The following is a 72,089-nucleotide window of genomic DNA, read 5'->3' as shown; positions in this document are numbered from 1 at the left end:
TTTATAACGTCCTTCTTCTGTATTTATCTAATTGTTTCCTTGTGGTGTCATTTAACCTATTCCTCTATTTCCAGTACTTAAAGTCCTGCTTAGATTGAGTTTAAACATTTGTCAAGAACACTTCATAGGCCTCGCTGTGCATTTTATCCTGCATTGTATTCGGGGCCACTAATTTCTGGTTGTCTCACTTAATGATACTAAAACTGATTACTGGTTAAGGGGGTGATAGCCTGATCTCCCCCTTGTTGCTTTATATCATCTAAGCCCCCTAACCGTGGTTATTTTGCACATTTTCACTGGCGTCTGGCTGCAACATCTGACCTCAGATTCTATGTGCTTGAGCATTCCCTCATCCTGCCTCCCGCTCGCCATATCTTTAACCCATGTCAGAGGTGGGGCTGACCTTTTATAAGTGATACATATTCCCACAGTGAGCTGGTGTGAGAAAAGCTGAAAATGACAGAGAACTATTCTGGGTTTCCCCAGTTCATCTGATAGAAATTAACAAGAGCAGAATCAGATTTTTTTTTTTTTTTTGTAAACTGGTATCATCAATTTAAATTTTGTGCTTGTTTACATTCTAACTCTTAGGTTATTTGGGTATGGAAAACATGGTTAGACAAAGCCAGGTGTGTTGTTAATAGTGACCTCCCCTCCCCTTGGTGTTGTGGATGGGAAAGGGTGCAACAGGATGCTGGGGCTTGGTGTGTGGAGGAGGGCTCAGGAAAATTGTATGCACAAGCCCCGACTGTGCCCATTCTCTTTTCTCTTAATCATATCCTCCCTTGGGCGGTTTGTTTTTGTCTTTTGTATACAGAGTGTTCCTTCCCTATTTGATGGTAAGCCCTTTGAGGGCAGGTTTGGGCAGTCTGCCTTTTAGAAACAATGTTTATGTGGAAAGAAGCTGGTCTTTGGAGTCAGACCTAGTTAGTCTTGACTATAGGTTACAGTATATTTGCTGATCATAAGTAGAAATGGTTCAATCTCTGAGTCTGAGCTTCCTCATTAGTAAGACAGGGTAATGCTACATTCATAAATTTGCTGGAGTCATTCATTCCTTTGTTCATTCAACAAATATTAACGGAGCATGTTCTATCTGCCAAGCTTAGCCCTAAGTAGGAGGAATACAATGTTGATTTTTAAGACAAGGTTCCTGCTCTTGTTGAACTTACACCAATTAGATAATTAGATGCATACCAAGTAAAACATTTTGTATCATTCAAGCACAGAATGGAGCTCCGGGCTTATCTTTAAAAAAAATTTTTTTTTTTTTTAATTTCCTCTGCCCTGTACTAGGTGTCCAGCACCCTGTGGTGGGTAGTCAATTACAACTTGAGAGGGTGAAATGTCTAAAGGATCATCTACACTGCTGTGGGTGTCATATAAAGACAAGTATTTCAACTCTCTTTCAGATCTGTGGTCCACCTGAGGCTTTGCCACGCAGAAAGTCTTAGAAATAAGGAAACTGATGGGACGCCTGGGTGGCTCAGTTGGTTAAGCGTCCGACTCTCGGTTTTGGCACAGGTCGGGTAATCTCAGGGTCATGAGATGGAGCTCTGCGCTCAGCACGGAGTCGGCTTGTCCCTCTCCCTTTGCTCCTCCCCCTGCTCTCTCTCTCTCTCTAGAATAAATAAGTAAAATCTTTAGGGGCGCCTGGGTGGCTCAGGCAGTTAAGCGTCTGCCTTCGGCTCAGGTCATGATCCCAGAGTCCTGGGATTGAGTGCCGCATCGGGCTCCCTGCTCAGTGGAGAGCCTGCTTCTCCCTCTGCCTCTGCTGCTCCCCCTGCTTATGCTCTCTTTCTCTGCCAAATAAATAAATAAAATCTTAAAAAAAAGAATAAATAAGATCTTAAAAAAAGAAATAAGAAAACTGAGTCTTCCTAATTGTGTTAAGAAAAAGTGCAAAAGCAGACATCATACATGTAAATAAAAATGTATATATATATATAAATATAGGTATATAAACACACACACACATTATGCAGAGAGAGTGGCTAAATTACTAGGACCTTTTCCTTCGAATTTGGATCATTTTAGCAACTCACTTGAAATCCCCCCACTTGCATTGCTCATGATCTCTTTGTGTGCATTGGTTTTGCCTGCCCACTTGGACTGGAAGCTCCTTGCAGACAGCACCACCGTCTGATGCAACATCTCTCCCAACCCCGTGGCTGTGGGCATAATCTGTGCTCAAGGAGTACTTAAGCCAGAATCACAATCCGGGCCCCTTGTGAACTCTTCTGAGGCTGCCAGGGTCTGCTCAGCATTTCATTCTTTCAGATCGATAGATGACATCCACAGAAGCCTGCATAGTTCTTCGATAATCTGTATTTTGGCCACTGTTACTATTCCACACTTCCAAGCATTTTCTGCTAAAGGAGCTGACTGAGCAAACCCTTGAAGATATTTTTCATTTCCTTCGATGGAGCATAATGCTTTCGTATATAAACACAATAACACAGTCATCACATCCGCACTTACATTACAGGAACGGCTGTGTACTCAGCAGCACTCCCGGCCAGGCAAGGAGCCCACGAGTTCTATTTTTCCATTCCGATCTAAATTATGTTCATAATAAAAGAGTTTTCAATCAAGGCAAATACAATTTCATCCCAGTGTAACATCTACATTCCTGTTCTCTTTTCTCTTTTTTTTTCCTTTGTTTCCTTTTATTCTAGGTCACTCACCCTGGCACATGTGAGATTTTTCTCTGGTGGGAATAACAGCCTTGCTCCTCAATGAACTGTAAAGCAGCTCTAAATGCATCTCCTGTAACATACCTCTGTGATTTGCAAAAGTGGGAATACATCAAAACACAGAAGAGATGCACCTTAAGCCAGAAACTAAATGTTACATCATGTAGCGCCGGGCTAGGGAAGGAGAGAGCCTGCTTTTTCCTGGCTGCATGAGATCTTTGTGCCCGTTACCTCTGCCACAGCCCCATTAAAACAATCATCCTGAAGCTGCAGGGAAATTGTCACCTCTTTCTTTCCTGCCATGGCAGCTGGTATTGGAGGCTGCAGACATTGCTCATTCCCTTCAAGGTTCTTAACACACACGCAAAAAAGAAAATGAAGCTTAATTTGTTAAAAAAGAAAAAAAAAGTGTCAGCTTACCCTCAGGCTCAGCGCAGGCACCAGGGGAAAAAAGCAAAGATAAATGCTTCTAGGTGAACTGGCGCTGACTAATTCTCCACTCACTCTGCTGCTTCGTTCTATGTATCACATTAATCATGCCGGATGGGGAGACATTTCAAAACTTAAGCAATTTTCAAGCAAAGATGCACCATTTAAAAAAAATACAATAACAGAACTTTATTTTGTGATGCTTTCCTTGTGCCAGTGTGAATCTGAAAAATGTGCTGCAGATGTTAGTACAAATAATTAATTAATGCCTGGGTGGGGAAGGAGGGAGCGGCAGGAGGAAATAGACGAGCATAAGCCGAAGAGGAACCTTCTTTCTCTTTCCGCGACCTTCCCCAGATCACAGGAGCTGGGCCAGTCTTCCCATTCACCACCAGGCTTAGCTCTGCCCTGGTTCCTGGACTTATTCAAACGACAGATGGGCAGTATTTAAACAGCTCCATCGCTTCAGCCCACGGAATTTAATACGCCAGCTTCTCAGACCCCAGAGCCCTGTGATGTCCCTGGGATCCTGTGTGCTCTGCTTCTTAGAACTGAGCCCGGTTTGTGTCTCGCTACCCTGCACACCTCGAGCAAGTCCACAGATGACTGCCTCTGACACCCAGCCACGTAACTAGTAACCTGATTCCTGGGTCTGAAGCTTCCTGATGATGTGACTTGCCATCCTCAATCCGATATGCTGCCCACCTGGGATTTCTGCTGGCCTGGTCTACTTTCCTTCACGGAATGCGCCTGTCTCTTCTGGCGAATCTTAATGCTCACTGTTGCCTGACCCACAGCTCTTCTGCAGGCACCATGCTTCGTTGTGCCTGCCCAGTTGCTTTTGCTCCTGGGCTGGATCAGCCTCCCAGCACGCCCCGCCCCCCCCCCCCCGCCCCCACCTGCTGTAGTTTGGAATGTTTGTGCCAGATCCCTTCTCATATTTTCTTTCTATTCTGTGTTTATACCACAATCTGACCCTCACTCCAAAGTCTGAAGAAAATAAATGAACAGACATGGAGCAGAGTTTCCTAGAACTGCAGATAGTAGGGCTGTGGCCAAAGATACTGAGCACTAGAACAGGACATCTTTGTGGACTGGAGTATCTTGGCATAGTCCCTAAAACTCAGAATCCTGCAGTGATTGAGACAAGTGAATCTGTGTGTTGAGGGAGGGGATAGCAGCAGTGGACATCCTGGGTCTTTTTTTTTTTTTTTTACCACAGATGTCATTGAAAGATAAGCCAGGTTTCATTGTCACCGATACAGTCATGAGCTGGACTAGCATTTGTCAGTTCCAGAAAACCGAGTGTCCCATAATCACACCTACAATTCATGAGATGTGTACAGAACCCTCGGCAAGGATGAACTTGGGACACTCCATCCAGCGAGGAAAATCCATTTGTGTGACAAGAACTGGAGGAATCATTCCTTGTATAGCAGGGTAAAACTCTACCAAGAATGTGTGACTACGATGAAATGTATCAGGTGCATGCAAAATTACACCTTAAGTAACACAAATTAAAAATCCAATTTAAGAAATAAATATTACGGAGATGATTAAAGCCCTGTGCCTGTTCCCATTCCCTCTTCTCATCAGAAATAGCCATTGTTCTGAATTTGGGGACTGTCATTTAATTTTGGTGCATTTGTGTTTACTTCACATTGTGATGATGTGTGTGTTTGTATGAATAGTATTATTTTGCATTTCTCAATCCTGAGCAGTTCTGCTCTATGTATATTCCTCTACGATTTTTTTTCCTCAATATGATTATGAGGCTTATTCATGCTGTTCTAATTCTGGGATCTGCAAACTATGGCCCATGGGCCATCCAGCTGGTGCTCTGTTTTTATATACTCCTTGAGCTAAGAATGGTTTTTGCATTGGTAAAGGATTGAATAATAAACAAAATCAAAGCAGCAGACATGACGAGGCCATCTGTGGCCAACAGATCCCACAGTATGCATTATCTGGCCCTTCACAGAGAAAGTTTGACGATTTTTGTTCTTTAGCCTTGTCTGAGTTATTCTTTCCCTATATTCTTCTAAAATACATTTTAAAAATTAGCCGGCCAAATTTCATGAACAACCTTTTCAGGATTCTGAATGAAATTACTTTGAATTTACAGATCGTTTTGAAGGGAACTGATGCATTAATGATATCGTTCCTGTCCATCCGTATTAGTTATCTGTTGCTGCTATACAAATTATCCCAAAGTCAGCAGCTTGAGACAACACACATTTATTATCTTATTATTTTTATTTTTTGGGTTGAACTCCAATATGCATGTCACCAGACTGCCATTTGTCTCATGAGTGATTGCAGTTGCCGGTTGGGACATTTTTATGACAGCCGCTTTAAAATCCTTGTTAGATAATTCCAACATTCGTGTCATCTTGGTGTTGGCATCTGTTGATTTTCTTTTCTCATCTGAGTTGAGATTTTCCTAGTTCTTTGTATGACAAAATTTTTGGATTGTATCCTGTACATTTTAAGTATAATGTTATGACACTCTGGGTCTTATTTAGATCTTTAATTTTAGCTGGCAGTTAGCAGGTTTAGGTTTAGAACATACATCCTGGCCCACTTTCTGTGGTTTGTGGTTCCAATATCAATTTAGTTTTTCAAAGCCTTGTGTTGCTATTTGGGGATGCTACACTGGGGTGTAACCCAGAGGCCAATCCGCAACCTCGATAGCAGTTCTTACCAGAGTTCAAATCTCAAATCATTCGCTGTGTTGCTTCAGGTTGGTTTCACACATTGGCCTCTGGAGAATTTGCCCAGGACTTCATATTCAGATTTCTCTTCTTTCTGTAATGGCCACCCCCCCTCATCCCCCAAACCTCTGCTAGAGGTTTGTTGAGTGCAGGGCAGGAATGTTTGGCAGGTCTTCACTGGACAGTCCTGGGGTGGGGTGGGGGGTGGGGGCGGTGAGGGAGTAACAACCAGTGTTCCTGTTAGCTCAGGGTAGATATGGTTGGTAGAGTTTTATAGTGTTCTTTGTAAAGGTTTTATGTATCTTAGAATTATTTATCAGCACCTTACATTGTTTGGTGCTCTTCTTCTACTTCCAAACATTTTTTAAAAAGTAAATTTGAATTTCGAGGTAAGTTGGCTGGAAGTTTGGAGGGTGTGGCACAAAAATTATCATATAAATAAGGTAATAGTGATGGGTCTTTCCTTAGGTCTTAATTTATTGATCTTAATTGGATCAATAAATTGAGGTTGGATCATTATTGAGCTGTTGTCTTTCAAGATCAATCAGGAATTTTTATAATAATTTGAAGGCGTTTGGAATTGATAAAGAATTTTTAAAGCAGCTTTTCTTTTATTCAGCCTGAAGGAAAGAACTGGGAGAAAATAACTTTGGAGACTGCAGATATTCTTATGAAAATTAAAAGGGAGAACAATTTAAGAATTGAAGAAAAGAAAAAAAGAAAGAAGAGAACAAAGTCCAGCATGGTAAGGCTGGTAGATGTCTAAGAAGATACTTTAGATTATTTGGTAACAAGGCAACCTATGTAGATAAAAACTAGGATGCCAGCCACCTCTTAGAGAAGGGAAGGACTAGTTAACTGGATAAGCAGGGCTTTCTTTGTGCTGGAAGCATGGGCCAGCTTTGCCAATAAGTATGGACAGATTGCCTGTGTTGGAATATACATAAGCAGTGCCATTAACTTGGAATTCCTACTGTATATATTGGAGGTCATAAAAGCACAACTTGTACTTTCTTGAAACATTAATAGGAAAAGGTGGAACCAGTAAGATGATAAAGTAGTGGTTTGGAATAGGTGTTGGAGGGTGTGCTGAAAGCAAGAGAGAAATTAAAGATGACTCAGAGGTATTTTGTGTTTTTGGCCTAAGTGTTTTGGTAGATGATGGTGCCATTAACTGAAACAAGAAAAAAATGGAGGAAGAACAGAATTATAAAGAGAAAAATTAAGTGTTTGGTTTTGGGTATGTAAAATTTGAGATGCCTATTATACGTCCAATGGTGGGACATGTAGTTGGATATATCAGATTGGAATTTAGACAAGTCTGTGCTGGAGTTTTAACTTTGGGACTCATCAGCAAACAGATGGTGTTTGAAGCCATGAGAATGTGTGATATTACTCAAGGGAAGAAGGTAGCTAGAAAAAGAAGGACTATGACCAAGTCCTAGGACACTTCAACATTTTAAAGCTGGACAGGAGAGGCTGGGAAGAAAACAGAGACTGTTATGTCACCCAGTCAAAAAAAGGGGAAGTGTTTCAATGGTCAACACTTTCAGTTGCTGCTAAAAATAAAAAGGCGTTGGATTTCACATCTTGGCGGTTATGTTGGACCTTGAAGATAGTTATGGCTGTGGAGATAACATTCTTATTGGGTTGTATTAAAGAGAGAATGTTGTGGACATTCAACTGTGGAGAGTTGACTGATGTAACACACACATTCATGAGTAGACCAGACAAAGGACAAACCTAACTTAATAAGTTTTCAAAATTTGTCTGCACAAGAACAGGAATAGAGGATTCTGGAACAGAATGGAGACCAGCAGTATGACTTGGCTTCTATCTCATCCTACTAATCTGGAGTCCCATTCACGAGTCAAAAAATTCCTGAGACATTTCACTAAATACTCCCGGTTTTGGAAAGGAGTGAAGAGAAAGATCATTCACTTTTTTTTTTTTTTTTAATCTTCTGATGGGAAGTTGTGAATGAATAGGGAAAGAAATCAACAGAGCTGACATTCCTTGTTGGAAGAGAAGGATCCGAGTTCACACTTAACTGGGGGATGGAGTTCGAAGCCTGGGAGTGTCTCCGTATGGAAATGCATTATATCCTTTCTCCGTTGTCTCTGTGAGCTAGAATGAGCCAAGATACAGGCCAGTCAACGACCTCAGAAGATAAAATGGAGCCCAGGAAATCTGACTTAGTCTGCACACGACCCGAGCTGAGCTTCCGTCCTCTCTTGCATACTGTGCCATGACAGCTGCTGTTTTCTCAGACCACAGAAAGTGGTTAAATATGAAATACCCAGGCTAACGCCAAGCTTTAGAAGAGAAAACATGACCCACGCAAACACTTGTACTTAAATGTTCATAGCAGCATTACTTATAATGGCCCCCCAAACTGGAAACAACCCAATGTTGTATACAATGGGATATGTTGGGCATAAATAGAACAAATGAAGTACTGATACATGCTACAATGTGGATGAACCTTGAAAACATTATGCTAAGTGAAAGAAGCTAGCCATGAAAGACCTCGTATTATATGGTCCCATTTATATGAAATGGAATCCATTTTTATGTTCAGAATACGCAAATTTATAGACACAGAAAGTACATTAATGGTTGCCTAGGGCTGGGAGCAGGTTGAAGGAAAATGGGGGAATGATTGTTGATTGGTATGGGGTCCCTGTTTGCAATGTAAAAACGCTCTAAAAGTGATTGTGGTAATATTGCACAAGCCTATACATATACAAAGAACTTTGAATAGTGCACTTTAAATGGTTATTTTTATGGTATGCAAATTATATCTCAATAAAGATTTTATATTTATTTATTTATTTATTTTTTAAAAGATTGCATTCATGGGGCACCTGGGTGGCTCAGTTGGTTAAGCGACTGCCTTCGGCTCAGGTCATGATCCTGGAGTCCTGGGATCGAGTCCCGCATCGGGCTCCCTGCTCAGTGGGGGGTCTGCTTCTCCCTCTGACCCTCTGACCCTCTTCCCTCTCGTGCTCTCTGTCTTTCATGCTCTCTCTCAAATAAATAAATAAAATCTTTAAAAAAAATAAAAGATTGTATTCATTTATTTGAGAGAGAGCATGCGAGAGAGACCAAGAGCATGGGGAGGGGCAGAGGGAGAGGGAGAAGCAGACTCCCTGCTGAACAGGGAGCCCGATGTGGGGCTCGATCCCAGGACCCTGGGATCATGACCAGAGCCAAAGGCAGATGCTTAACTGACTGAGCCACCCAGGTACCCCTCAATAAAGCTTTTATAATAAGAAAAGAGAGAAAGAGAGAGAGAGAGTGAGAGAGAGAGAAAGAGGAAACATGGTCTTAGAGAAGGCACAGAGAAAAACCCTCCAAAATTATTCACAATATGGAAGAATCATTAAAATGTCTGGGCAGAGTTAGCTAATATGAGCAAGGTAGAAACAACACAAAACAATATATATTTATATATGTGTATGTGTATATATATATATATATGTATATATATATATATATATATATATATATATACAAGAAGCATAGCAACTATGCAAAAATACTACAGGAATAAAGGGAAAATAACCAATGTAGCATAAGGAAAAAAAACCCAATCTAGTAGAAATTATAACTCAGGTAACTCCTCAATATTGCTTCATATAATGTTGAACTGAATGAGAACAGTAAGTTAATAAGACAGGAAAAAAAAGACAAAATTATGAAACAACAGAATGAGATCAAAAGGGATATCGCAGATCTAAGGTAACAAGTTGGGGCTACAAGCAACATCTTTATAAAACCAATTAAAAAATTGTAAACCTTAGTAAGGAATAAAATAGACATTACTGACATCTGAATGCCAAGTCCATAATCTCTCCCTAAGCTGAAATTCCAAAATCTAAAAACCTAAGAAAATTTAGAGGGTTTTTTGGTAACAAACGTGGTAGCATAATCTGTCCTGAACAGATGTGAGGTTGTTTATAATCTTTGCTTATCCCACTTAATTTGAATATTCATATTTATACTTTTCATTGAAAAAAAACTTAAAAAGGTGATTTATTTACAAAGGGGAAAGAACGAATTTGACCTCGTACATTACCACAGCAATGTCCAAAGACAGCAAACATTGGAGTCATTTCTACAAAGTTATGAGGGGAAGAGAATATGGTCCAAGAACACGACATCCAGCCCACTATCAGGTGAGTGAAAAAGCAACAGACTGCATTCTCAAATATGAATTAAATCAGGGAATACAACACTCACGAGTCCTTCTTAAAACATACTGCTTGACAATCCAAAAAAATTAGTAGTTTAGGCTCAACAAAACTCAAGAATGGAGAAGTCAGGTTCAAAGGAATGGTGGTCAACAGGCAATCTGTTCTGTTATCCCTTTTAAGTTATTTATAAAACATTACAAAGGCTACATTTAATCAATATTTCTTTTATCCTCCTGAACATATATGGACGTTGGAATACCTTAATTCCAATGTCATGCTCCCAACTTCCATACCATTGTTGTCTAGTATTTCCATTTTACTTCTAAAAGCTTTCCTTCTGAAATAATCATTCATTCTCTTTTACAGTCAATGCTTAGAGATTTTGACAAAATGTCCTTCAATGTCTTTGCTCATCACTGCTTCTGTATCCCATTAACTGAATTTCCTCCTTTCTTAAATATATCTTTCTGTAGTTGTTTCAGTGAGGGAGATAAATTTTCGGTTTTCTTTTGTTTGAAAATATCTGTATTTTGCCTTCACTTTTGGGTTATAATTTCACTGAGCCCAAAATTCTCAACTGATTTTCATGTTCCTTTAGCACTTTGAAGGTATTATTTCATTATCATCTGGTCTCTATTGATGCTTTTGAGAAGGCAGCTGTTAGGTTTATTGTTCATTTGTAGGTAATTTGACGTTTTTCTCTCTGGTTACTTTAAAGTCTTCTCCTTCATGACAATGTCCCCGGATGTTGAATTTTCATTCCTTTCTTTCTTTCCTTCCTTTTTTCCTTCTTTCCTTCCTTTATCTTTTTCTCATGTTTTTTGCCTCTGTCTTTCTCATATATTCTTCCAGATGAAGTTTAGAATATCTAGCATTTCAAAAAATTGTAAAGAGAAATTAAATTTTGATTGGAATTTTGTGTAACTTGTTAATTAACTTGGAACCAATTAATATTTTGATATTGATATTCCCATTTAGACACATGCTGTTCGTTCCATTTGAAAAATTCTCTCTATAAACATTTGGTCATTTATCAAATCATCCTGCATAACTCGTGTTAGCTAAATTTATAAGCTTGCTATGTTTTTGTTTCTGTTTTGAATAGGTTATTTCTTTTTTAAACAAAATCCACATTTTTTGTTGGTTATTGCTGCATTAAAGAAATCTATCGATTTTTAAAATTTTTTTTCTATCAGGATGCGTCAGGTTCTACACAGTATCTAGGGAAGTAGCATAAAGGTCAAAACTAAAAAGGGGATGCAAAGAGCAGAAATTAAAAAAAAAAAACTACAGCAAGGGGCACCTGGATGGCTCAGTCAGTTAAAGGTCTGCCTTCCCATCAGGTCATGATCCTGAAGTCTTGGGACTGAGCCCCATGTAGGGCTTCCTTGCTCAGCAGGGAGTCTGCTTCTGCCTCTCCTCCCTGCTCATGCTCTCTCTCTCTCTCAAGTAAATAGATAAAAAAAAAATGCAGGAAAATCAATTTTTTTAAAAAGACTTTATTTTTTATTTTTTTAAGTTTTTTTTTTTAAAGATTTATTTATTTATTTGAGAGCGCGAGAATGAGAGTACATGAGAGGGGGGAGGGTTAGAGGGAGAAGCAGGCTCCTCGCTTAGCAGGGAGCCCGACGCGGGACTTGATCCCCGGGACTCCAGGATCATGACCTGAGCCGAAGGCAGTCGCTTAACCAACTAAGCCACCCAGGCGCCCTAAAAGACTTTATTTTTTAAAGAACAGTTTTAGGTTTACACAAAATTGAGAGAAATATAGAAAGATTGAAATCTGTTCTTTTTTTTTTTTAAAGAAATCTGTTCTTAAGAACAAATATCCTTTAATTTGTTAGACAAAAATCCAATGGCTAAAGAGTGCATTTTATTTTCAAATAGGGGAAGAAAACTAATAACTGAATACAACCAAGAAAAACCTTTTAATACATTTAATTTTCCGGCTAAAGATTAGATATATACATCGCAGAAAGTTCTTATAAAAGCTGAATCAAACGTAAGTGGGGAAATGAATAAACAGAAAGGCTGCATATATTAAAATTAGTAGAGTTTGAATGATATCTATCAAAGGACATTTAAAGATACTAAGAAATTCCAATTCAGAGGAGTAGAAATAATTTTAGAGACATCAGGGAATATACCCACATTTTTTCCTAGAGTGTATTTTAAGATAGACCCTAGAAATCATAGAATCAAAGTCAATATCTGAGGATAAAGTAAAAGAACTGATCAATTTATAATTTAGAAATCTCTGAAAGAGCTTAAGTGGCTGCCTGACTTTGTAAAAACAAATCATGTCAGACCAATTTAATCCTCTTTTATGGCATAATAACGGTCTACAAAGATAAGAAGCATTTGTAAAACATAATCTATTTTAACTTCAAGAAATGATTTTGTTCTATTGCATATGTCATGTTAATTATAAGCTAAGAGAGTATGATGTGTATGATTCTCAATAGCTAGTTATCATTAACTTGTTCCTGACTGGGAACTCATATTAACAGGTAGTTGCAAGAATTCATGGTGCAGCTCTTTGGATTCAATAATCTGGTTGAAGATCTAAACAAAAGATTTGAGATATCACTAATTAAATCTATGGCTATTACGAAACTAAATACTAGTATTATTATCTGGGTCTGAACTTCAAAACAATCTTGAAATATTAGAAAGAACAATTTTAAAAGATTGATCAATACTATTAGAGAAAACTATAAGATGTGAGGAATACCTTAGGAACTTCCTGGGGACCAAGTAGCTGATGGTAAAAAAAAAAAAAAAAAAGATGGGCTCAATGAGAGTATAAAATTAAACAGTCCCAGTCTATTTGTGGGGCAGAAATTGAGTTGGGGAATAAGTGTCAAGATGATCATAGATCAAAATGTGATAGTAGGGGCCCCTGGCCGGCTCAGTTGGTAGATCATGTGACTCTTGATTTTAAGGTTGTGAGTTCAAGGCTCACAATGGACGTAAAGCTTACTAAAAAAGAAGAAAAAGAAAAAGAAAAGAAAATGTGATAGTAATAAAAAGCATGCATTAAAAAAGAGTAAAAAGGGATGTGGAAAGAAGGAAAGAAAGAGAGGCAAATATAGAGTTTAGCTGTATTGAAAAACATGGCACACAATATCAAAAAAATCACTTTTCTCCCCAATACTAGTCATGCATCTATTAGAATGTTATGTCTCATTTTAGTCCACACATTTTAAAAAGATGTGAAGAAATGGAAATGGATTTGAAGAAGAGCAACAAGAATGATTGAAGGGCTAGAATATATATCCTAGGCTGAAAGGTTAAGAATCTAGTATTGTTTGGACTAGAAAAGAGAGAGGTAAGAGATGATTTTATCACTTTCAAGATATAAAGGATTTTTCTGAAAGATAACCCCCATTGGTGATTCCTCAGGTCTATAGAGGATGAAAAGATAGCACAAAGGAGCTTAAGTTTAAGCAGAAAAGATCAGGTTTGGATAGAAAGCAGATGTCTCTGCCATGAGGGTGATGAAATTTGAAATGACTTCTAAAGGAGACTCTGAGCCAGGCAGCCATATCAGTCTCCATGTTGGATGCTCACTGTTGAGCATGAAAATAAGTTTGACAAAAATGACATCTATGAGGCGTCAGCAAACTACCTCCTGCAGGCCAAATCTGGGCCACCATCTGATTTTTGGATAGCCCAGGAGCTAAGAATGACTTGTACATTTTTAAATCATTAGAAACAAAATCAAAAGAATGTTCCATGACAAAATTATATGAAATATGATTTCAACGTCCATAAATAAATTTTCATTGGCACACAGCCCTGCCCATACCTTGACATATTTATTGTTTGTGGCTACTTTGGTGCATTAAAACGGTAGAGTAGAGTAGTTGTGACCGAGATCATACGGTCCATAGAACCTAAAATAATTATTCTATGGCCCTTTATGGGAAACGTTTCCTGACTGCTGACCTACATGATTGTAGCCACTTACATAACACAAGGAATTTTTTCTCCAAGGTTTAGAAGCTTTCTTTGTTGTAGTAAAAATGGACCCCCCTGGGGTCGGCTGAGGAATATAAGCGGCACATCCTTTGAAGCGTCTTTGAGAGAGCTTTGGGTCCACAGAAGAACACACCAATGCTGCTGCTGCAGTAGGATAAGACAAGGAAAGAATGTGTTATATGCAGGAGCAAGGCTAGCCAGAAACCAAGACAGAGTTATAAAATTAGTGAAGTGGTTGGGGTTGTGACTTAATTTATTTTTCTCCACTCACTTCCTTTTTCTTAGATTCTCTCTCCTACTCTCAGTGCCGTGCTCCCACACAGGTTCCCAGCGTCTTGTTAGACCCGGAAACACACAGGCAGGTGGAGCCCAGGAGATCGAGGGTAGCAGGGCCGTGATGACTGGGGAGGGAGTTTCAATGACAGAGGTGATAGCACTTGGATTTCTGGTCCAGTGACCCTGATTCATGTCCTCCTGGATTGGTGACTAGAATGTGAGGTTCCTGTTCTGCTCTACTCATCACTATTCCAGAACCCAGAATAGTGCTTGGCCACAGTAAAAAATACACATTTGTTGAATAAATGAATAAATGGTTTCATTGATTATGATCTGCAAGATTTTGGGCAAGATCTCAATCTCTGCATGCGCAAAAAGAGACTAATGACTAATGTTTTCTTGAGAACAAAATGAGATAATGCCTTCAAAAAGGTTTAAAAAGTGTTAGTTATTATTAATATCTTGCTCAGCCCTGCCTTTTTATAGATAATAAAATTTATACTAAATTGATAGCAGCTAGTTTATTTTTCCTGTTGGAATGCCTTTGGTTTTCAAAGAAGGTCAAAAAGAATTGGAAAGGAAAAAGACATTACTGAAAGAGGAGTCACCTGAAAACTGTCCTCTCTAGTCAGGACATTTCAGAAAACTGTGTGGAAGAGGTATTGTAGCATATAGTGAGTGTCCCCAGGCTGCTCAGGTCCCTTGGGACCACAGCTGCCAGCTCTGCTTATATAAATAAATATAAATAACACACTGGTGCAAGGATTCAAGTTGTCTCCAGAAGTCAGGCGCAGCCAGTCTCTACAGGGACTTACGGACCATGCTTCCCTTGTCTCGTACTGTTCTATTCCTTAGAGCATTTTCCAATCTCTGGCACAAGTTGAATTAGTCTAGTCTAGAGCACAAGTCCTCCTACTTTGCTGCACATGAAATCACCTAGGCAGATTGTTAAAACGTAGATTCCCAGGCTTGAATCCCAGGAATGCATTTTTAGCAAGTCCCTCAGATGATATATATATATTTTTAAATATTTTATTTATTTATTTGAGAGAGAGAGAGCACATGAGAGGAGGGAGGGTCAGAGGGAGAAGCAGACTCCCTGCTGAGCAGGGAGCCCGATGCAGGACTCGATCCTGGGACTCCAGGATCATGACCTGAGCTGAAGGCAGTCGCCTAACCAACTGAGCCACCCAGGCGCCCCACCTCAGATGATATTGAAGCACATGGTCCTGTGAGCCACACTTTGAGAAACATTGTCTTGGAGAAATTACTGGGACTCTAGGACCAGCCCACCCAGCATCTCTGCTCCTTGATAGCTGGCTGTGGTTGAGAAGTTCCTCTAGAGCCTCGTTCTTCTTAGCTTATATGTTAACATGGTTCTCTGCCATGTAGTCAATCCACATTTTAATTATGTGTTCCAGGACCATAATAACCATGGTAGAAATTGATGGTTCAATTATATTTCAAACTCTAGCTTCAAAGGAATTTATCAAGTGGACTCATTTGTAAATGACAATATGCTTAAAACATATAAGGACTATTTTTGAAGCTATTATTCCCATGGCGAAATTCGAGAAAGTGCCTTTTCTGAAAGTATTTTCCACTGAAAAATACGAGTTTATGACTTAATGAAGCAATTTTAAGGTGTTTATGGAAATAGAAGGCACTGATTAAGAATGCTGTTGGTTCTTCTCCTCTGTTGCTGAGCGGCTTTGGGCATGTTTATTATCTCCTCAAAGCCCCCCTGCTTCCTTATCTATGAAATGGGGTGCATTACAGGACCTAGCTCCTAGGACCTCTGAGAGGATTAGACATGACATTGCAGGTATAGCCTTCTGTCTTGTGCTTGGCACATGGCCAGCTTCAGGAACAGCCTACACTCTGACCCACAAGATGTCTGTCTGCTCCACGGAGCTGAACAGATGTGACGTGGGCTGTTAACCCAATGATGATGACAGTCCTCCTGGATCAGCACTCCAGCACTGGGCTATTTGAATTCTGGAGTGAAACATTTTGAATGATAGATGGGTCAGGCAAAACCCTTCCCAGTAAAGAGTCACAGCTTGGCTTTGTGTCTGAGGCCCAGAGGTATCCCTGCATCCGCTTTCAAAGACGCCGATATGGGTGGTGATATTTTTCCATTCGCGTAGGTGTCACCAAAGAGATTGCCCACTGGCCCATTCCCAACAGGCTAGAGTTGCCCTTTCGTTTGCAGTCGTAGTGACTGTTTGCGGGTCCTGAGGATACCCTTTGATGCTCTGCCTTTAAGACTCCATTTCAAAGGGTTCTGACTGCTAGCGGCCAGGTGAACCACTGGTGTCCCCAGCCGTTCACAGCAACCCTGCCTCTTTTGAAATTGTGACTATTACACTGCACAACGAAGTACACACTTTGCTGGATTCATGTAACTGTCATGATTATGCAGTCGCCAAAAAGTCTCACAAAGGCCATTCATTATCTGCCTTCACTAGCACTCTGTGCCTTCCTGTCCCCGCACAGGGCAGCCTCTCGCTTGCCTTGCTTACCCTCCTTGGCACTTGTGGTTTCAAGTGTGGAGATTTCTTGTCACGAATGCATACTGTGTGACTCACAGAGCCGAAAATCTGCACAAAGTGGGTAAGGCACAGATGCAGCAGCATTTTTTTTTTCTTTTATGAGGCAGCGGACAAGTGCAACAGAACCCTGATGGGGTTGGTAGAGAAAAAAAATTCTTCTATAAAGTTTAATTACCCACGATTGCTTAGAATTAAAAAAAGATTCCCTGTAAAAGAAGTATAAAAACACGAGGCATTATTCTTTAGAATACAGCCTGCAAGCTGCAGAGCTTGCACATGAATGAGGACTTGGATCCAGGACAACATTAGCGGCATCGATCAGTCTGGGCTGCTGACTTTGATGAGAAAAGGACAAATTTTACAGGAGTTGCAAAGATGGTTTTAACATTAGCAGTATTATTTTTAGCTATGATAAACAATAAAGAGAATCCTCCCGCTCCCCATCTTATTTGCTAAATAACTATTGTGCTCTTTTCTGTAGGGTTGATGCATTTTTCAAAACACTTCAGCAATGCCATGCATGAAAGGCATCCAAAATGTCACCCACCAGGAGATTTCCGCTCAGCAGAGATATGGGAGAGTGGGTGTGCCCAGGAGTAATCCCACCATCTTGCTGGATGCCCAGGTTCTGCTGCCTTGAGCACTTCTCTCTTTAAATTGTATGTTTGTTTTTATGTGTTGGCTTTCATGCTTGGTAAGTTATAACCCTGTAGGGGCAGACCCTAAACCCCATTTAAAAAAAATCAAATTACTTTATACCCTGAGTGCATTCTGCAAATAAAATCGATAAACAGAAGCTTCCCGTGGATTTATGGAGGCTTAGAAAGAAGACAAGGAGGGCTACAAACTTGGTATCAGACAATGGACACAACTTCTGGTTAATCTTTCCTAATGAATGTTTTTCATTAGAAATTCCTCCAAATGATTCATCGTATAATTATATTTTGTACAACACCTTCTTTTCACAACCACAGATGATAATTGTGTTGGCCAGCTTTTTTTTTTTTTTTTTTTTAAACCCATCTCCAGGTTGATTTGTAGCAGCCTGCTCTGTGACTTTTCTCTGCATCCTAATTACTCAGTGGTTCGTTAGGAGCTACAAAGCCCCTAACAGTGCTTGCTCACCACTGAGAATAACTTGCTATTCCCACCAACTCCATTTTATTTGGGAAGAATTAGGAACCTGGTCCCAGCTTCCACATCCTTCTCATGGTCCCTTCACTTGCTGATGTTGGCCACTGTGCTCAGCTCCGTGGGGGCAAAGAGAAAGTTGCTGTCTTTGAGGATGGTCATGGTCCAATAGAAAATGAAATAAGAGAGAAATAAAAGTAGGTGACTTGTAGCATTGGATGCCAGGGAATGGTAGGGCCATTTCTGCCCATCTTCTCTCCTCCCCTCTCTGATAAAACACAGAAATGTATACACCTTCATCCAGAAATATGCTAATATAGTTGCCATATCTAATGATTTTCTAGGTAAAACCATCAAAGATACTTAGCAGAATAATGACAAATCCACTTGTGCTCACCCAACCTCCCTAATCTTTGCTACCAAAAATAGAGTAAAGCCAGTAATTTTCACTGAATCTTCACCTGACTCTAACTGGAGGGAGAGCTGGATGTCCTCTGGTGGAAAGGTACTATTGAAACATGCTAACATTATCCCAGTCATAAGTTAATGGTGGCTTTATTTTTCTCATAAAGCTATAATTTATCATGTGTGGGATTTCCACTTAGGTCTATTTCTTCAGGTATTCTGAACGCTTTAGTCACATAACGAATGTAAAGAATATCTTATTAGATAGAGGGCCCTGTATGCTATCATCAGAATGTGAATTTCTCAAAAATATAATTTAAAAACATTTTGCACATATGCATGTACAAATGAGAATTGGAGAGTGTGCACACAAGCAAATGTGGTTCCAGATGGACACATTTACTCGATTTAGTATAAAGGTATTTTTACATTTCTGAAAACAATGGGTGGTCTAAAATACATTCCTGCAATATGGATTAGAAATTCCCAATCAAGTCGGCACCTTTCTCCCTTGTTGGGTTGGATTGAACAGTTCTAACAAATGGTAGTACTCTTCTGAAGTCTTTATTTGTTTCTTCGAGATAAGAGAAACACTTCTACTCAAGTTTTGAAGAAATGGCCGAATCTTCAAAATTTTTATGGTCATTAATTACATAAAGTTTTACATCTACATGGCACGGGGAAGTTATTAGCAGCTAAGTCAAAAGTGGCAAATGATAAATACTTGGTGAAATGTTAAGACCAAAGACCGAAGTCCTATGGAAAATCATTTTATTCAATTAATTAATAAACAACCAATCTGCAGATCCAGACGGTTGAGTATATGCACAATGTGTATGTATCCAAAAAGTAGGTGGATGTGACAAATATTCTGTGTACCTTCTTGGAAATGATTCCCTGATTTTCCGAATATTTTGTGAAAGCTTGGGAACAAATCAAGACCGTTTACAAAAAATGAAATAGAGCTTCCATTTTTGTGAAAGATACACATTTCTATAGATTAGGAAGACATGACTCTCAATGCCTGTATTTAATTAACCTCCCGTGTTTTAGTGGGGAGAATTGTTTTCATTGTTTTGTGTTTTGAACTACTTTTCTGGGCTTGTCCAACATGAGCAATGTACAGCGAATGTCACATGCCTGTGAGTTTGGGCCAATCAAAGGCTTACTTTCTATATATTCACTTACTAGTTGGTGATCTTCTTTCAAAACTATACTTGTGTTTTGTAATACAGCTGATAAAATTACAAAAATTAATTGCAAATAAAAACAATAGAGTACACTTTCCCATTTTTCTACTTTCAGTCTTTGATCACTTTTTAATTTTTTCCTCCCCTTTCCTTATTTGTATTCATTTTGATGCCCATCAATTTGTTTCTCTACTACTGTTATTTTTGCAATTTTCTGGTTCCTTTGGAGCTTGCACTATTCTCTTTGATCTGCTTCCCTTCAAGCTTTATTTTTGGTGCTGTTTTTCATGTTCTGTAAAAAAAATATTTTTGCCTCTCTTCCCTTTATTCTTTTGATTTAACTCCTTCTTCTTAGAACAAGAACAAACTCCAGCTTTGAGGGAACAGGTAAATGTTTTTAAAAGAGTAAGCCCTAAGAATCCTTGGCTTCGTGCTGATGAATAGAAATGGTTGAGAGCCTACTTCAAAGGCCCTCAAGAACAAAGAACCTTTTCTGAGGCCACTAACAAACCCACCAATTCTTTCTGACCCATCTTTGCCAAAAGATATGAGCTAATGACAGGAAAGACCTGTCTTGTAAGAGTAGCCAAGTAGGCTTGGGAACAAACATATCCTTGACATAATCAAGGAAAAACATACTGTTTATCTCTTTAATAACCGTCTTGAGGAAAATTAATGTTACTCTGTCCTTTGTGCGGAACAATAATTGGATTGTGTGTTTCATTTATATCTGGACAAAGGCCAGGATATTGAAATACTTCTCAAAATTAGATTTTCTTGTTTAAAAATTAGATTTTATTGGCATTCTCTTTCTGAGATTTCTTCATTAAAAGCTTCATTAAACATAAATCTTCTTTTACACAGCAGAAAACAAAATTATTTTAAGGAGGTCATTTTAAAAGTCTTTTGGAAGGGGGTTGTTAAGCTGTCTACTGGTGACTTGTCTTACCCAGGATCTGGCATTCCAAGGAAGAAATGATCATTGATCTTTGCCTACATGTGTCTTATATTAATTACATCGATAGTTGGACCTATATAACAAGTTGTGTTCCAGTGTCTAAGGCTATTACAAATAGGTTATTTTAAAAATTTGGGGACTAGGAAGTATGCTGTAGAGGCTTGATTTGGTGACAATCTTAGGGGGCCTCTTTTACTCAGGGGGAGATGAAGTCATCCATCAGCTAATGTGCTGAAAAGCTCAATTGGGTTTTAAGTACATTTACATACTAAACTTTGATTACAACTTCTGAACAGGAATGAGCACACTCTTCACAAGGGCAACAAGAGAAGTGACAACTATGTGGTTTTCCTGCCTTCAAACCGTTTCCTACTCCTCTTTCCCCGCATGCTTGGACAGACTCGCTTCCCAGCCACTACCCGACATAATTGCTTGGGCAGCGTTAGTGCAAACTCAGTTCTGCTCTCGGGTCTCCTGGTGCTGTTTCTGGCTCACCCCTTTCTGAGGGAAGGATGATAATTAAATGGTTTGGTTTGAAAGGCCTTCTTGCCCACTGGGCTGCAAGCTTCACGTGTAACAAATAAACAAATATAATGTGACTCGTCAATAAAGGGCAATCCTAATAAAGAGTGGTCCTATCTATAAGAACTCAGAGTAAAGATGTATGTGTCCCTGTCAAAAGCCTGCAAGTGGGAACATTCATCCTTTAATTGAAAACTAAGTGTAAAACATTTATCAGATGAGTAGATGTTTTTTTCCAAAAGGAGAACATACCAACAAAGAAAATCCTGGTCATGGTTGTAACATATGAGCTTGTATCATTTTGTTAGTGTTCCACCCACCATCTTTTTAAGGAACTCACAGATAAAATAATCCAGTCTTTGCCCCTGGATAAGTACCCCATGGGTAGGAGATGAAGGGTGGTGACTTCAGGGCTCGGAGGAGGCTAGGGCTCTAGGAGTTGGGATGGGACGTTGAGCAGGTAGCACAAGGGAACCAGATTCTGAGGCTCTGGAAGCTGGGATGGGTTCTAAGCACCGTATTTAGAGAGAAGATGGGACACTGGAACTGGATTCTAGGTCAAGTGTCAGCAAGAGTCAAGGCAAGAAACGAAGTGGAGCCAGCAGGTTTCAGAAGTGGTGCCTGGAGAGTCCCAAGGCCACTTGCCATGGGCTTATCCAGCTCTCCTAGGGCATCTGAGGCTGAGCCTGAGGACAAAACAACTGTGCAGTTGCTCCACTCCTTCCCTCCCTTAGCCCTGAAGTTAAAGGTTAAGCTTTTCTTGGCCTCTCTTGTTGGAAATCCTTTACTCTCAGGACAATTCAAGGTCAGGAGAAGGTCCCCACTGCTTCCAATGGATTCATTCCTGAGCAGATGCAGGCATGGTGTGCTCAGGAATCCAGAGCCTCTGCAGTGAACGCTCTCGGTTTGGGTCTGGTGTTTCTCAGGCAGGCTGCCACAGCATCGGGTAGAGAGGGTTTGCTGGGGGTCTCACAGGGCTGGAATTGGACAGATTATGAACCTTGGACTTGGTCACTCCTTCCACACTCCCCATCTCACTATACTTTCTTCAAACAGCTGGTCCAAGGAGGTCTCAAAAATTTAGTGACGATTAACAAAGAAGAAAATGGAAAAGTTCGAGCACAAAAAGAGTATTAGAAAAATGTAAAAAAGAGCAGCCAAACTGACCAAAAGTTAATTAATATTCACCAGAAGAGTATCCCATAGAGCAGAAAGCATGCAAGGGAATGACCCTGATGGGAGACCACAAAGCAACAGCACCAGAACTTCTGGGACAGATGGAAACAGGGAATGAGTCAGAAAGACCCTAGTAGATTTTAATTTACTCTTAGTGGTTCAGTGCCAATAAAGTGGACAGAAGAAAGGTCAGGCTGTAGAAGATGTAAATGACATGATTAATCTGATAGCTACGAGTAATTTATATTAAACTCTGTGACCTGCAAATAGAGAATGTGTTGTCCTCTCCTCCGGATATGGTGGTCCTTTGAATTCCTGTCCATCTGAATTGGCTTCTTTGTCTATTTCATCCAGTTTCCTGGTTCTAGTACAGTTCACATCTAACATCTTCCACGTGTATATCTCCAGCCTGAACGCCTCTGACACCTGACTCATATTCACCTGTCTGCTTGACATCTCCACTTGGATGTATAACAGGCATCTCAAACTAAACATGTCAAAAGACCGAACTCTTGATATCCTGTGCTGGCAAACCTGCTCTCCCAGTCATCCCCAAATTAGTAAGCGTAAGTCCATTCTAGCTCGGGTCACGCCATTCTGCCATCTAATCCATCAATAAGCCATGTCAGCTCTACCTTCACAAAATACCAGCATCCAACTGCCTCTCAGTACCTGCACTGCTCCTAATTCAAACCACTACCACTGTTTACCTCCTCCTAGCCTCTCCACTTCTGCCCTAGGGCACTTATAATTTATTCCCTCACAACAGCCAGGGATGGTCTCATTAAACATAAGGCAGATCATGTCACTCTTCTGTTCAAACCTTTGAGTTTGAATGGCTTCCTCTCTCAGAATAAAATCCAAAGCCTTATAATGGTCTGTAATAGTCCCCCAGTTATCTCTCCTATATGCCTTCTGCCCCTCTTCCTCTTACCCACTCTGTTCCAACCTCACTGGCCTCCTGGAACATGCCAGGAACAGTGTCTGCTGCCCCAGGATCTTGGCACATGCTGTCCTTCTGCTCTTTCCCAGTTATCTATGTGGCCTACTTCCTCACTTCCGTGGCCTTTCCTCAAATATGGAAAATATTCTTTAAACACGGACAATATTAGGACATACTGACTTTCAAGAGCCATAGATGCTGAGATTCAAAACAGAGACTGTGTTAGGGGACATAGAATAACAATGATAAATATTTGCATTAGGGCTTTGCACTTACTTTATCAAGCTATGTATTTTTTGAATTATGAAAACAACACTGTGGCCGCATTGTATCATTCATGTTTCTACAATGGGGTCCAAAAGCTCAAAGAAGCTACCCTGTCTAAGGTCACATAGCCAGTAACTTCTAGAATTAGAAAGCACAGCCTTCTATTATTAAGTGCAGCTTATAGAGAAGGAGACTAAGTCAGTGGCAGGATACATAACCTGTCCAAAGTAAGCAGGTGGTTATGGTGGAGCTGGGATTTATACCTAAGTACTCAGGCTCCAGATCCTGGGTCTTTAGCCACCACATTAAATCTCTGCTTGGTCTTAGAACAACTTTTGTCTGCTTTGCTGAACATGCTAAATACAGTTTATAGTTGGACATAAAGTGAATTCTCCAGTTGGGTAAGTTAAGATCAACTGTGTTCACTGAACATTTCTTCAAGACCTGGGTAGTTTAAGAAATACCATCTTTAAAAAAAAAATAGAAACACCATCTTATTGAATTTAAGTGTGAAACATTTCAGCACAACTGCTAATTGTCAGATGTTGAAAGCCAGTCAAGCAGAGGTCTGTGGTTTCTGGAAAACTCCATGACCACCCTTTCTAAGGTCGATGTTTTCTCCCTAAACAAGGTGCCCACTACTACACATTGAGCAGCTCGTGCCCTAGAGTTTTCCACCTCAGCAGCAGCCTCCAGGGAGGCTCCCACAGGCAGAGGAAAGAGAGCACCTTACCTGGGGTGAGCGTAGGCCATCTGCCGGAACTCATTGCTCCAGTTAGGTCTTCCATAGAACGTTTTCTGCTTTAACCCTGTGATCACGTCAGTACTTTCATCCCAATGTAAAGCAATGTGAACGGCCTAAAATAAAAATTGTGGCATCAGGTGACATTTAGGAAAAAAAAACACACAACAGGAACCTGCTTCTAAATAAAAGATCAAGTAATTATGTTCATTTGTAGATTGAATACTCAAAAAAATTTCTTCATGCAGCTAGAGACGCTTATCATTAGTATCAGAAATCACTGATTTTGCATTTTGGGATAGACATCACATCTCATTTATCTTTGTATTCTACCTTGGGCTAGAAGCAAAGGGTTTCTACTGAAACAAAGGGTTTGATGTATGCCCGGGTGAGGTACAGTAACATGAACCTGGGAGGAAATTTCTTGACAAGGATGAGAGTAGTATGGTAAATATGGTTAAGGGACAGTAAGCATTAAGCTACTTCCTTTTTTCTACCAAACTGCTCAGAAATGAATCTCTGCCTCTGTTCCCACTCACTTAATATTAAACCTTAGGGATTTGAGAAGGGCACTGCCAGATTAAAATGATAGGAAACATTCAGGAAGTGTCTGGATCTTACAGTCAGATCTACCTAATGGGTTGAAATGGTTTGAAGTGGACTCTCCAAGGTTCCTAGTGCTGGGAGGAGGTGGAGCCTGGCAGACAGACCTGGTGGCCAAGCACAGAGAGGGGCAGGATTGGAGCTCCGTGCCCAATAATTTGCTTTCAAATTATATAAAAGCACCCAGGCATCAGGTAAGTAGTGATTGATAAATAAGAGCCTGGAGCATAGCACTGCCTACTGATGACGTTTTAAGTTGCCGAATCCTGGTAGCTACTTTCTTCTTACCTCCTGGGATTTGTGTCCTCTTTGCTCACCCCTCAGAGACCCACACAGCTCTTGAGTTCATGTGTTTCACACCCTTTGGTGCTCCATTTGCTCATGTCTTCTGACTCATCTTGCTCCTGACCAGTTTGGCTAACAACCCTGCTGGGCCAAACCTTACCCCAAGTAAGGCTCCAACAGACCAGCTGGTGAGGGTGGACGGTGGTGGAATCACAGAAGCCCGGGCTGCAGGAAGTTGTCATCAGGCAGGCCCGACCCCAGGTGGCAGGGATCCTATCGGAATGGAGTTTGGGAACAGGGGACTCCAGGAGAGTCCAACAGTGAGAGTACGGCAGGATCCTCTTCTTGGGCAGGTTTATCAAGACTGAGAGGGAAGCATGAAGTTGGAGACAAGAGCTCAGGAACAGGAACTGAGGCAGCAGTTGTGGATTGAGCCTTGAAAAGTGGCAGAAGCCCTGTTATCAGAACTGGAAGTCAAGGTCAGAGTTGTGTCAGCCTCCAGACTAGAGCAGCACTATTGCAGCCCCACAGCCCTCTTGCTTAACAGTAGGATTGACTGGTGCCATACAGTCAGCTGGTTTCAGCTGTGGGCAAAGAAGAAGGCAGAGGCAGCCAATTTACTTTTGACTAAGTGCCAAAGCTAATGACCAGCTCGGGCCTATTCTCCTTGGATTCTCCACCAACCACGTGGCTGAACATTGTTTCTCCTTGATTTTATATGCATTATAAAATCCCATTTCTTCCACTTCTCTCTGACTCTTCTTTTCATTCAAGGACAAAATGTTAGATTTGTTTTCCTATGATCTTCTCCTGTCTCAAAATGCAGCTGCCTTCCCAGTCTCCAGTCCTTTTTGGACCACGACTCCCCAAAGAACTTTCATTTTCATGGTCCCAATGAGCATTGTCTACAAAGATGACTACTAACTTTCTCCCCCACACCCTCATCTTCCTGCTGGAGTAGAATCCTGGGTCTTGAACTCCCTAAGCATATATTTACGTAAATTTTTTTCTGTTCCTTCAAATTGATCATCATAGCTCAAAATGAATCTTCAAATAACGTGTGACTTCAACTTCTTTCCACATACAATGGTTGAGTGATTCCTATAAGCAGGCAGGGTACTATGGGTGAGCAGTACAAAAAGAAAGAGAGAAGGTCTTTGCTTTGTGAGGAATTGGTCATCCAAGGGAGGGGAAGCCCACGTGCACGACGTCAACAACATAAGTTAGACCAGGATCCTTCTTTACTGGAGATAGAAACAAAGTGCTCTGGAGAAGTAGACAAATTACACTGCTGAAGCCCCAAGTACTTTTGACTAAGGGAACTGGGGATGGCCAGGGCTTCAAAGAACCATCGCATGTCCTAGGCGGTGGGGAGGACAGAGGACATTAAGTGACTGTCAGGGAAATGGAACAGAGAGGGAAGATATGGAGGCATGCAAACACAAGGCATTGTCTGGTGGCTCCAGTACCAGAAGCATGATGGAATTGCAAGAGTTGGTTGCCGTCAGTCAGGAAGGGCCTTAAAGTCCTTGAGGAGAAGTTTGGGCATTATTTAATAGGAAAGAAAGGTCCCTTTCTACTTATGTTAGTGGTACTGTCGAGCTACCAATCAGTGATGTTCAAACATTTGGAATTATATTTGTTCCATATTTCTCAGCCCAGTGTTCAATTAATCTCCAAACCCTGTTGATTTGCCCTTCATAATACCTTTTCCATCTGTCCCTTCTGTTCTTGTCATTCTGCCACTTTGAGGTTGTTGAATTCAGTTTAACAATTGGCTATTTCCAAAAAAGGCTTTTGATTCCTCACTGACAGAATGCACCAATTATTTTTTTCCTGGAATTCAAGCATCTAAAGAGTTTCAACGTGTCACGACAAAAATTTAAGAACATGTCAATTTTAATTTACTTGTATTCAGTAAAAAAGTATATCTTAAAGCGTACTTTGAGAAGGGGCAGAGATAGGATGGGGCAGAGTTGTATTGTCACAAAATCAAACAGGGCCTCAGTCTCAAAACTCCCAAATGACTGGGAATTCTGAGATGGACACTTGAAATCAATTCACTTTAGAAGCTGAAAAGCAGGGACAGTACTCCAAAGGTTGTATCTGTACTCCATCAGACGGATCATTAGTCAAAAATCCCATTTGAATAAGGAAAATTTCTGTTTGGAAAACATAATTAACACTATTTAATTCATTATGGAATACTATGCAGCCATCAAAAAACCCAAAATCTTGCCATTTGCAACTATGTGGATGGAACTGGAGGGTATTATGCTGAGTGAAACAAGTCAATCAGAGAAAGACATGTATCATATGACCTCACTGATATGAGGAATTCTTAATCTCAGGAAACAAACTGAGGGTTGCTGGAGTGGTGGGGGGGTGGGAGGGATGGGGTGGCCGGGTGATGGACACTGGGGAGGGTATGTGCTATGGTGAGCGCTGTGAATTGTGTAGGACTGTTGAATCACAGATCTGTACCTCTGAAACAAATAATACATTATATGTTAAAAAAAAAGAAGATAGTAGGAAGGGAAAAATGAAGGGGGGAAATCGGAGGGGGAGACGAACCATGAGAGACTATAGACTCTGAGAAACAAACTGAGGGTTCTAGAGGGGAGGGGGTGGGGGGATGGTTTAGCCTGGTGATGGGTATTAAAGAGGGCACGTTCTGCATGGAGCACTGGGTGTTATACGCAAACAATGAATCATGGAACACTACATCAAAAATGAATGATGTAATGTATGATGATTAACATAACATAATAAAATAAAATTAAAGAAAAAAAGATGTTTTAAGGCTCGTTCCCAAGGAACCTGTATTTCAAATTACCCCAAAGGAATAAATATTTAAGGCCGACTGCAAATAAGACCCTAAAAATTCATTTAGCTACTGAATTTTAAGCTAAGTCCTACCCAAAGGTACAGAGTCAAATTTCAGCAATGTCCCATAGGGCCTCTGTGTGTGTGTGTGTGTGTGTGTGTGTGTGAGAGAGAGTGTGTGTTTATGAGATGGAGGGAGAGAGCAGGGGTACACACTCACAGGAACACATTCATTTGTAAATTTAGTGATTAATGTAAATCTTGGCTCAAACATACTTTCCTTAAAGTAAATATCAACAGGAGCAGCATACATTTCATTTCATAAACTTAGTGATTACTTCATTGTTAGCTTCCATATTTGAGGAGTTAAAAAAGATTTAAAAGGTAGTAGTTATCATTCAATATTATCAACCCTGAAATTCTACCCTAGTGCAATATTTTGATATACATTATTTTTGGTAAATGCAACCTTACTATTTCATTGATACAATATACTGCAGAACACGTGCCACAACAGAAGACCCTCTTGATCTTAGGTGAATGAACATATGTGCACACAATTTCTAAGAATGTTTTAAGAAAAAGAAATCTCTAGATGAATCATGTATTCATAATGATTTTTTTCTGTAGATGTTCACATATGCCACAATACAAAATGTCGAATGTAAACACTTTGGCTTTTTTTCTTGCCAACTCTGAATAGCTCAAATCATAGAATTAGAACCAATCGGGAGCTGAACAAGACAATACAGCTGATCGGTAAGAATCGCCTCATGTCACTAAAATGACAAATGCAACCTTTAGTGACATAATTCTTCTTGGATTTCCATGCTTGGGATTGTTTTATTGCTATGATTTGAATACCTCTTTCTAACCTGGTTTATTTTATTTTTCCTTCCTTTTTAAGAATATACACATAATTCTTTCATGCCACCAGATAACTATAGAGCTCATTATTGACATTGTTCCTCTGTTCTTTATTATTAGATGACTTATGCAATACTGATTATTCTGAATCTTATCAATACCTGATTTTCATCCCAGCCAGTAAGAAATATGTGATAACTCAGAAAATGAGCTTTCCCTCGCTCACTCATAAGTGTTTCCAGCGAGAGTAAGAGATCAGCAAACCACTCAAAAGCCTTTGGATCCCGGCAAATCCAGTAGAAGTACACCTGTCAAGAGAGAAGACAAGAGAACGGATCTGTCCCTCTTTTCCATAATGTGTTGATAATCACAGACTACTTTATCTCCATTAAATTATCTGAGCTCAAATGGGCACTTCTGCAAAATGACATGCTTCTCTCTGCCAGGGAACAGTCACACTGTGATTTCTTTTGAAAAATTTCACATCGTGTTTGAAAAAGTCCAGAGTGAATTCAGAGTCAGGAGTCTGTGGGCTGTTGCCAGTTTCATTGGATGAGGATCAATTCACCACATTCCTGGCTGTGCTTCTTTTGAACGAGGTTAATAATCATAACTAGCTGTGCCTTTCACGGCTCCCAAAGGGGGATAAACCATTAGACCAACCCCCTTCATTTTTACTCATGACCTAAGCTTGGGATTTGAACTCCCTTCTCCAGAGACCCCAATGGCTTGTGCAGTAATCCACTTCACCATCATGGCTTCCAACTTCTGGAGGGTGGAGATTATGGCAACTGCGGAGTTAAACCACACAGGCCAGAAGTTTACCTCAGCCAGACATACCAGTGTCCAAGAAAGCTGGGGGGTGTTGGTTATGGTTGTGTATCAACTACTATAATGGAATTATGTCTAGGAACATTTTTTTTTAACTCTCTGTGTTTAGCACATGACATGTGACAAGAAGTAGTCTGGGTTTGCTGAAATAAAGGCTTAGTTTTTGCGCTTTGAGTTTTAGGTAATTGTATCTAGAAGAAACCACAGGAGAAAGATCTATTAATTCTCTTGATTTTTGTCACTCTCCTATTCCGTGCTGCTCACTACTGTTTCCTGCATCCCCTCCCCAAAGAGACTTCTCTATTGCTTAACAAGGTCTACCAGGAGGCTGGCCTTGACCTCTGCTGGGAAATATCTCCTCCAAGAGATGGTGTATACTCCTGCCTCCCCTCTCCACCAGCCAGCCTGCAAGCTCACAATCATGATGAAAGTTATACATGAGATTTAATTAACAGATCAAGTTCATGAGGAAAAAAAATTCACAGAATGTATTTCAAGGCTAAACATCTTGTCTCTTTTCTCCAGGTTTGTGCAGGAGCTTATAATATTAACAGTCAGTAAGAGCAAAAGCTAGTGAGGATAAGACATAGAGGAAGGGAAAAAAAAAGAGAGGGAGACAAACCATAAGAGACTCTTAACTATAGAGAACAAACTGAGGGTTGCTGGAGGGGCGGGGGTGAGTGGGGGATGGGCTACATGGGTGATGAGGATTAAGAAGAGCACTTGTGTTGAGCACTGGGTGTCATATATAAGTGGTGAATCACTAAATTCTATTCCTGAAACCAATATTACACTATAAGTAAACTAACTAGAATTTAAATAAAAATTTGGATAAAAAAGAATTAAAGCCCAATTTGTTGGACAGCTACAGCTCAGAAGGCATTTTCAATACTACTCCCAGCTCAAATAATAATCTCTAAGTGTGTTAACCCCCCAAAGGAGTGCTGTCTCTTTGCAGTTGTAAATCTGAGCCAATGGTTCCTTCTGTTGAACTCCACATGGCCCCCCACAAGTATAGTGATTGTGTTCATCCACTTGCTTGTTGACTCAACAAATACGTATTCTGTATTGTTCTCCTCTCTGGAACTATAAGAGCAAACAGAAGAGGCAAAAATTTGCCGTTCTCCTAGAGTTTGCGTGTGGAGGGAGAAGAAAGATGGTAATAAGTAAAACATAGAGTACATCAGAGAGTGATAAGCACTATGGAGAAACGCAAAGCAGGCCGGAAAGGGCTGCAATATTGAGTCAAATGATCAAGGGATAGGAACATTTGAGCAAAGACGAAAGGAGGCAGAGGAATCATGGTTGGGGCAAGAGCCCTACAGAAGGAGTGGGACCTCTGGGGAAGAGCCAAGGGGCCAGTGTAGCTGGAGCTGTGAAGGCAGGGAGGGCAGTAAGAGATGAGGTCTGACAGGAAGGCTGGGAGGTACAGATGTGGGGCTTGGGGCCATCTTGACTTCTACTCTGAGTGAGCTGGGAAAGCACTGCATGGCGTTGAGCAGGGGAGCGACAGGGTCTGAGGAAAGATCAGGAGGAAGGATCCCTGGGAGAATGGAGGCCAGGAGGCTGACTTTATATCCAGTGTTGGTGATGAGTACTGCAATGTTCTTGCTTTCCAAGTTGCATCGTGCCTAATCTAAATTATTCTTTGAAAACCCGAGCCCTCCTTTTGACTTGCTTTGCTCCCGGTGGAAATAGAAAATCTATTGACTGAATTTAATACCATTCTTCCTGATGCACCTCCCCTTCCTTCCTGCTCTCAGTAGGTTGTTTTCCCTAGGAACACTGATGGTGGCATTTGGATGAGAACAAACATCACTGATTTATTTTCTTTTATTTCCACTCCTTAAGGGACGTGCTTCAAATACATTTATATAGGAACAATATCCCCATTTACTTTTTAGAAAACTTGTCAATTTCAAATCCAGTCTCAATCATCCTTCCTTGAAAAATGCCCACATCTTAGCTTCCTGCTCACACTGACCCTTATCCTTTCAAATAGAAATCATGCCTGTCCTTGCTTTCTTGTGGCTTAGCAGTGTGTCAGCCTTCTTAGGGCTTGCCAAGCCTTTTATACTTTTTACTTCCTTGTAATGGCTTTGTGTGTTTTTCCCTCTGTAATTGACTTAGAGGTGACACTGGGCAGCTTTGGTGCAAGAGGCAATGAAGGAACACTGAATAGGCTCAGAAGTGCTTCAGGCAGAAAAAGAAGAAAAGAGACTTTGAACAGAGAAAGAGGCTATTGACTTTGACTCTCTTTCATCCTAACGGTGAGGGACACTCACTGTGAAGGGACAGGGCAGTTCCACTTCTGCATTTCGTCCAGTAGGAAGGACCTGGTCACTGGTAGAACAAATATCCCAAACAACAGGCTACACCTCTGTGATCTGCCCAACACTCACCCCTCCTCGGTGTCCACAAATAAAAAACCTGAAATCATTCACCTGTCTAAAGCCTGGCTTCCAGAATTCTGTAGCTGATATCATCAGAGGCCCCTAATACTTAAGGTTACTTTAAAAAGTTTTGTTAAACAGAAAGTCATCCTCCATCAAGAGATGAAAGTTCTGAACTTTCATAGGAACAAAGGTACCGGTTTTAGCAGGACTCATCCCACACGTTTCTGTAGATCTAATGGGGTCCCAGATGTTTTAGGAGATGACTCCAAGAGTGGACAATGGCTTTAGGGAGCTCTGTGTGCATGTGGCCTGTCGCAGGCCTTCAGGTCACATCCTTCCTGGCATAGACCACCATCCCGAACTCAGCCACCTCCACCTCGGAGGGCCTGGGTGTGAGCAACACGCAGTGCTGTGTTCTCTGTGAGGACCACCTCTTCCCCCATGCTCCTGCAGCTCTAAGAATTCTGCAGACATGCACATGGACCAGGTCAAGGTGATCTGGGGCCAGAAGGAAATGGACCTGTGCTACTTTTTGAGAAACAATTTCAGAAAATGAAATAAGAAAAGCTACTCATCTATTTGACTAGCAGAGTCCATGCTCTGGTAGTCAAATAGATGCTCCCCCTGTCTCATGGCCTGGATAGGCATCCCCAAACACAGGCAGAAGACACAGCCACAAGTACAACCTGTGTTTCTTTAGATCCCAAATCCATTTCCTGAGGATGGACTGGGGACAAAAATATTTATTTATATATCTATTTATTTATGGCCCAGAACCTCTCCAAAGAAGGAAATTGTACACGAGGACACAGTGTTATGATGCAGAGTAATTAAACAGCGCGAGCCCTTGAGTCCTCTAAGCTGTTCTAGACTCCCAGCTTCACCATCTATAAGCTGGGTAACTGGGGGCAGTTTTTTTAACTTGAACCTAGATCACCACATATATAAACCAACAAAACCAGCCTATAGACCAACAACCTATGAGATTATTGTGAGGATGAAAGGTATGGTTCATGGGAGCATTTGGCATGATGTCTGACATAGGCAGTAAGGGCTCAGAGCTCTTAGTTGTGGTTGCTGCTCTCCTTGCTGTCGTTTGGAGGAGCTTACAGAATGAATACCGCATGTTTATAGTAGAATCAGCAAGGGGAATCATTTGCCTTACGTGAGGGTCTGTATTCCCACTGGGCACTTGTGAATTATTGAGATGGTGATCACTGAGAAGAGGTGAAGCCCAGCTTTATCTCCAGCACCAGTCTGGGAACCTCAGCATTGATCATAAGGGTGTGATCCTGATAGACGAACCCCTTCGCCAGCAAAGCGCACTCCACGCTCTGTGTGTGCTAGACCGCAGGAGGCATTTTACGGGTTGCCAAGGTTGACCTTGACCTTGGCCAATGCCTCCACCCAGGAGAAGGCCAGTGGAGTTGCACTGTGACCTTGCCTCCTGGACAGTGCCCTCTGTCCCCCACTGTTATTAACTGAATGTTTGTGTTGTCTCCCAATTTATATATTGAAAACCAATGTGATCGTATTGGGAGGTGGGCCTTTGAGAGGTGGTTGGATTTAGAAGAGGTCATGAGAATGGGGCTTCCAATGATGGGACTAGTGTCCTTCTGAGAAGAGAAAGAGACCAGAGCTCTCTCTATCTCTGTCACATGAGGACATAGTGAGAAGGTGGCCATCTGTAAGCCAGAAAGAGAGGCCTCATCGAAACCCAACCATGCTGGCTCCCTGATCTCGGACTTCCAGCCTCAAGAACTGTGAGAAATAAACGTCTGTTGTGTAAGCCACCCAGGCTATAGTACTTCTGTTATAGCAGCCTGAACTATATGCTGTGTGCGAAGGTATCTATGCTGTACGAAATAGCACAGAACTGACAGAAACTCCAAACAAGTAGGCTGATGGGGACTTTCCCCTGAGGAAACTGTGACCATTTTCCAAAAAAAGAATTTTTCTCTCTAAAAAGATAAAGACTGTGACTGATTAGAAAACAAAACTAAATGTTTATAATCCTCAATAAATGGCAGCTATTATTGTCCTGGTTTTTTATTTTGTTGTTGTTGTGAAGGTCTTCCTGGATGATTATAATGGCAAACAAATTTTGAAGCAACTATTCCTTCTTATTGAGAAACTTCCTTCCATTTCCCGTTTTAAGGAAATATAATTATAAAACAATTTTTCTTTGTCCATTATTTTTAGTCTCTGAGACTTTTTCTTTAAAAGATCTTTAAAGTTAATTATTTCATGGCTGTACTACTGCTTTGCCTGATGAGGGAGGACTGACCTTGCTGATGCCTCAGTTTGTTCTAAGTATAGTTAATAAGACTTCTTGGGCAACCAAAATATTCATTAATAATAAAATCACTACATCAAGTGGGGGATATCCATACTTCGGAATACTCTGAAGACACTAAATAAAATGAAGTGAATCAGTAGGTATTGACACAGAAGATGTGCTAAGCCACATTATAAAAGGCAACGAAACAAGACAAAGTGCATCTCTCTCTCTCTCTCTCTCCCCCTACCCACATCTCTATTTAGGTATAAATAAAAGAGCACTCTGTATATGCGTATGGGTGCAAATCGTGGAGAAGGAATGGAATGATCCACGCTCCACTGTTTAATGGTGAACCCCTAGAGAGCAAAGTGATGACGGTGGTTAGTTTGGGGAGGAAGGCTGATGAAGGGAGACCTTTTGACTGAGTATTTTATTTGAATCTTTTTACAGGGACATTATAGTCTTGTATGGCTTGTGTGGTTAATAAACCAAAATATTAAAACTATTAATACTGGTCACCTCCCCACAGGGCAATGGTGAGGCCTGCTGGGGGACTGAAGTCTTTTGAGGCTGTCTAGTGAAAGATGGGGGGGCGCCATTGTCTTCTGGAGGGCACGTGTGGCCTTGTGTGCCCCAGTTCAATTTATTACAACACTGTCAGTGTTTAGCAGAGATGATCAATTCCAGGAGTAGCCAGAGCTCCAGTGTGAGGGAAAGGGAAAGCAAATAATTTCTCAAACTAAACAGATTAAATTAAGTGCATTTTTCATTCATTAGAAAAGAGAGCAGGCCCTCCTTTGTTTTATTAATATGTTTAAGTAGAGTATGGATTTTTGCCTTTCTTGGCCTCTTTGCCTTGTTCTCACTGGCCCGAGCTGTCTTTTTATTTGAATTATCTGTTTATTATATTAGGTTAAGGACCCACGGCCATCTTGCGTGGGACACACTATAAATACCCATTATCATGGTTATGTATTATTGGGGTGATGAAGGAAGACAATTTATGAAGAAATGAGATTAGTTATTTTTTTCTATAATCTATCTTATTACAGTCTGCAGATTACATATGCAGTTCGGAAAAGGAACCAAATCTTCCAGTTGGCCATTCTCTCTGCCCTGTCTACATGGCTGGGACATTAGGGGAACGAAAATGTATAAGCCAATACATGTATGCCTGCCATACCCCCTTCCCCATTTGCACACACCTATTTCCTTCATCATTTTGACAGTTTGCTTGTGCAAAATTTTTTTCAAGAGCTCTTTTCACAAATTGAGTGTGGTGTGGAATTAATCATCCCGTTAGGCAGGCGTTGGAGGACGTTCATTGCGATGGGGCATTTGTGCCCCCAGTGCTCAGGTCCTTTGAATTGCATCACAGACACTCCTCAACCACTCACACCCCCTTCCCTCATCCTGAAGGAGCGGTGTGCGCTCATCTGCCTCCAACTAAGTGAAGTTTGGCTCTTACTCCTGTGTTGAAAATACCCCTTTCACATCTTACAGCTTTCTCCTCCACCCGCCCCCACTCCCAAGCCATCATTCCACTTATTTTTACTTTGCCTTCTTGGGAAATTTCCTCCTAACCACTTCTCCCCCTCCTCCCTACCATCTTTAAAAATAAAAGATCGTTAGAAAGAAATTTTAAAACACCAGCTTCAAATAGAAAGTGCTACACATGATCCCAGACAAGCAGCAGGCATCCTATTGGCCATTCTCCTGCATTTTACTTAGAAGTGTTCTAGAATAATGTGGCAGAGGAGAAGGGTAAAGAGATATAGTTTGCAAGGGTAGCAACCAAGAAAACTTTGCAGTTTTTTTTTTTTTTATTGTAGACTTGCAACATCAGGCTTGTATGTAAAAATGTATGCCTTTATGCCGACTGGTCTTGTATACAGAGAGAAAATCCCACCTAATTGCAGTTAACCCTTCAGATTTAAGTTTTCAGCTCTGAACCCCTATGCTGCATTTTCCCCTTTGCTTGTTACAGAAGAGAACAATCTGAAAAGTATAGCCCAGGTCTATAATTGTTAAGATGTTGTTGGATAAATATGTACTGCTGTGCTCTCCTGCGCTTTAAAAATTATGTAGATGCCGACAGTTTCGTGGAAAGAGTGTTTATATCTCAAATACATGTAGGCGGCCCTGACAAATATTAGTGACATAAGCCTAATGATAGCTGTAGTCAAAACACACACAAAGTGGCTTTAAAACAGAAAACTTCTTAAACTTTTTCTCCCACATGCACACTCTAACCAGGTGGGTCTTGAGTGGAATTTTCAGCATAAACTTTCAAAGGCATGAAATCTCACTTTTTGCATAAAAGAGTCTTGAAGGCAGAGATTAGAAATGCCCACTCCCATCCTGACTCAGTAGCTAACCAACTAGATGACTTTGGACAAATAACTTCCCAGTCTGAGTACAGATGCTGACTTTCATGGTCATATGCAAAGCTGGGAGGTTAAGACCTCTCAAATTATTTTGTGGTTCTATGCTTTTAGCTTTTTTTCCTCCCATATGCCATTATTCTGACCTTTATTTTCAGTGGAATATTGCCCCAATATTGCCATCAGTTTCTGTAAGTTATGAAAACATTTTTTTAAAATTTCTAATTCTTTGGTTTCTTTTTTGGGGGGATAGAGATCGATGTCCCTGTTTTATAGTTTTGTGGTAACTGCTTAACCCTCCCACTGAAACAGCCTTGAGAAACCCCATAAACAGAGCCCAGAAATAACAATGAAATTGTGAGGGAGGAGGTGGTATGAGGATTTTGCAGATTCCTATATGGACTTTTAAGATTTTGTGGGTTCTTACAAGAATTTTTCCTATTTGTAGTAAAATAATTGGAATATATTCTTTGAGTTATACAATTACTGAACAAATAGTCTTCTTGGTTAAATAAAAATGAATTAATCTTAGTAATCTAAAATTTTATAAAAAATTACATAGAAGTCATTTGTTCATTCATTTTGGCACACTCATTGATTTATTAAAAAATTGTAGTGTGTATGTGCGTGTGTGTGTGTGTGTGTGTGCGTGTGTGTGTGTGTGTATCTTATAAAGATACCCAAAGAAGCCTCATGCAAGGAGCTCAGACTCTATTAGGGGAAATGAGATCCTTTGTGAACATGACATGAAAACACATGGATAACAGATTATTGAAAGAAGGGTGAGGTGTTATAAGTCTGGTGTGAGGAGAGTGAGAGGTTTGTCATGTCAGTGTCAAAGGGCCTGGCACATAGTAGGTTCTCAATAGATATTCATGGAGTGAATAAGTGAATGAAAGCGAGACACACAATCCATCATGTGTGAAATATAATGTGACCTTTAGTGTTGTGAAAACCATGAAGCAAGAAGCTGCCTCTGTGGATGGGTTTTACGTGGTAGATAGTGAGAGGAAAGAAAAAGCTTAGGAGGATTGAGAAATCATCATAAATCATAACAAAGCATTGATGGGTCGGTGGGGTCTGAATAAATAAAAGAGTAGCTGTGTTGCTTGTTTTGTACCATAGACTGAATGTCTGTGTCCCCCAAAATTCATATTTTGAAACCTAATTGCTGATGTGATGATATTCAGAAATGGGGTATTTGGGAGGTGATTTGTTCATACAGGAGGAACCCTCATGAATGGGATTAGTGCCCTTATAAAAAAAGACTCCAGACTTCTAGACTTCTGTATCTACTTTTTCCTCATTGAGTTGCAAACTGCGTCAACAAATTTGACCCTTTCTGACCAAAACAAACAAACAAACAAACAAACAAACAAAAACTCAAAACACTACCAAGAGCTACCTTACCACCCTGCTATGGGAAGTTAGAGCTAGAAGATGGTCGCTTATCAACCAGGAAGCAGGCTCTCATCAGATACCAAGTCAGCGAGTCTGTTGATCTTGGACTTCCCAGCATTGGAACTGTGAGAAATCTGTTTTTGCTGTTAACAAGTGACCCAGGTCTATGATATTGTGGGATAGCAGCCCAAACGGACTAAGACACTTCGTTGAACTTATTGTGGTGTAGAGGAAAGATGAGTCTGCATTCAAAAAGTCTAATTTTGAACTCTCGTTCTACTATTTATTAGCTGTGCTTTGGGTTCCTCAGTAGTAAACTGAGGATGTTACTTATCCGAAAGAACAATTACGATAATTTGATAATATGACGCTATCATTCCTCTGAGCTTTGTGATCAGCTTCAGTCTTCTCATCTGTACATGGGAATAAAAACGGTGAGTTCCTTAAAAAGATAATGTGAGACTGTATGTATAAAATGCCTAACTTACTGCCTCCTAGGTAGTCAAGGCTTGATGAATCTAAGCCATTAGTAACAGTAGTACTAGTAATCTATCTACATCTTTGGCAGCTATAATGAAATTTATATCATTTTATACAAATTTACATTATATTATTTACACATCACATTATTGATTTGTCCTATTTGGTATTAAAACTCCCTGTAGGATATGGACTCTTATTTCTCCATTGTGCAGATCAGGATACCCAGCTCAGAGAGTTGACCTGAGTCACTTAAGACGATGCTTCTAGTGAGGGTGGAATCAGGCTGAGGCAGATTCTCTGGCCCGGGATCCCTCAGTCTGCCTATAATACAATGGTGGCAGTCATATCTACCATATGTTGGTTATGTCACGGAAAGAGCCAGATGGATCTAAGTTTGAATCCTCATTCTGCCTTTTATTACCCATGTATTTTTAGGGCAGTCACTTTGGTTTCTCTAAGCTTCAGGGTTTTTTTTTTTTTTTTTTTTTAATGTGAAAAACAGGCTTGCTATTATCTACTGTATAAGGTTGTTGGGAATTAGAACAACCAAATGAGAAAATGTATGTCAAGCACCCACCACTTGGAAACTCATGAAATGATAGCTGATTTTTCTCTTATTTCTTAGTTGGAAAAGCCCCAATTTTAGAGATCTTCTGGTATTGCCCCCAGGGCTTCAAAGAATGCTATTCCTTAATAAATGTTAGGTGGAGAAAGTTTCCATGGCTAATTAAGCTTGGGAAGGATGGGTGAAACAAAACTGAAAGAGGTTCTTTTCTACAGAACTTATTTAATAGGCTAATAGATGATGTGAATCTTCTAGATTGGGATTTGTAGTAGCTTAAGTTCTTTTGACCACTGAATTCTCTTTAGTGGACCATAGCACATGACTAATGTTCATATCTAACTCATGTTAGATAGACATGCTAATCTAATCAAGCAAATTCCTTTGCTAGAGGAGGAAACTGGAGCCAAAGTGTGAACCAGAGAAGTGGCAGAATCAGGCCCAGAACCAGGCTTGCCTGACATCCTGAGTCCTCCTGAACAGACACCACTCGGCGTTAACATGGCTCCCTTTCTCCTGCAGCTCCTCAGAGGGTTAAAGTATGGACCGTCTTTGGGTAGGACAAAGGAAGGAAGGCAACTATGGAGGTGTCTTGTCAGAGAACATTCAAGAAATGACCAAAGAGATTCGGAGCTGGGCAACACCAAGCAAGCGGGCCAATGAATCCCAACTGTGGCATTTTTGCTTCTCATTAAGACCCCGAGTCCACAAGAGGAAGATGCTGAATTGCACACTTGCAGCCATAGTATCAGGCTAAAGAGACTAAGGAAAGGGCTGCCTGTTAATATCACTAACAGTAGCCCAGTCACAAAGCCATTTGCAGCCTGTCCGTATTTTACTGACATGAGCAATTACATGTCCTGTAATGGCAATGAAGCAATAAAATTTATGTCTTGTTATCTTTAACAAGATTAGACATAACCCTTCTCATAAATGTAATACCAAATGGAGATTTTTAAGAACGTAAGTATAGTTAAGGATCCTTGAGTTTATCCCTCATAGTTAATTAAAATCCTCCCCAAGAATTGGCAGATGATAGATAGAAGGATGTTGAACCTTTTTAATCCATGGGAGTGTGAACTAATGATTTTTTCCATACCTTGCTCAGCTTCAGCTGGATTTGTGACTCACATTTGTACCATATAGATTTCAGAAGAGAGGCGAAGGGAGTGACCCCTATTCCCGCAGCGATGCACACGCTCACTGGATAGTGAAATACGTCCGTCAGTGCGGTTCCGAACGGCCCGTCCACTGCCAGCCTGCAATCACAAAGTGCAGCCCTGTGACATTCAGAACGCTCTGCTCTGGAAAACAAAGCCAGCCTCAACCGATGCTTTTCATAGGATGTGTTCACAACTGTGCACGGGAGGTTGGCTCTGTGCTTGAGGATGCCATGTTAGGAGAGCCTGGACTTAGCAGGAAGAAATGGGGGCCTGTCTCCTAGGGATGGGGGACGACCAGACAGGCCAGTCCAGGTGCCATTCACGGGAAGACAAAGCCTGGCTTCTCTGGCTCGAGCTCGCACCTCTTCCACATGGCAAGCTCTTACAATTCTTAGATGCTTGTTTTGGCTCCAGGCATCATGAAGCCTGGTAGAGGAGGCTTTTTCTTTTTCTTTTTTTCTTTCCCTTTCCCTTTCCCGTTCCCTTCCTCTTCATTTCCTTTCCTTTCCTTCCCTTCCCTTCCCTTTCCTTTCCTCCCCTCCCCTTTCCTTTCCTTTCCTTCTCTTTTTTCTTTTCTGCAGCTGCCAGCAGAAGAATAAAGCAGAGGCAGAAGGTGGTTTAGAAGTCTTATCTCTTAACTCTTGCTAACGCGCTTCTCCTGTTTTTACTTATTCAGTCCCACATCTTAGTATATTCATATCATTTTAGTCTAGAAGTCATTCATTTGGAATAAATATGATTCTGAGATAATTTGTCAGTTATGTGGAATTTCTAAAGCTTGTTATTTCAGATGATGTGAACTCAAAATCTGGGTTTTTGTCGGAAATGGCACTGATGTCTTTGCTTAGCAAATCTTTCTTTGTAAGGATGAAGCATATTTATTGAATGAATACAATTGTCTTTAACATGGTCCGGAAGAGACCAGCCCCTGGATTCTACTCCCTTTCTCAACAACAGTTCTCCACACTGGCTTTTCTTTCATTTCCTAAAATACATAGTACCCCCACCCCTCTTTTGCCCCGGGACCTCTGCATGTGAAAATCCAAGTAACCAGAAATACTCTGTCCCAGGTCCTCCCCACTCTCCCGACTTGGTTATTAGCTATCCTTTCATTAGGTCTTATCTGAATCATCGTTTCCCTGGGGAAGCTTCACGGACCCCCTTAGACTAGGCTAAATCCCCTTTATATAATTTATAGCCCCATGTACCCGTCCTCTGGAGTCCTCATCACATTTGTAATTTTACAGTTTTTTGGGTGTGTGTGCATGATTTGATTTGCATCTATCTTGATCACTGGACCACGAGTTCTTTGGAGGGAGGAGACAGGTCTGTCTTTGCTCCCCTCAGCATCCCAGGGCCGTGCATGCTCTCTGGCATGGAGCTGTTCTATAACAATTCATTGAATAAATTGTAAAGGGAATATTTAAAATATTTTAGTCAGCAGAATGTATTAAATAACCTCAACTCTTCCAAAAGCACACATTTACATATGAACAAAGATATGCTAATTAAAAGGCTTCTAAGTTATTCATAACCATTCCCTAAAGGGTGTCTGTTGAAGGCACCCGAGGTTGGCCCATTTGGGCTTACTATGTGTTGATGAAAGTTCAATTGGGTTTTATTTTTAAATATTCCATATGCCAGACCTCCTAATAATTCAAATTAACTCTCCTCGAGTTAATCTTAATTAATAAGGCTTTATTACATATTGATATATGGAAATGGAAGAATAAAAATAAAAGGTCATTAACCAGAAAGGGTTAGTATCTCAGCCCACTGTAGATTAGTTTATAAATAATTAGATAAGGGGAATCGAGAGAGAAAAAATGAAACTGTCCAAGGATTAAAATGTCTTATTGTTAATTGTTTTTATAATTAGTTGTATTTGGGATTTATTTGACACTGATTTGAAAAGATAACAATGAAACCCAAAGAAGAATTGTGTCGTATAATCCACAGAAACCCATAATAAACACATTTCCACATAATTAAAATTGAGAATCTAAGTTGGAAAAGGCAGGAGAGAATATTTAGTCCAACTTCCCTGCTAATATAGTAATCCTTCCTTCCACAACCCCGAGAGCTGATCCCGTTCTGATGTTAAATTGCAGGGCACGTTGTTCCGTGTAGGGGCAGTTCAAAGCAGGAGATAGTTTTTCTCATGTCTCACTGAAATCTGTCTTCTGACAACTCACGCCACTAGCCTTCCTGAGAAACACATACCAGGTCTCTTCCCTTTCTTGTCTCAGCCCTTTAAGTGGTTGATCATGGCTATCATGACACCCTGATTGTTCTTTTTTTTGGACAAAAATGTCTCCATTTCTCAAGACCTCACAATCATGAATTGGCTTCCTTTGCACAAATTCTTGTTTATCTAGTTCACTCAGCTACTTCCTCTTTTATTCGGACACAGAGTTCAATGATGCAGCTTTTCCAGCATCCACACCGAGTGGTTCCTTGTTGCTTTCAGTCGGGAGCACACCCACCCACCTCATTGACCTCCAACCTCAACTGTTTGAGCCCACTGCCTGTGCTTCATCTACATGTTCTCCCTGTCTATCATCACTTTCACGGACATCTCTGCAGTACTTGACCTTTCTTAGTTTGCTCATAATAATAACTAACCTTTTCTTACTCTGCAATATGTGAAGGGCTTTATAAGGACATTTATTCTTAAACAAAGTCCTAGATACTATTATCATCTTTATTTTACAGATAAGGAAACCAAGGCACACAGTTACATACCTTCTCTAAGATCACACCCAAAACTGGGCTTTGAACCCAGGCTGTTGGATGTGGGTGTCCTTGGCTCTGGGCAGTAGGTTAAATCACTGAAAACTCTAGGATCAACTCTGAGAAATTCCTCCATTTTATCTCAGAAGGCAAAATCTTTTATTTTTTTATTTAAAAAAATTTTTAGATTTATTTATTTATTTGAGGCATGGGCAGAGGCAGAGGGAAAGGGAGGGAGAGACTCCTCAAGCAGACATTCCACGGAGTATGGAGCCCCACACAGGGCTTGATCCCACGAACCTGAGATTATGACCTGAGCTGAAATCAAGAGTCAGATGCTTCACTGACTGAGCCACCCAGATGCTCCTTTTTCCTGGGGCTGGTTTAAATCCTTTCTGGGTTCAAAACAGTGAAAAATTATAGTGCTCTCTCCCATGTGTTTAATTCAATTCAAAAGCGAAACAACTCTAAGAGATAAAAATCATCCAAGGAAGTCCAATAAAATTCTTGTTCTTAATATATTGAAGAGTTGAAGAAATTGTAGGGTTTTTTTGGTTCTACTGTTAATACATATGCCTACACAGATATAGAAGCAGAGGTCAAATGAACTTAACAAGTGAAGGGAAACTGCTCTGTTTCCAACAACTCATTTTTATTCATTTGATAAATATTTATTGAGTACCAACTAAGAGTTAGGGCCTATTCTAGGCACCAAAGCCAAGATAACAAAGTGAACCACATGGATAATGTCCCTTTTCTTATGGAACTTCCATTCTAGTGTGGGAAGATATAAGGGTAAACAGATAAACGAACAGAGATTTAATATGTCAGGTGGGGATAAGTACTATGCAGAATAAAGTAGGGCTCTGGACAAAGCGATTACTGAGAGTCAGTTGGGGGAGGTGAAGGAGCAGCCTAGCAGAAATCTGGGGAAGAATGTTCCAGGTAGAGGAACAGCAGTGGTAAAGGTGTTCGGTGTGGGAGAAAGCCAAGAAGGCTGGAAGAATGGCTGAGTTCAAGGAGGGAGCAGGAGGTGGGGCAGTGGAGCCCAGGGAGGCCTGGGGGTCGGGGAGAGGGCATATGCTGTCAGGCCGTGAGCTGACAAGGCACCCCACAGATAGAAAGCATACTGACTCCTGAGAAACATGTTCCAAGTTCTCACTGGGCCATTGGCTGAAATACTAGCTGGTTTGTGAAAGGCAAGTTTGGTTGATAGACTGGAGAACTGTATGCACTAAGAGTAGAGACCAGGCTAATAATAGGTTGGAAGTATTGATCTTGGCAATGCCAAAAGGAGGGCAGGGACGTGTGTGTGTATGTGTGTGTGTGTGTGTGTGTGTGTGTGTGTCTAATTTTATTTCTAATTTTAAGCATTTGCACTGCATTCTGAATCTTAGAATTCTATTACATTACTTCCTTTCCCATGATTAAACAGAGAAGTTCTCAAATGCAGGAGGAATCAGGTGTTGTCAACTGACTAGGGGCTGTGGTCTGACAGGATGATGCTTACACTTGGTTTGTTATCATTACCCCTCTTTAGTTCCAATGTTTGAAATGAAGGCATGTGACTCTTTGTAGCCACCGAACACAAGCAAGCCCAGAGCTGTATAGTCACAGTTCAGTGTCCTATGGGAGGGAGGAAAGAGGGACACTAAGCTGATTAGATTCTGTGCCTTACATTTATTCTAGTGCCTAGTTTGCCACCTGTATATATTTGTTAAAGTAAATGAGCTAAAGCATCCATACTGGGTCTGGTATTTATTAATTTCTCCACTAAATATTTACTCTGTATGCAATACATGTCCGACACTGCTCCAGGCACCAGACATAGACGGGAAGATAGGGAATGCCCCGCCCCCAGGAGGTTCCATTCCAAGCATATCCTGACAGTGTTCACTCCCTAATTTCTTCTGTCAGTGGCCACTGCTTGCTATTTCCCGACACCCTCCAAGGACGGCAGGAGAAGGAATCTCGATGCTTCTTTTGAAAGGTCAAATTCTTTCAAAATGTTTTTCTCCACCCTCTTTGTGTGTGTCCGTTTTCCTGGGGCCTTAAACATGGGTTTGGCCTGCCTCTTGGGTCATCCTGCTGGAAGAGTGGGGATCAACTTTAAGCCGTTTGTTTGCCAAAAGGAGCTAAGGAGTGCTCATTTGCAGTGGGACCCGGGCTTGTCTGAATAGGATGTTGTCTTTGAATTGTGTCTCCCAGATTTCTAGGTTGAAGTCCTAAGCCCGGTACCCTAGAATGTGACCTTCTTTGGAAATAGGGTTGTTGCAGGTGTAATTAATCAAGTTAAGATGCAGTCTTACTGGAAGTGGGCAGGCCCTGAATCCAGCATGACTTGGATTTATAAGAAGAGGCCACAGAGACATAGACACGAGGGGGGAGAACATCATGGGATGAAAGACAGAGAGTGCACTGCTGCAGATGCAAGCCAAGGAATGCTGGCAAACCCCCCAGAGCAGAGGGGGAGGCAGGGTAAGAGTCTCCCCAAAAGGTTTCAGATGGACCTCGGCCCTGCTGTCCTTTAAATTCAGCCCCTGAGTCTCCAGAACTGGGAGAGAATACATTTCTGTTGTTGCCGGCCACCCGGTTTGTGTTCCTTTGTTACCACAACCCTAAGAAATGCATATGGATGTCATTTGTGCTTTTCCACCCTTCCCAGACCGACCCTCCGCACATCGACCTTGCAGCAAAATTAAATTGTCTGCGTGCAGGTTGATGCTGATTGCATTCGGCCTCTCGAAGTTCTAGAGAGAAGAGGCAGTGTTTTGCCATCTCTCTATTTCTGGCACCTAGAGGAGGTTACGAGTACTTGTTGCATGCACACAAGCAGCACCCACAGATTGAATGGCACAACTTTCTGGACCATTCGATCACTTTGTCACTCTATGAGTTTCAATCTGCAATTGTTTAGCTCTTTCTCCAGGGGGTGGGGCCTGCCAGCCTCACTCTGACTGTAAAGCATCCTTCTTAGGAAGACCAAGCTAACAAATATAAAGACTTCAGACTGCAACAGCAAAACGCTCACAGGGCTGTCTTACTCATCGCGGGCTGTGTATAATTAGTCAAGTGTTGTTTTGGAGCTGAGAAAGCACAGTGCTCCTTCTTCCTGGATCACTGCCTGCCTTTGTTGAACGTTTGTTTTTTTTTTTTTTTTTAAAGAAATGTACTTGCTTCTACTGGAAATCCACTAAATTAGACTCTATATAAGTCCTCAAATTTAAAGAATGGATTAAAACTTGCCATCTAGAATAAAGATATTGCTGGATTTGGGAAGCCTGTTGATGCACGAGATGACTTATTTGTTACACTCTTCTAAGTTATATGTAAAAACGAAATGGGCTCCAACCTTGGCAGGCTCCAGAGCTCCTGCGGGGCTGGTCCCTCTGCCCCGAAGGCCTTACATAAAGCTTCTGTCCAGTCTCCTGAGGCCCGGATGTGGACACTGAAGAAGTTCTCCTGAGGAGCGGAGGTGAGGGTGAAGGGGTGCCACTCCAGCCAGGATACGGAGGGGCACTGGATCAGGATGTACTGCCCCGGGTCCATTTTAAAGTTCCGCTTTTTCATGTGAAGTTCTAGAACTCCAGACGGGTGGCTCACCACCTAAATCAGAGCAAGAGAGTCGTTTGCCTTTTCTCCTCAGGTGAAGGGAGAAGACAATGGCTTTTGTCCACCAGAGGGTTTTACATTCTAGAACCAGCGTTTTTGAGGTGTCCTTTCAATCTGCCACTTGCTGTTACCTTCCAAGGATCTTTGCTGTCCCTTTTATATCTGGCTTGGCAACTCCAGCAAGCATGAAGCTTACCTCCTTCAGAGTGCCATCTGAAATTTGGGTAGCTGCACCATGTGGTGTCTGACACGTGATTTTATGTCCCCGACGGCCAAGGTCTCGCTAGTGCAGTTAACCAGGATCAAGATTAGGAGCCAGCGCATCAGACACTGCACTTAACGATGGTTAGGTTTATTAAAATACCCACCGAACCAGCTCCATGGTTTTAAAATGTAAGTCCTGTCTGTTACCATTTCCAACGACCTTTTATCTTTTCTCAATCCCTGGTGGATTGGGCCCTGTTATCTTTTCATTCTAAGTGGAAGACAATCCTCAAATTCACTGTGAAATGTTTCGCTTTGTTGTGTTTTTAGTCAGGTCTCATCCATGGTCCTGCTCAGGCTCTGAGTTTGAGGTGTACGGAAGGAGCCGGCAAAGACCCTCCTCGCTTTTTTAAGAGCCTTATGCTCAAGTGCTGCTTATTGGAAGGAAAGACCTGATTTCCCTTCTTCGATTTCCATCTTGTTTCCTGAAAAAAAAAAAAAAAAAATCTCTCTAGGCTCCGGTGTCTTCTTTTGTGGCAGGAGGTGAAAAGGAGCGAAAGTAAATGTCTAGATCCTGTGGCAGTATTTTTCCATTTGGAAGAGGATCTCAGCTCATTTTAATCATTAGTTCTGTTTCCCATCTCCCTACTGATATTTGTTCTGATTCTGCTGTTAAACTGTCTCCCTAGTAACGGCTCTAGTGGATTTCCAGAAGTTTTACTGTCTGGCTTTTGACATAGCCTGATATCCTTTGGTGCTTAACTTAAAAGCAGCAACATGGAAACAGCTTAAAACAGAAATATGAAGCAATTTCTATGCATCTGCTTTCATGAAGACAGTTAAGGAGAAAGGGGATTCTGTTAAAATTGTATTAGCAATATAGGTTTGGATAACAGAGCATTTCTTCTTGGACCTTTAAAACACTGGGGGCCGGGTCTTTGGTACTTTTCAGTCTCCTAGACATGTTTTCCATCTTCCTCCAGCATTTGGTAAATTGGAGAGCTGTGGGGAGGGGTGCAAGGTTGGAAAACACTCACTGGGGCCCTCACTCACTAGGTGGGGCTCCGTGTGGTCCCTCCCCTCTCCCTCTCCCTCTCACTCTGAGGGTGACTACTCCCTATCCTCTGCTCAGTAGCTCTGAGTGGGAGTGTGTGTCCTTGAAAATGTCTATTATTTGTGTGTTTGCAAAATCGCCACTTTTATGTATTGAAGGAAGTGATTATATTAGAAGTTACCATAAGTAACGTAAACCAACCAAAGCTGACTCAGTCCCCCTGCCCATCTTCCCCAGCCCCCCAGTGAGAAACTGAAATACCCCAACCCCCCAGTGAGAAACTGAAATAAAGAGCAAAACGGATGGTTCCTGGGCGGCACCATAACCTTTATCAAAATTCTGTGTACTGGTCTGGAGCCCTGATCCCCATCTTCAGTAAAATTAGTCACACTAAAAGATGTGCGGGATACAAGCAATTATTAGAACAGAAGATGGGCCTCTAAGTTACAGACAGTTCTGCAATAAAAATGGCAAATTAAAAACTTGGGCTAATAAAAAATTTTCATCTACACTCAGGCTTTTATTCACACATAAAGCTACACGCATACCTTGGTAATGACAACATCCTGTTGAAACCGCCAGAACCTAATTATTCTTTCAAACGCATATAAGACCACAGGGCCTAAAACCCATTTCCAAGCCTGTAGAGAGCAGCAGAGAGAGAGAGAGAGAGAGAGGAAAAGGAAATGAAAATAGAATCCAAATATTTTCAATTTGAACCAAATCAATATATAACATGATGGGATTCAGACATTTTCCTTTAACTTTGGGTCAGTTATCGACAATAAAGATATCTCCTTGTATTAAATACTATAACATTCAATTATTCCTTGAGGTCTACAAGCTTCTTTCAGAGATTAAACTCTTCTGTATTGGTTTTTATGCTTACTTGATCAATGATGTCTTTATGTAATTAGAAATAATTGAATTTGTAAAGAAATAGGAAAGCAGATTGATGTTTACGTTACATAAGATAGGGTCATAAATGCTCCCAACTCAGCCAAAGTCTAGGGCTTATACAGCTACATTCCTGAGCCAAAATAAGACATGGAGAATGAAATAAAAACATTGCGAACAGTAATTTTTTTGGGCCACCAATGCATCACAACTTGGGGGTCTGCCTGAAGAAGCACCCACCCATACACCCACACCCCCCCCACACACATTCACACACACAGCCATATCCAATGTTATCAGGAATAAGACATAAAAGTGGTGTCTCAGAACTTTAAGCGTGGGTTTACAGAATCAGAACAAAATCCTCCACAGTCTTCTGGACAATTGTGACAGCGAATATTTCCATTCTTAATAAATCCTTTCCTATGTTAACCTTTTATGAGAATAATCAGTATTACTGATGATCAGTTTGCCAGCAGGCTAGTCTTGTAACAATTACAAACATACACTTAAATGTGTGTGCAAACATACACTTAAAATGTTTGAAGACTTATACTAGGTCTGATACCAAACAACCCCACAAGGCATATGGTATTCTCTTTGTTTTACAGAAGAAGAAACTGAGGCTCAGCAAGATCAAACAGATTGTCCGGGTCACAAAGGTAATGAGGTGCACCAGAAAAACATGACCCCAGGGTCCGACCGCCTGGCCCGTGCACTTAACCACCAAATCGTGCTTCTTTCTGTCCTGTGCTGACATTGCTACTGAGCCCTGTTTTACAAAACATTAGAGACTCAGTCATTCATTGAATTTTGGGATGTTAAGGGTTCTCTGAAATCTCATCTAATTCTTCATTTAAAGAAGAAAAAATCCCTGACTTTGTGGGAATTGGTAGAGTGGTGTAGGGAGACAGAACTCGATCCTGGGGGAGCTCAGACTGGAACTCAAGCCTTTCATAATTTCTCTAAATCCTCTGCTTGGGATACTAAATGCACCTCGACCTTCCTGCTAGCACACTATCTTAGGAGCAGGAAGGATGTCTCACCCTTTTGAACTCATGTTCACTAAAACCTTTCTGGCTGACTCACTGTCTTTATTGCTCCTTACTCTTGCCCATTATCCTGTTTTTTCTGTTCTGTTGAAGGGTCACAAGCCCTTTAGTGTTATTTTTGCTTCTGTTATCTTTCTTGTGTATTTCTCTGTTTACTGCTGGGTCTGTTTGCATGGCACCTCTGCTCACCTACATCAACACTCTTTGCTTTTTCCCTGGGAGCCTCTTGTTCGCCTGATAAAAGCTGGATTTATGCAGGCAACACAAAGCAATTTGACCCACTTATTCTTTTCTGCCTCAGTGGGGTTCAGCAACGTGTTCAGCATCGCAGAGAGAACAAAGCCTTTTGTCCACCTGTGCTGTGGGTGAGGCGGTATGATGAGCAGAGTAAGGGAGAAGATAAGAAGGGGTAGACATGAAGGATGGGGTTGGACCAAGGGAACGAATCCTTTGGTCTCCTGTGCTTGAATGAACCACAGAGTGTTTTGAGAATTGGTTTGGGTATTTACAGAAAGGATAGCAAGAATGCAATTCTTTCTATGTGAGCTTCAAGAGATATTTGCAAAAACACTCACATAGTCTCTATGTACTTTTACAAATAATCTTCCACGCCCATTTTAGAAAGTTTTAGACATCACACACTTCAAGTCAGTCATGGTCTCCGATTCTTCCATATTGATAAAAATGGAATGGATTATTTTCCCTTGTACGGTTAGTCAGGAAGGAGAATGTAAGCTATGAATCCTTGGCTCTATCTCTACTCTAGTATATAAATTGATCCAGGAGGAGAAAGCCCAGTTTGGGTATACCGTGATACTCCTGGAGCCCCTGGAGGTTAGGGAGTGAGGGACAGGAGTGGCCAGAGGTGACTATTGGGTTATCCTGCAGCAACGACTGGGACAAGTGTGAGTAAAGACAGAAGGAGGCCAGGCCCCAGGGCAGGAGGGGCGCCTGAACTGAGTCTCGAAAACCTGGCTTCTGATCTCGGGGTTACCATCCCTCCACCTAGGCCTTGTGGCAAATCTTGGGCCTTTTATGTTCAAGTTTTCTGTTTTGTAAAATAAGAGTGTTGGAGAAAATGATTGGTTGGCTTTTCTCCAGGCTCTTAAATGTTTTAGCTTTATTCACAGAGATAAATACAGTGTCAGGGGTATGTTCTCAAGGAAAGCAGTAGAGAGTGGACAAAGTGAGGGGTGGGAGAAGGCTGGAGCTTCAGAATGAATGTTGAAGAGAAGAGAGATGAAAGTTCATGGCCACAAGAACTCTGGTTTCTTGGTGTGGCTTTCCCGGGAATGCCTTTTGTGACCACAGGGAAGAAACCAAAACTTGGGCTACAAGTTCTCCATCTGTTACATAAAGGGGCAGGGCTATTTAATATCCAAGTTTCTTTAATGCTAAAATACGCTATGGCTTCTTTGCTTTATTTTTTCTTCTCAAAAAATACTCAAAAAGTCATGGTACAGTGAATATTTTATGATGGAAATAAAGCTACGTTGATTTAAAGCTGCAATAATGAAACTTGTTTCTTACACTTTCACTCCAGGTTTTTCATTCCTACCAGAAAATAAGAACACGCTGGCTCTGATTTTATTTTATGTGTGTGTTTATAAACGGCCTCTTTTTCTAGACAATAAGATTTCCAGGGGAAGGAACCATGTCTCTGCATCCTGAGTCTAGTGCAACTCCAGGCACATAAAAAAGAAAAAGTTTGCTGTAATAACTCTACCTCAGTTAAAGCTTCCTCCTCTACTGTTGATATCATGCCCTAATAATTTAAAAAACATTAGCCTTATTATTATTATTATTATTATTATTGTCACTTGTTGATGCTGTAGTTAAATAAAATAAGGTGCTTCTTTGGCTAAGGAAAACCAGGCTTCTTTTGAGACCAAGTTCCTTGTGCAACTCTAGACTCTGGAGCCTCGTATGTGTCCATGAGTTGGAGACAGAAGGGGGCTGAGGGTATAATTGGTTCCTTTGATCAGTTCAGTGTCTCCGTGGTGATGTACAAAAAGCATTCTCCCTCCTAACATGGGCAGTAGTGCACCACTGAAGGTGAATTGATAAATGTTCTATCGATGAAAGAACTGTGAAAAGGCAGTTAGGAGAGGCAAAGAGGAAGAGACGGGTAGATGTAGTGCAGTGAAGTGCAAGAGCCCTTCTTTGTCCTTGGGATGCCTTCTAGATTCAGTGTCTATAAGACATCAGAGAGAATATTGTACATTCAGCCAAGCAGTAATTGTACAACTCACATAGGCTTTGAATCAGGATCCATTAAAAATAATGAGAAAGAGTGACAACATGAGTTTGGGTGTGCAGGGAGGTGTAGCAGGGGAGAGTTAACAGAGAGATGGGTAAGTTCTCCCCTTTTAATAATAATTAATGTCAGCATCCGCTGCTGAGCCAGCTATGGTCTGTATTCATGAGGTGTGGGAGAATATTGATTTTTTTATTTTTTATGGAGATGCTGTAGCTGAAGATTTTTGGGAGGCATTTGTGTTCCTCATTAATATGCAGGCTGGGTCATGGCTACCAATAGTTGAGTTTAAGACAGAGACAATCTATACTGACCATTAAAAGAACCATAGTCTAATGGGCACATCTATTCCGGTTCGGTTTTACACATTCCCCCTAGCAGTTTTCACTTTTAAAATCCAGTGTTTAATTTAATATATTCGAGGATTTTAGAAAAAATCCATCCTTAGAGTCTTCATAAGTTCATGACTTCATTTCCTGAATCCCCCACCATTTATATACTATTATCTCATTTTTAATGACACATATTTTGGGGGCACTGTTTCCTTCTAGTTTTAATCTGCTGGCTTCATTGATTTGCTTTTATGCATCACCCAGCTGCCCGATGGTTTGCATTGTATGAGGATTCCTGAGGTGACCAAATAGGGTCATTATTTCTATTTACCTATGCCACAAACTGTAATGATGACAGCATGCCCAGGAAATCTTACTTTTGAGATCTTGTGGACATTATCGTCTACTCTAATGAATTTGGTCTCCTTTTGTCTACCATCATTATTTCAGTCATGGGAGCTTAATTAGAACAGGAAGTAAATGCACCTATTACCCCAATTTTTTTGATTCCCAAAGTTGCAGAAAGCAAGAAGGCAAGCTTAATAAAGAGGGCATGCTTCTCATTTGGTTGTTGCTTAACGTTCGTTGGAGAAGTGGTGCTATTAATTCCCAGAATGGCGAGGGCAGTTCTGCAGGGGGACGGGGAGTTGAACTTGCTGAGCTGAGGGTGGCAAGCCAGAGCCAGATGTTGTACAATCCGCCATAACAGACATCCACATTTAAATGTGAGTGCAGGAGCACATTTCAAAATGGACAAAATAATTTTGGCAGTAAACCTCTTTTAAAATGATCCATAACTAGATTTCTCCATTAGCACACTTAATAAAGAGTTGGCTTTGTCTAGTGGTGACATGGGCTGTTCTTTTTCTCCAGCATATAAAGCTCTAGTTCTTTTAACTATGGAGACAGCTATTTTTTTAAAAGCTCTTGGGTTCACTCTTACCGAAGGCTCCTTGCCAGAAAATTGAGGCATGGGGCATGGGGCTGCCTTCTGCCATTGAGCATAGTGGTCTCTACAGAAGGTGACGTTGTGCCGCAGTTGACTCTCGGGAGTTTGGCCTCGAACAATCCGACTTGCCATTAAAACAAAACAAAACAAAACAAAACAAAACAAAAAACAAAACAAAACCTAAACATTTAAAATTGATTTTGTGCAGTCTGGTGATACCACAGATATATATTCTACAGTGGGCTCTGGAATAACACTTCAACTGTCTTGAAACTCAGGCTGTCACTCATTTCTCTCAGCGTCTTTAAAAATAGGAATTTAAGAAGCTTCAAGTAACTTTGAAGATCCCAGAAAAGAAGTGCCCCTCTGCGGTATCCTGTGTTAAATTGAAAGTGTCTATATTAGAGAATTCATAATGAAGGGAAATTGTTTGAACACATCCTTTTGTAGACTGTTGAATTTAATTAGGTTACATCTCGTCCTGATTGCTGATTCGGGCTAATTGGCTAACTTTGTACTATTTGGGTCTTTTGCAGATTTATTTAACTTCTACCCTTTTTGGTTTGTTTCTGAGCACCTAGAAGTTTTCAAGTGAAGGAGTCAGAAGAAGTGCCCTGAATAATGATATTTTTTTTCCCCCCAGTGACCACTAGCAGAGTAGTGTTTGATAGGGTCAAAATAGGTCGGTGGGAAGTATGTCTTCAGGACTATATGATGAATTTGAGGGCAAAAAGGAAGACTGCCTTCGTGAATGGAGCACTGGATCAAGAGTCCTGTAATTCTGCTATATTATATTTGCCACAAATGCAGCACTGACTGACTTTTGACAAGTTGTTCCTCGATTTCCCCATTGGTGCACCGGGCTGCAAAACCTAAGAATTGAGGTCATGTAACCTGGGAGTTGCTCAATTCCTAGGTGTTTATGAATAAAAACCATTGACTTATTTTTGAGGAACATGGTACTCACAGACTGAGAAACTTTAGCATCACACAGGCTCGTGTCCTGGGTAGTCAGTGGAGTAACATGTCCCCTTTTGCATCGTCCGGCATTAGAGGAGGGAGGGGCAATGACCCTGGGGACCTCAGACCTCAGCCTGGAGAACTGACATTTTGGCCTTTGTCCCAGTCTGTGTTGTGGAAGGCATCCAAAGCATCCCTTTGAGTTAGATGAGCACAACTATCTGTGAATCTCCCATGAAATGTTGATGCCCAGACATGGGAAGGGTGAATAATAAATAGGAACTAGAGGAAAAGATTCTGTAAATTTTAACACCATCATTCTTAAGCTCTAGGTAACAGTCTCTATATTATCTAAACTTCAGAACATTTCACAAATGCAATATCTTTTTAAAAATTAAAAAAATGTTATGTCTTCATCTACGCTATCCCATAATAGAAAGATTAGTGGGCTTTAACACATTCCAATAATCCTCCTTTACTTGGCATTTTGTATAGAATTTGCAAATTACTTTTTGCTGTAAACAGTAGCTGCAGAATACTTCAAGCTGAGAGGATTAAATGAAGCCCTTATCCCAAAATAAGCCTTTCAACTAAGTTAAAATGACTAAAATATTTCATCTTATGAAATGTTATTCGGATATTAAAAAAAAATCTCCAATGCAACACTGGCCCATTGAAATCCTCTTGTGTGAATGCAGGGAGGTAGGATCCGGGGACGTGTGCATGATTTTTGAGACGAGGAGCTCTAGACCCATGTGGATTATGAAGAGTCTCTCAAATGTGCTACAGGGATTAATGCCCCAGCATCAGAAGAATCCACAGAGAAAGGGAGGACTGGCAGTCTTTGGGGTGGAGTACTTTGGGACCATCCATCCTGCTCCCCGAAATATAGAGAGTCAGGGTGGGGGATCAAGCATCAGAAAAGCCAACTGCTGATCTTTTAAAGACTAGAAAGCCATTAGCCAGGCAGCAGCATAAATAGGAACATTGACTGACTAGGATTCTAAGGATGAACAGAGGAATTGGCAGTAAAAATGCCCCGGGGGAGCAATGCTTCCTTCTACAATGTCTGCGCATCTGATGAGCTGGTGGATGGTGGGGAGCCGTGGCAGCAGCAGAAATGACCTCCTTCAGGAAGTAGAGGGCTGAGCTGGAGGGAGGCCGTTATTCTGGGGAGGAGGAATGGAAGTGGCTTATCACGCAGAGCTGCCCTAGGGCCTCGCGTGAGCCCCTCTGTCACCCTGTCCTGTGTGCCTGGCCATGCCCCGCAGTCTCTGTGGCCGAGCTCTTCCAAGTCAGGGCAGAAGCAGAGCCCCCTCCAGGCTCAGCAGCTGCAATGGAGGGAGAAAAAAGTGCAAGAGAGGGGATGTGCTGGTACACATTCCTGCAGGTGTGGAGGAATGTTTCCCGGGAGCCAGTGAAGAGCTGTTCTGCAGGGCTTGTTATCAGAAAAGGCTGGGTTGTCTGAAGATGGGCGCCCTATGTCCGACTCTGGCATTTATTTGTCCTGGGACCTGGAGTGAATCACTTAACCCCCTGGACCTGTTTCCTCCTTATGAAATAGGAATAATATCACCCTCTTTATTGGACAGGACTGTTGTTGGGATCAGATGGATCATGCACACGGATGTGCTCTGAACATTGTGATATGGAAAAAAAAGGCATCGTTTTATGAAATAATTAATGGGGGACAAACTAGTGAATAGACATCAATGGGTTAGTTGGTCCAGAGTCATTTCGAGACTATTTAAAGAACTGAAAACATTGTATTTGAGCTGCGCTACTCTAGTTTCCTGATGCAGAAATCAATAGTGTCAGGCATGTGTTGAAAACCAGAACGGCGTTGTATGAGATGTTCTTCTAGGATTCTAAGAAGGAATCCTAGAAGTCAGATGGGGAAACTGAGGTCCATAGAATTTGAAGGACTTGCACATGGCCAAGTGACTAGTGGCAGAGCCTAGGTCTGACTGCCGTTGGGCACACCATTCCCTCCCCTACACCAGGTTTCCCAGTGGGTGGTTCTGGTTAAGCAGAAATGACATCTGGGTGTCCGAAATATATACCCTGACTAATCCCATGTAATTTGGATTGTGAAAATATGTTCTGAATGAAACACAGATCTATTGTTTTCCAGCACTCATTAAAATTTCTGCATCTTATAAACATGTCAAGACTCCCCAAGAGAGTTAGCAAGAAAAATAAAGATATTACTTCATCATCTATGTTGCTTATTTTCAGTTACTAAAAAAAAGGTGTTTGCCCCAGTGAATGTTCTTTTCCGTACCTTCTACGTGTCCTTTAGTCCCTGCCAGTGGTGTTCCTCCATCCGAAGGGCTTTTTAAGATGATTTTGAGGATCACAGACATAAAATCTTACACTTTGAGCACACTATGGACTTACCCAGCCCCATGGATAGCCAGACTGATAAAGAAGATGATGAACACATGGTGGGTGTACCAGAACAACTCATAGGAGACCTGTCTGATGAACTCGGTGGAAGAGGTCATGATCAAGATTAAAGCCAGAGAGATGATCAGGCCAGTCACACCCGCGATTGTCGTTAGCAATTCAGTGATGGTGTTCTAAAAGAAACAAGCACCATGACATTGATATCTTAGTTCTACTTTTCCATTTTAGGGTCAATATTTGAGAGTTCAAGCAGGGGGTAATTTAGAGTGTTCTCATCAGGAGCATATTAGCCTCAAAAAAGGGGTCCCCATATGACTCAAGATGGAAGCTTCCTTGTCCTTTCCTTTGCCCCGTTTGATGGCAGACATGTGCTTTGCTCCAATTCCATCAAATGCCACTGATCATTTACATGTTTTCCATCTGTATAAATCAATGTTCCTGTCAAAGTTATTATGCTGAATTGAAATGAAGACAATATATGAAAATGCCTTTTAAGATAAAATCCTGCAAAATAAATCCAAGTTTCAAGTTTTGAATCTTTAAAATAAAAATGTGGATTGCCATGCCTAATTGCATTTTAACATTAATAAACACTTTTTTGGAGAGATCCCTCAGGGGCATTCCTAATAAAGCAGCTGCATATTCTGTCCCCCTGGTAGTTTTTCTTTGCTCTTGCTTTTTAATTGGAAGGACCATGACTTGCATTTCTTTCATGCCACCTTGGAAGGCTTGGAATAAGGCTTTGTAAATCCTAAGTGATCAATAAAGATACAGCTATTCTTATCTGGCAGACACTGCCAAAAGACCAGCATTCTGACCTATGAGTGTAAGGGATGGTTGAAGAGCCTTTTAGAATATGAATCACAAAGCACTTTGTATTTACTGTGAGTTTTCCATACTCTTGCCAAGTCATTAGTATTCATACGTTGTGTTACTATCGTTGAGACGACTGTGAGCTCAATAAACTCACACTGTATCTTTTGTCACTAAAATCTCATTAATTTGGGCTGCTTTGAGATCTCAAGGTAATTTGGACAGGGACTTCTCCTTGTTTATTTTTTTTTCTTCAAAGAGCAAATAGTTGAAATAAAATTGAAAGGGCTATCTCTAAAACATTTAAAAGATATTTTTTTTGCAAGTGTACTCAGGCATTTTAGAAATCCATTTATATCATAGGATGTGCTAATTTCAAATCATCCTTCTTTGCTTATTAAAGCAAGTCCCCACTTCCCTTTTCTTGCAACATATTTTTATAGACTGGTTTGAGTAGCCATGTATCTTCTAAAATAATCCCACTGCATCTCTTTAAAAATACTCTGTAATGTACACTTTGTGTTACGGATACTTTCTCCAAATGTACCAATTTGTATTATTGATCTTTCTCCAAATACCCTAAAGTAGAGGGTTTCTTGAACTTAATTAGCACTTACATAGTAGATTGCTTCTAAAATTTTGAGAAAACTATATTGGGAGTAACTTAATTATCTTGTTAAATTGCTTTCAAAGTACTTATAATAAATACTATTCACTGTATGGTCTTTTCAAAATATTGAGGGTTATTCTTGGTTGTCTGTAACAATGAGCTCTCCAGAGCCTTAGTGGGGAAAAGTGTTAACCCCAGTAGGTGCCAAGGTAAATACTGTGGCTCAAACGAGGGATCCCCAAAGGCCTTCCCACAGGCTTATGGCATCTGTGTTTTTGACTTATAATGTTGAAACTTGTGCTTCTGATTGTTGTCTGCTAAGAAAATGTAGCTCTACTTGATTAATGGCCTGATACTGGAAATCATCTTAGGATAATTAGGGACATGCCATAGAAGAATTTCCCCAAAAAGAGACTCTGAATTTTGCTTCTTCAAATAAGGCTGCATGGGCAAAAGGGTCATGAAAGAGATATTTCCATGGCTGGAGTGCATTGTCTTCGGGTTTTTCTTGAGCAATACCAATTTTTTAGCCTGGTCAACATGGTGGATGCCTATTTCAACAGGGTAGTACATGATCTAATATTTTGATCAACCAGAACAAAAGGGGTAGGAGGTGGATGATGGGAGAGGAATATCTTAATCTCTGCAGGTGGATTTCTGGAGCTACATTTTTGGTTTTCTTTTTGTTTCCCACATGTGCTGCCATTCTGTGCACACAGATAATTAGCATTAATGATGTCACTAGCCATGCAGGTCTGATTATGAAATTAGCTACTCTGCCCAGTATCTGATTTGGCAAATCAGCCAGGCACATTGTGTGCCAAAATACGACACGGGAGAAGAGATCCAAAAACAATTTGCAAGTTGAAGATGAAGACATCCAATTTATAATCCCTCGATTTAGATGGCACTTCACATTCTTTATGATTCCAACACCAACAAAAAAATATCTAATCATGAGTTGCTTTAAAATTTAAAGTATCAGGGTTTTAACAGCTTACTGCATTTCCTGTTTAGGTGTATTTGTTACGTTTTGCTATAAACTAATTAAGTGGCATCAGTTTTTCCACTTGCTCATAAACTCTTAGCAACATTTATGAAAAAATAGCTTTTTAAAAAAAATAGTGAAACTGATGTTAACATTTGGCAGAAACTTCTCTCCAGCTCTTTTATTAATAGCTTTTGAAACAGAGTGTTCCTGATAAAGTGATCGGAAAAGGAAGGACTTTTCAGATGAGAAACTAGGTAGCATGCAAGGACTCACTGTGTGGAAGGTTCGGATGGGGTTGAGGTAGCTCTCATTGGGGGCGTTGCCAAGTTTGGAAAGCACAGCGAGAAGTCCCTCTGCATGGGCTGACTGGCTCCAGTGGTAGCGCTGTAGGTTGCACAAATGGGCGACGATGTGGATGGCTACAGTTGAGGAGCTGACATCAGACATGCGCCATATGGATTTCTTCCTTTATGGCTACTCAGAAACACAATGCCTCTATGGTCAAGTTTCTCTGTTCTGGTTTTTGTAATCGCCAAAGAGTGATTTATTTGTGCATCTTTCACACTGTCTTGAATGGAGTGGATTGACTAGTTCTAAAGGTATGCTGGGATTAGCCACAACTATTTTAATTATTTGAAGAAATAAAGTAAATCTCAATTCCCCTTAATTTAATTATAAACACATGCTCCCTCTGCAAGTGGAATAGGTATCAGGACGTTACAACATAATTATACACATGTTCCATTATATATATATATGTAACTCCATATTTTATATAGAACACATTCTGTTTTATATATATGTATATAGATTCCATATTTTATATCTTATGTAATATGTTTTCCAAGCAATCACAGAGCATTATTCTAGAGTACTGTATTTCATATATATGGACATCTGTGCATATGACACATACGATAGATACCAGGGAAGAGTTTTTGTTCTCTTTCAGACATTGTACTTTCTATTCTTCCTTTATATATTTCACTGTATATGTATATTCGCTCCTACACATATACACAATATCTTTACATGTGTTATTCCTAGAGGATAGAAATAAGTTAGTTTTTATAGAACTAATCCTCTCCGTATATTCTGAAGAAGAAAACTCAGCTTTCTAATTCTGAGAATTGGTGATGTCTAAACTCTAAATGAAGAGAACAAACTCAGGAATACAGCATAACTTAGCCTGAGGAGCCTGTGCCCAATGCCACGCTTTTCTGTCTTGTAAAATCTGTGGGGAAGCTAGCAGTCACAACATCCAGACAAGGACCTCCTCCTGATGCTTTTCCTGCAAATGAAAGCCCTATTGGGTGACCCATTGATACCAGCCATTGGGACCAGATTCAAGTGTGAAATGAGAATTCATTACCCAGCGTGTAGATAACTTCCCATTTGATACCTTTTTTTCCCCCCCTCCACCATGAAAAGCAGAAGTGACTACTACTATTATACGGTCTCTACACATTGTAGGCAAGTTCTGGAATCCTCCATGGCTGTACATTGTGGGTTGAGGTGCTGGGAGTTGAAAGAAAAAGGAACAGCGAAACTTCTGAGAATATTGGTGGTATTTTGGTCCCTGTGGTCCTAATAGCAGACTTATTTAGAAATACCATCTGCTATTTAGCTTTACTCTCTGTCCCCTGAGTTTCTTTGATCAGAGCCATTCCCTTTTCTGCTCTGCAAAGTTGTTTTCATGCTTTAAGACCCAACTCAAGAGTTGTTTTCTATCAAAGTTGTTTTCAATTCCACAGGCACCAATGATGCCAATGATACAGCAATGATTTAATTATAACATTTCCCAGACATTATTGTTATGAGTATTTTATTTACATCTATGTTGCCCAATGGACTCTCATGCCTCAAGATTTATTCATCTTGTAACCTCAACACTTGGCACATTGGTTACTACCAGTATATACTTAATAAGAATTTGCTGAGAGACAATGAGCATACAGAAAGAGAAAGGGTCAGGAGGTTGTCTGCAGACACAACATTGTTGGAGTGGTGTTTTCCCTGTTAATACTTTTTTTTTTTTGCACATTTTCTTGCACCCTTTAAGTTAGAAATCAATTTGAATATGCTTTTGGTTGAAGCTCACCTAAAAAGGCAAAGCACGATGATATTTCTGGGTCCATGATGTTGACTGTCTCCTTATAGGTATGGAGCGAGTAATACCAAAAAGGCATTGTATTTCTTCCTTATTTTCCATTTGTCAATAAATGTGGCCATGTCTATGAAGGGGCTGCCTTGTTTAGTCTCAGCATCCATAAAGCTAGAAAAGTTTGTCTAGTAGCCATCTCTCCCAATATGCAATATATAAAATGGAAACTATTTGCTAAATTGAACACAAACATGTTCAGCAGTATTCTTAATTGCTGTTTTCTGATAATTATATTAAAGTTTTTTTTTAAGAGGTCGTATTTCTCATAGCTAACAGATATTGAATACTTACTATACTCCAAGCAATGTTATAAATGCTTTGGGCATATTATCTCACTTAATCCTCAGCTATTAGTCTTACTGCCATTTGACAGACCAGTATTCAAAAAGTTATGGTGCCGGTAGTCCATTAATGGCAAGAGTGGGATAAACCCTGTTTGCCTGAGTCCAGAGCCCCATTTTTGACCTTTAAGTTATATTGCTTCTTTTCACTGATTAATAATTGTTACACTTTACTGAAAACCAATTTCTCCTGTGGGCTTAGCTAAAACTCTTGAATGGTTCACTTGAGTCTTTAGAGTCAACGAGCTCCTAAGACCAATTCCACCCACCTCGTTGCAGGTGGGTGGAAACTCTCCCTTTACTCTTTGCCGCTTTACCCTTACCCCTCTGCCTCTGGCTGTCCCCAGTTCTCCTCCGTGGACTAAGGCTCACCAGACAGAGCAGAGCCGTTCCCATTTTACAGACGTAGATACTGAGCTTCAAGCCAAATTAAGTGACATCATTTCCAATCCCATAATCCACTGGTGTCTGCCAGAAAGGAAGTACAGGATAGGTTCCGTGTCTTCTGCATTTCATAGCATTCTCCTCCTGTGTAAGGAGTTGTTGATCACAATCTATTTTCTATTAGATTGATTTCCACATGAGAATTTGACGCTGTTAAACTAGATTTAAGTACATTTATTGAATGAGCAAGGATATTGAACTATTTATTTATTCTTATTGCCCGGTCTCCCATAACAGAGCTGAAGAAACTAATGAAGTAGTATAAGAAAAACCAAGATGCCTTTTAAGAGGTAGCTCCTGAGGGAATATGTTGAAAACTACTCTTTCCAGCTTTTCCTCTTTTCAGGTACTTTAAAATTCATGACTGAAATGCTCCTTTGCTCCAAAGGCCTCCATTTTGTTTTCTTTTTTATAGGTAATAAGATAACAAGTAGGCTACCTAATTTTATTTACCTCAGGAATTCTCAGAAGGAAAACTACTCGTGCCCATTTGGTTTGTCTAAACGTTTTATGTCCTCTGAGGGCTGACCCTCATTTTATTGTGATCTTGGCTTCGAACTAAAGGGATCCCACCCACCAACGCCATGGCGGCTGGGACTTGGTAGAGTCCCAGGGAGATACAGATTTTCTGTTTTTCAGACATTATATGTTCTATTCTTCCCTTTACAGACTTCAGTTACTTTATTTTATTATTTTTAAAGATTATTTATTTGAGAGAAAGATTGGGAGAGAGAGAGAGAGGCAAACAGAGAGAGAATTTCAAGCTGACTCCACCCAAACGCCAGGCTAAAAGTTGCTATAACTGGGTCTTTCCACAATCCTATTTTCTCACCAAAGTACTTCTACAGTTAAAAGAGAGCAGCAGTCTTGGACAAACCACAAATGCACATTTAATTGGTGTGTGAACTTTGGAGTTCAAATAAGGAGCTTTTATTGAAGAGTGAACCAAAAAATCATAAAGGCTACAATTAGAGCCAGTTGCCCTGAGAAAGTTTCTTTTCCTTCTTTCTTTCCTTCTTTTTATTTTTCAGGAGATCAAAGAAAGCATAATTGAGGGAGAATCTTGGAAGGGCGGTCAGTTCTTGCTATCTTTCTGCCTGCCTGTCAGTGATAACAGTCATTTTGGAGTTAGTCACCTCCTAATTAAGCAGCCTTCAGAAATAAGGACCGAGGGACAAATCCTGGCATCTACAGCCAGAGCCTGGCCCTCAAACTTTTAAGTTGGCGGTCTGATTTTCGCAGGAAGGCACGGTGACTATGGCGCCCTGTGCACCCCGCTCATTTGTAAATCACATTCAATTATCCTAGACAGGATGGGGCAGACAGCCTCCCTGGAGGTCCCAATGCCTTCGGCAGCACTGGATTAGTAGCAATCCTTTAGGGACCTGGTCGTGAAGAATTTGGGCCTCTGGGGCAGCTCTTTATCGGGGGTCTCCAAGTCTTTCTATTGAGTACCCGCCTTCCAAGCTCACTCCTCTCAACCTGTCTCTTATGCTTATTGAGCTTTGTAAGCTAATTTTAGCAACTCATCAGTAGCTGCAAGTGGGTAATTGTTACCCCCCTGGAGCCAAGCAGATGTAAGCCGCCTGGGTCACCTCCCCCTTTGAAGGAAGCTTCGGCTCACGGTACTACTATTCAGTTGGAGGGTCTTTTAAGGTCCACTGTGGACCACAGAGTCCAAAAAGATCCACATGCATAAGAATGGAGGGGCTGTGAAACTGGGATTTTTATACCACTGGGGTTATAGGTCCCTGAAAATGATTTATTAGTGGTTGAAGAATGCTTCAGCAGCTCTTATCAGAGGCAGGCAAGCGGGAAGGCAGGAAGCCAGAAGGAGAGTTTCTGTCACTGCATTTTCGGTGATGCCCTTGATTATAGATACCATTGTTTGTCTCGCCCCTCCTCCCCAGCCTACTTCCACCAGGCTCTAATTACATCCTTTAATGATTTGACCAATTAAAGCCTGCAGTTCAACTTAGAGAGGAACCGATGAGAAATTAGGGGCTGGCACGCAAACTTCGATGTGGATGCACTTCTTCCAAGGTTACACACCTCTATTAAGCCAGTCGGCTATTTGAAAAGCAGCATAATGGGCGATGCTAATAAAATAAGCACGGGGACATTTTCAGCGGCTCCCAAGTGAATATACCAGAAGGACAAAATGTGAAAAGCAAAGGGATATCTATGAAACCAGGCTTAGCATTTTTTTTTCTTCTAAAAGCGCAGTTGCCAGCCGCATTTCTTAGTTAGTGTGAAATGTAATAATTGCTATGTCAGGGTTTGGGAGAAGCAGAGAGCTCTCTCCCCCACCCTCCTGCCTCTGCCGGGAATGGAAACAGCCCCGCGCTGCCGGTTGCCATGGTGGTGGGGGATGAGTGCTTTGCTCTCAGAAGCAGTCTGACCCCACAAGGGGGAGCCCGGGGATGTTTGGGAGCCCCGCAAAGCAGTGGGGGTTCAAGCAGAAGAGGCCCCCGAGGGGATATTTGATTCTCTCCAGGGGGGGGAGGAGGGAGGGAAGGAGGGAAAAAGAGCATCCTGCTTCCTCCTGTTGCAGCAGAATGTGAATTTATCTTGGACGACTGGCATCATTTTGAAACTCTTCCCTGCCCACACCCTATGTTTCCTCCCGCCGCCCCGACCCAGCTGCTGCTGGGTCCCTGAACAACTCTGCGCTGTCTTGTACCTTTCCCACAAATTCCCCCAATCCCTTTTGCTGGCTGGCTGACTCCTGCTCATCCTCAGGTTTGACTAAATTTGTTGAGGACCTATTATATGCCAGGGACTGGGAAAGCCAAGCCAGATAAGGCACAGCTCAGCCCCTGAGGCGATTGGAGTCCGGAGAAATTTTACTCTGTAGTAGGAGGTGTGACTGAGGCTGAGGCCAGCCGGAGAGGTGGGCTGACAGCTTAGACCCAGAGGATCAGGGGGAGCAGGCCAGGCAAGGAGCTCTGGATATGGCAACTTCTTATCCACTGAGGAAGGAGAGGAAGAGCATGTAACACAAAGGGGCTAACAGGAGCAAAAATACAGACTACTCAGGGACCCCTGGCTGGGCATTGCCAGGGGGGAAGAAGCAAGGGGGTATGGAGAGAAATGAGAGTGGAGGAGGGGGCAGGGCTCACTGAATGGAGCCCACCGGCCATGTTAAACTTGGAGGTGATTCTCTTTGCAATAGTGGCAAGTGGATGACCCCGTAGTCTGTGGTTTCCAAGAGACATCCTGACAACTAGTCTGCACATCTAGAGATGAATGGATTGTATTCTTGTTCTTTTAATTTCATAGAAGAAAAGGCATAAAAAAACTTATCTGAGATCACAGGACCAATCAGTAGCAGGGGAATAAAATAATTTGGTTGCCTGGTTCTAGTCAATTGCTGTCCCTGCTAAATTATTGCTGCCTATACTACTTTCAGGTTATAGCTTCTCTTAGGGTATCTCGCACATGCGGGACATTCAATATACGTCACTGATGCATTTATCCTATTGATCTAGGATTACACAGAAAGAAATATACATACGCAAAGTTTAAGGGCGAAGTAATTGCAAAACATATTTTCCTTTATTTTTTTGCTTCCTTTTCTGATGTGTTTTGATGCTGTGGGTTTTTTTGGTTCTTTCTCTCTTTCTCTTAGAGTTTAGTTCTGTCTTAAACCTATTGCATAGTGATAATATATTTCCTGCCATTTTACTATATTTTATCTCCTCTTTTAATGCAGGAATAAAGATTCTTAGGATTTTAAAGGAAAGCTAGAGAATCCTTGAATTCCTTCTCCGAAGAGCCTTCCAAGGAGCCGTCTGAACTCCACTCTGACACTACCCACGACAGGGTACTCCGTATTCTCAGGGATCCTCATTCCAGTTTTAGGTAATTTTGAAGGTCTGGAAGACTTCCATATCTGAGCTGAAATCTGCTTCCCAGAGTCTTCATTCCTTCATGCATTCAACACATACCTCAAAGGTTTTTGGCCCCTCCGTGGACGACAGCCCTAAGTAGGCCTTGGCCATAAAGATGCATTAGCTTGTTCTTTGCCCTCCATACCTTGGCTGGTTTTCTCTAGGACATGATGCCTTTTTACCCTTATTTCTTAACAAACTACAAAGACCTTTTGCAAACATTTCCTGGGTTGGCTTAACCTGGCAATGAGGACAATCAACGGGGAAATCTCCCCACATGTCTCACTGCACACCCGAAGTTGTGTTAATTGGCACTCGGGCACTGTCTATCATGTCTTGTTGCTTAATTAAATCCACATTTGTTTTGAGTGTTCTTTTTACTCTGCTATTTTTTATGCATGGGAGGATAAAAACAAATGAGGAAAACATTTTATAGTTAAATTACTTTGAGGGAAACAGTCCTGAGCCATAACTCTTTATTGTGCAGATAGCCTTTCATTTCAATGTATTTGTTGTCCAACAAAACCACAAACAAGTTGGTTATTTCTCAGCTTCTTTTCTTCCTCATCAGAGTTTAGCCTTGGCCCTGGATGCTACTTTTTATTGTGTTTCTCTTGAATTCTCTTGTCTTCTTATTCAAAAAATAACAATAACACTTTGTATGCTCTAAAGCTTCCTATCTTTTCAAGGTCCTTTTATATCCACTAGCTCAGTACTATTCGGAACCCTGTTCACCTGATCTTCCTTTTCTTTTTTCTTTTACTGCCTATGATACAATTTTCCCAAGACTGTGAATGAGATTTTGAGTATAGGTGAGTTTTATTTCCAATGTGAATCATATCGAATAGCACGGTATTCACTGTGCAAGTAGGTATTTATTGTTGTCTTCTCAACAAGCTTAATTATTCACAAATGACAATGGAGTTTCATAAACTTTTCCCAGACAAATTGAAGGCTTTGTAGGGAAGACTGCATGAGTCTGTGTTAGAAATTTAAAAATCCATTTATAGAAGGTTTCTGTGGTCTAATGGAAGGCAAAGATCTATTTCAGGTGAGCCCTTGGTGGAGGGGGGAACTAAAACAAAATTATCAAGTTAAACATTAGGTTTTGTAAAATGCAATGATGAATAAGAAGCACCTACTTGCATTAACGGCTATCCCATAGGCGACCAGTTTGTGGAATTTGAGATTTTTGTCTAATTGCCTCCTCCATGGTCCTCTGCAGCACTGGAGTAACAGAAAATAAAAGTCTTGTTTGAGGAAAAATCGTAGCAATGACAGCATCCTCAGAGCTGAGAGAAGGACTCAGGTTCTGCCTCTATCTATACTACTAAAGATGGGATGACGGGGCACAGAAGTTAGTGGTCATTAACTAGTCCAAGCAGGCAAAATCAAATGGTTATTACTGGCTTTGCTGACATTTCAGCTCAATAAAAGTGAATGAGGTAGTATAGTTCCCTGACTCTTAAGTCCAAATTCTAGAATAAACTTGCTAATCTCCATGCCTCAACTAGTTTAGGAAATGAAGATGGAAACCGTCATCCTCACGGATGTGGTTTAAGTAGTTCTTTAAGTTCTTTAAGTAGTTCTAAGAAAGGCACTATATTCATCTACCTCTAAATATTCATAAAATTATGACAATGATTATATAATAAATTATTTCATCTAGCTAGGGTTATTGACATTCTCATTTTTCTGTATGGCGCATTACTCTATTCAACTCTATTCAACAGGAAACACAGTACCCGACACAGTGAAGTCAATATAATTAGGAAATGTCCCATTATATCTTGTAGGGGTTAAAGGATGAAATCTGTGCACTGTGGTTGTGCATTCCTGGGCTGAGAGCTCAGAAAGATGTGTCCTTAGTGGCATTTGGCTCAACTGCTTACTTGTCTCCTTTCAATTAGAAGTGGTAACAGTTCAAACTGCTATAATACTTCCATCTTTGCGAGTCAGGTCAATTCTATTAGCCATCTTTATCCAGCGGAGCAAACATATCAGGGAAAGGCTGAGCAATGGCTCCAATGTCATGCAGGGAGTGAACGGCAAGAACAAAAGTCACACCGGATGTACTGATTTCTGATTTTTTGTTTTAGCCACTGTGTTCTCTCTTACAAAGAAACAAACTTCAATTCAAACAGAATTATTAGGAATTTCACAGTAAAGTACATCTTTGTCTTCCACGGCACTTATATTAGGACATTATAACAATGGAAATTATATCAAATATTTTAGTACTTACGGTACTTGTCCCTCTCATGAATGAAATAAGGTTTCGACTGATTGGTAATAGAATTAGCATGCAGTTAAAATTCAGGCAGACTGCAGACGCTCTCGCCCAAGCCAGCGTTGACTGTCCATATATAAAGACATAGGAGAAAGATGCAGGGAGAGTAAGGAAGCTGGGGAAAATAGAATGTTTTCCAAATGATAATGTGTAGTCACCAACTCTACTTACACCCAGAATAACTCGCGTGTAAAGGAAAGACTCTTCCTCTTCATACCAACAGAATGTGTCAATAAACAGATAGAAATTCACTCCCAGCCATGAGAGCTAGTGTTGAATGAAAAGAGACCAATCAATACCATCTTCAATCTTTTCTTCTGTTCAAAATCACTTGGGGTTCTTCTTTTAAAGTGAAATGAAGAGCTTCTCAATATTAATCAGACTTACTCTATACTTATTTCTCATAGATTAGTTTTTAACAGTGATTACAATGTTAATAAATTGTTAACTTTATAAAAAAGATTTTAAACACATACGGGTATACTTTAAGGAATTTAATGAAAAGTATAAAACCTTCCTAATCAACATTGCTCTAGTGTTTTAAATCAATGATGGCAAAAGGAGAAATCTTTAAAAACAACTCAGAAAGTACTCTAGAAAATTTCCAATTTCATAGTCTAATTCAAAGACTTCATTTGATTTAGAGAAACATTCATACATTATGCAAAAACAAACTACTTGACTTTAAAAATAATTAAAAATGAACTCAATCGAAAAACAACTTTACATGATTCTGTAAGGATAAATTAAATGTATCTACTGAATGTTTTCTAACAAGTTTTAGTCTTTTACCAAAGTAATACTTCAAGCTTTTTAGCGTTCCTATACAAATTATCTTAAAAATTAAAGACTTTTTAATATATATATTTAAACTTGAATAACAAAAATGATACTTACTACTAATATGATGGAGAGACTCTCATTCAAAATCCAGCACCCCATTGTGACAGATTTGCTCTTTTGCTGTCAGCAAATTATTTCCTTCATTCACCTGAACCTGGATGCTGTATCCTTAGTAAGGGCTTCCCTGCTAAATTATTCTGTCTTTTTGTCTTAGGAAGCACCTACTGGGAGCAGCTCTCAAGGAATTTCTAATTAAGGACTTCTTGCCAAAGGCATATCACTGGGCTGACATGCCTCATGACCTGGGTGAATACAAGGCAAGTCTCTGTCTAATGATTCTCTTCTTCAAAGATCTCTTAAGAAAAGAAAGCTCGTTTTATTAAATTATCCTCATGTACTTTATACCCCATTCATTTTCTACATGATTGCAGTCAAGATGATAATAAGTCTTTATGTAAATTTGAGAAATAACCTCATTGCCGAAGGTTGGGTATAGCAAAACACTTCACTTGAACTTTTCCTACTTTATTTTCTCTACATCTTTACTCCCCCCTCCCTTTTAATAAAAAAATTCCTTTATGGAAGAAATAGAAGGTTGGTAAATAAACATGAATTAAGCAGTTTTTCAGAAGATGGAAAAAAATGAAAAAGATCTTTGAGTATGACTTTAAAGAATAAAGTAGATGATATTTGTGGGATTGATGGAATAAATGCTATGCCCCCCCACCGCCCCAGTCCCACTTGGTGTGTCCATGAGGTAGACGAGAATATTCTTTTCTACTTAGTGATTCCAGGAGGGGCTGTGCATGAACCTGGCCATTCTGTGGTTTTATGTTCCATACAAGAACTATGACTTCTTTGGTAGACAAAGTTGTTCCAATGGAAGCAATTTACTGGTTAGTCCTGGCCCAAGTATTTCATTTAACAATTTCAGATAATTAAGATGAAAATAGGAGGAGATTTGAATCATTTAAACAATTGCCCAAGCTTCTGTTTCTTTATGTGGTGAATCTATTTAGTTGTCCTACAAGAACTACAAAAAATTTAAACCTGGTAGGAACATTAATTTGATATTCATTGACCTAAATAATAATAATAATAATAATAGTAATAATAATCCTAGATTTTAAATAAATAATCCAGGCACCAGTTAAGAAATTTTTGAGTATTGTCCAATTAAATCATACATTAACTCTATGAGGTAAGTATTAAAAGCTCCATTACACACATGTAGAAAGAGGCCCAGTGAAATAATTTACAGTAGAAGCAGTTGGGACTTGAATTTGGTTCTCTCTGAATTGAGCATCTTTATGGTTAACCACTACCTTTCACTGTGTTTTTTTTAATTAAATACTAATATATGGATGTGTACATCAAACATACTAAAGTACAGATATTAATCTCATTCCTATAAACTGGACATATTTAAGCGACAGGAATTCCTTTAATTTAATTTATTAATTAGAAATAAATAAGTTATTATATGTGGTTAAGCATGATGTCTATTTTAACATAATGATAACGAATTATAGAAAAATGAAAATGACCCATATGATCCAGTAATTCTACTGCTGCATATTTACCCAAAGAAAATAAGAACACTAATTTGAAAGGATAGATGTACCCCTATATTTACTGCAACACTATTTACAATAGGCAAGATATAGAAGCAATGTAAGTGTCCATCTATGAAGAATGGATAAAGAAGATGTGGTACACACCCCCCAACACACATACTCACACACAATGGAATATTAGTCAGTCATAAAAAAAAAAATGAGATCTTGCTTGTGTGAGAAATGGATGGAGTATTATGCTAAGTGAAATAAGCCAGACAAAGAAAGACAAATACCATATAATTTCATGTATATGTGGAATCTAAAAAACAAAGCAAACAAACAGAAATAGATTCATAAATACACAGAACAAACAGGTGGTTGCGGGGTGGGGGGCTGGGTAGGGGATGGATGAAATAGATAAAGGAGATTAAGAGATACAAACTTCCAGTTATAGAATAAAGAAATCATGGGGGTGAAAAGTAAGGCATAGGGAATATAGTCAATAATATTGTAGTAACTTTATATGGTGACAGATGGTAACTACACTTACCATGGTGAGCTTTGGATAATGTATGTGATTGTCAAATCACAAAGTTGTGCTCCTGAAACAAAGGTAACATTTTCTACCAACTGTCCTTCAATAATAAAGATTTAAAAAATTAATATATAGGTTATCTTATTGTATGAACCATGTTTTTTATCTTCTCTGTAAAAAGACGTCTTTGGAATCTTGGGTTCTTCAGACACAGGAGAGGAATTGCCCTTCTGGGGTTGGCTAATTCCTAGAGAGAGCAAACAACTTAAACAGGGACACATCTTTGATATGCAAACAAACCATCTAGAACCCATGCCCCCCTAGCTACCTCCTTTATCAAACTCTCTCTCACACACCAACCCGATTTTGTCTCTGCCCTAAGTCACCCCAGGACCAGGGACTGGACAACTAAGGACCAACCCTTCAGTCTGAAGTCTATTGAAATTCTTCAAACTATCCAATCCCAAGCTTGTTCAGCTTGTTCACCCTGCATTGCCCATGTCTTCCCCAAAAACAGCACAATAGAAACTCTGGCCCACGCTCTCCCTCTTGCTCCTTCTCCTTCTCACTGATCCTACTACTGCTTGCCCTGGTGGCCCTGTGGGGTGTGACGCACCCCCTTGTCTTGGGAACTAGAAGTGATAAACTCCTCTTTTCAGGCAGATGTCTGTATGTCTGCCAGCTTACCATACTCGACTGAAACAAACCCCAGGTACATTTTAAAACACCTGTATTTCTAAACATCTTGAACTTCGGAGTCACAGATTAAGCGTTTTGATGAATGGATGAGTTTTCTACATGTCATCCGGCTCTGACTGTTGTTACCTCTTTTGAGTCTGTTTCTCCATTTGCCTGCTGGGGCTAATTATAATATCTAC

General features: G+C 40.6%; 1 protein-coding gene across 1 annotated transcript; it reads right to left on the bottom strand.

The window, feature by feature from the left end:
- Positions 1–14,039: 14,039 nt before the first annotated feature.
- NOX3 (NADPH oxidase 3) lies at positions 14,040–69,216 on the bottom strand. Its single transcript, XM_027603243.1, has 13 exons — positions 69,172–69,216; positions 68,446–68,541; positions 68,230–68,340; positions 67,127–67,211; positions 59,416–59,561; positions 56,720–56,901; positions 53,354–53,483; positions 48,421–48,513; positions 46,355–46,608; positions 40,206–40,365; positions 28,930–29,076; positions 24,179–24,303; positions 14,040–14,166 (listed from the first exon to the last, which is right to left on the bottom strand). Exons 1-13 carry the CDS (start codon positions 69,214–69,216, stop codon positions 14,040–14,042), a joined length of 1,701 nt encoding a protein of 566 aa, XP_027459044.1.
- Between the last annotated feature and the right edge of the window lie 2,873 nt (positions 69,217–72,089).

This window comes from Zalophus californianus, chromosome 7 (assembly GCF_009762305.2).
Source record: "Zalophus californianus isolate mZalCal1 chromosome 7, mZalCal1.pri.v2, whole genome shotgun sequence".
NCBI lineage: Eukaryota > Metazoa > Chordata > Mammalia > Carnivora > Otariidae > Zalophus > Zalophus californianus.
This window is presented reverse-complemented; position numbering and strand designations above follow the sequence as displayed.

What these genes read in the sequence shown, in the direction of transcription:
- NOX3 (XM_027603243.1), bottom strand. Translation starts at nt 69,216, where the DNA reads ATGGGGTGCTGGATTTTGAATGAGAGTCTCTCCATCATATTAGTA. An exon ending in GTCTCTCCATCATATTAGTA is followed by an intron (nt 68,542 to 69,171) that starts GTAAGTATCATT and finishes ATTCAACACTAG; the next exon opens with CTCTCATGGCTGGGAGTGAA. An exon ending in ACACGCGAGTTATTCTGGGT is followed by an intron (nt 68,341 to 68,445) that starts GTAAGTAGAGTT and finishes ATATATGGACAG; the next exon opens with TCAACGCTGGCTTGGGCGAG.